Source organism: Stegostoma tigrinum, unplaced genomic scaffold (assembly GCF_030684315.1).
Source record: "Stegostoma tigrinum isolate sSteTig4 unplaced genomic scaffold, sSteTig4.hap1 scaffold_86, whole genome shotgun sequence".
In the NCBI taxonomy this organism is placed as follows: domain Eukaryota; kingdom Metazoa; phylum Chordata; class Chondrichthyes; order Orectolobiformes; family Stegostomatidae; genus Stegostoma; species Stegostoma tigrinum.
The window spans coordinates 1222387-1294475 of NW_026728811.1; the positions used below are offsets into that span (position 1 = coordinate 1222387).

Genomic DNA, 72089 nt, shown 5'->3' on the forward strand with positions numbered 1-72089 from the left:
ATTGCTCCTTACTCGGTTGGTGGGACGTGTATATTTTGGAATCTCCACACGAGTCGTCCTGGTTCTCTCTGGCTCATTCCAGGGCCCTCCCCATGCGGCGGGGGAAGGTGGGTGAGGGAACTGATGTGGGGAACACCACTGCCCTGCTTGGCCTTTTCTGTCCTATTCCAGGCTGTTCCTCCTGGAATGAGGGAAAGGGAGGGAGGGAATGAAGGTGAATGTGCATGGCCCTGCTGTTAGTGATGGTGTAGGTGAGGGGGAAGTGGTGAGGTGTCCGGATTGAATCAGTCGACAATGTTGGATCGATGCAGTGTTTTCAGTGTTGGGGAGTATGTCTACATGTCAGCATTCTAAAGTTGTGAACACATCCTTCCATGACACAGTCTCTCAATCTCCCCGTCTCTGTCTGTTTATCCAACCCATCCCATTTGTTCGTATTTAAAGTGATTCCCCACCATCTCTCTCTGGCAGTGATTTTCACACCCATGGCACCCCTTGTCATGGCACATTGGAGATATGGAGCTGTAAATGGATGGGAGCCCCACATCCTGTCACTTCCAGCATGGGCTGCAAGTTTCCCCAGGCTGGGAGGTGATTTAACACAGCGTTACCAGGGACTGCACTGGGGTGGTCTGTACAGATCTACACACTGGGAGGGTAACTGCTCCAGGTTTGCAGATCAGTTCAGTGGTGTTCACCTCACTGTCCCCCGTGCTGGACAGATACCTGGTCCGGATTTATATATTAATGCACTGGTGTGGTCTGCACAGCTCCCCGTGCTGGACTGATATCTATTTGACTGGTGAGGCCTGCACAGTGTCCCACTCTGGACAGATTGCCGGGTTGTATTGAGCAGGACACTAGCCTGGTCTGCACAGTGCTCCATGCTGAACAGATATTCCATCTGGGTTTGTGGTGTCTGGGCTGGTTCTGTGAGGTGGATTGAGAATGTGAGATAACTGACCACTTCAGCTGATCTGGCAATGCCTTTAATTTGTGTTTGCCAGTTGTGTTGAGTTTGGGGAGAGATTTCCACCGCGAGGGTGTGTGGGTCTCACCAAAACTGATGGACAGAAGGGCCTTTGTGATGTGGATCTTTTATGACTCCATCACATTCTGTATCCGACATTCCCTGGAACATTCTGTCACCGACATTCCCCGGAACATTTTGTATCCGACATTATTTGTGAACATTTGGATGCCAGTTAATTGAACAAAAGATAAGACCCCGAGGGAAAAGATCCCATTCCAGAGAGAAGGAGACACTGTTGCAAATTCCCCTCAGGTAGTTAATGGGGTGAATACATTTTCCCTGTGTTCATGTTTCTTCACAAACAAAAATTGACCACAATGTGGACGAAAAGACTGAAATTTCCATCCTCCGTTTGTCTGCAGGGAACTGGGAGAGAATCCTTCAGGACAGCAACGTCTTCACCCTCTATATCAGGAACTGTAAGGAAATGACCTGTGCCTGCTCTCGAGTGAATGAGTCAGTGGGAATGTTCTAGAAGCCGTCTGTCCTTATGGATGTGTGTTTGTGTATTTCAGGAGGGAGAGTTTCTTGTATTTTATGTTAGTTTTTTTTGTAAAATAAAACAAATTGAGACATCACTACGGGTTATTTCAGCTTCTTTTTTTTCAATAAATCAGCGATACATTTGAAAATGTCACTGGGTCCTCAATCAAACTGGTAACTGTGCCTCCAGACTGATGTGTAATTTATTTGTTTTCTTTCCTCACAGTTAACGTAGTGACGATCTACGTCCTGCTTTATAAAGATTGTGGATTGTCTCCATGTGTCAGACGTTACCTGGGGGCCATGGCAGTGGCGGATCTACTGGTCATTATCCTCGACCTGATATTGAGACACATTCCCATTGTTTATTACGAACAGTTTTATTTCCTGCAGTCCATCCCTGTGTGTAATATCCACGCCGTCCTGCTTTATGCAGCCACTGACTGTTCTGTCTGGTTCACCGTCACTTTCACCTTTGATCGATTTGTGGCCATTTGTTGCCAGAAGCTGAAAAGTAAATATTGCAGTGAGAAAACGGCGGCTGTGGTTCTGGGAACAGTGACTGTGCTGAGCTGTTTAAAGGACATTTTCTGGTATTTCATGCTCACAGCTCACTATTCGCTGGGGAACACCCCCTGGTTTTGTGATGTAATAGACGGTGTTTATGACTCTCGTGCCTGGGTCACAATCGAGTTCCTCCACCACATTCTAACCCCGACTCTCCCGTTTCTCCTGATTCTGCTGCTCAATGTTTTCACCGTCAGACACATTTTAGTGACCAGCAGAGCCCGCAGGAGACTCCGGGCTCACACCAATGGGGACGGTCAGTGTGACACAGAAATGCAAAATCGAAAAAAATCCATCATTTTACTGTTTGTGATCTCAGCCAATTTCATCCTGTTATGGTCAATGTTAATGGTGTATTCTATATGGGGCCGAATGTGGGAGTTTGGGTATCGGTCTGTGTACCTCGATGACTTTGTGCAGGAACTGGGCTTCATGCTGCAGCTCCTCAGTTGCTGCACAAACACCGCGATTTATGCCGTGACCCAGACTAAGTTCAGGCAGCAGCTGAAGAATGTGCTGAAATATCCCTTTACCCAAATTCATCAATCAATCAAATTCACTCATTAATCAATCCATCCAGGATTTTCTCATTTCAGTTCAATGTTTCAGCAATGAAGCAGCCTGTCGCTATGGTAACAGACTGAGGGTAGTGCTGGTTTATCCAACCTTATCCCACAGGGGGTTACAGGGAAACATGTCAATGTTTCTCTCAACTCACAGGCCAAAGAGAAAAGGCACCATCCCACTGACTGCATCCATAACTTCAATATGTAATTAACGTTCATTAAAAAGTGCCAAGCAGCTCAGCAAACTATATTGTTGTTTGTCTCTGTGTTGAAGAAGCTCACCTGGAGAGAGACAGACTCGGCCCCAAGGGAATGGGACAATTCTGGGACTGAGCTCAGGAGTTGGTATAAGTCACTCTGTCCTTGCGTTCACCTCTGGGATATCTCTGCCTCTTTCTCTCCAGTCCCTCCCCGCTCACTCCCTCTCCGGCCCACATTTCTCCCTACCCCCTTGTTCCCCATCCCTCTCTCCATTCCCCTCCTTCTCTTTTTCCACCTACCCTCCCCAAAACACCCTGTCTCCTTGAGTCCTGTCTCTCTCTCTCCCTCCTCTTCAAATGCCCACACCCCCTTCTCTCACCATCTGCAATGTGTAAGCCCCATCTCCCACTCAGTATTTTTCCCTCTGGCCCCACCTCTCCTCATCCCCGATCACACTCTTTCCCTCTCTCCGTCCCCATCCCCCTCTGTACCCTTTATCTGTCTCCTCCTCCCTCGCTCTCACCTCTCACTCTCTATCTTTAACCCACTTTCTCTCTCTCTCTGCCCCCTTCCTTGTCCTCCTCTTTCCCTTCAAGTCCCTCACTTATCTCTGTAACCCCCTGGCTCCACGCCCTGTATCTGGCTGTCTGGGCCCCGTCTCCCTGTACCCTAGCCCCTTCCCCTGTTGCTCTCTCCCTCCGTCCCTGTCACTCCCTCCCTTCTTGTCGCTCACTCCATCGTTCCCACCCCATTGCTCCTTCATCGTCCTTTGCTCCAACCCCGTCCCTTGCTCTCTCGCCATTCCTCACACCCTCGCTACCTCCCCATTGCTCCCTCGCCGTCCCTCACCCCCTCCCCGTCCCTCACTCCCACCATGTCCGTAGCTCCCTGTCCCTCCCAGTCCATATCCCTCGCTCCCTCATCCCTTTCACCATCCCTGTCCCACACGCTCTCTCCCAATCACATGCTCCCTCCTTATCCCTCACTCCGTCCACCTTTCCCTCACTCACTCGCCATCCTTCTGTCCCACCCCACTCCCCTCCCTCACTTCTTCACTCCGCGTCCCTTGTTCCCTCTCTCCCGGTCCCTCCCTCCCTGTCCTTCTCTCCTTTGCTCCTTCCTCGCCGGTCCCTCCCCATCCCTCACTCCCTCCCTGTCCCTCGCTACCTTGCTTCCTACACATCCCTGGCTGCCTCGTTCCCTCCCAGTTCCTCCCTGTCATTTGTTCCTTTCCTGTCCCCACCCATCTCGTTCCCTTGCTCCCTCCCTGTCCCTTGCTCCCTCCCTGTGCCGCCCTGTCCCTGTCCCTCACTTCCTCTCTGTGCCACCCTGTCCCTGTCCCTTGCTTCCTCCCTGTGCCACCCTGTCCCTCGCTCCCTCCCTGTGCCACCCTGTCCCTGTCCCTCGCTCCCTCCCTGTGCCACCCTGTCCCTCGCTCCCTCCCTGTACCACCCTGTCCCTGTCCCTCGCTCCCTCCCTGTGCCACCCTGTCCCTGTCCCTCGCTCCCTCCCTGTGCCACACTGTCCCTGTCCCTCGCTCCCTCCCTGTGCCCACCACCCTGTGCCTGTCCCTCGCTCCCTCCCTGTGCCACACTGTCCCTGTCCCTCGCTCCCTCCCTGTGCCACCCTGTCCCTGTGCTTTGCTCCCTCCCTGTGCCACCCTGTCCCTGTCCCTCGCTCCCTCCCTGTGCCACCCTGTCCCTGTGCTTTGCTCCCTCCCTGTGCCACCCTGTCCCTGTCCCTTGCTCCCTTCCTGTGCCACCCTGCCCCTGTGCTTTGCTCCCTCCCTGTGCCACCCTGTCCCTCGCTCCCTCCCTGTGCCCACCACCCTGTGCCTGTCCCTCGCTTCCTCCCTGTGCCACCATGTCCCTGTCCCTCGCTCCCTCCCTGTGCCACCCTGTCCCTGTGCTTTGCTCCCTCCCTGTGCCACCCTGTCCCTGTCCCTTGCTCCCTCCCTGTGCCACCCTGTCCCTGTGCTTTGCTCCCTCCCTGTGCCACCCTGTCCCTCGCTCCCTCCCTGTGCCACCCTGTCCCTGTCCCTCGCTCCCTCCCTGTGCCACCCTGTCCCTGTGCTTTGCTCCCTCCCTGCCGCTCGCTCCCTCTCTGTCTGTCCAACGTTGGCTACCTCCCTGTACCTCGCTCTCTCCCTGACTTTTCCGGTCCCCCTCCGTGTCACTCACTCCCTATCCCTCACACCCTCCCAGTCCATCCCTCCCTGTTCTTTGCTCCCTTCCTGTCCCACCCCTGCCTCGACCATCCCTGTCCCTGTCCTTCGCTCCCTCCCTGTATCCCTCCCTATCCCCGCTCAGCCTCTCTCCTTCCCTGTCCCCTTCCCCCTCCCTCGATGTCCCTCAATCCCTCCCTGTCCCTCACTCCCACCTCATTCATTGCTCCCTTCCCTAGATTCCTCTCCCATCCCTCCTCCTGCCCCTCTCTCCCTCCCTCCCTGCCCTTGCTATGGTCCTTCCCTCGCTCACCCCCCTCTCTCGCTCCCTCTATGTCCATCACTCCCTACCTCACTCATTCCCTGCACCTCATTCCCTCCCTCCCTCCCTGCCCCTTGCTCACTCCCCATCCCTTAGTCCCTCCCTCCCTGCCCCTTGCTCTCTCGGTCCATCCCTCACTCCCTCACTTCCTCCACCCTCCCCGTCCCTCGCTTCCTTGTTGCTTCCCCATCCCTCACTCCCTCCCTGCCACTCGATCCCTCTGTCTCTCTTTCTCTCTGTCTCGTTCCCTCCCTCCCTCCCTCTCCAACCCTCGTTCCACCCCCACCCACTAACCATCCCTCACTCCCTCCCTTCCTCATCATCCCTTGCTCCCTGGCTCTGTCCATCACTCAATCGCTCCCTCCCCATCTCTCATTCTGTCCCCATCCATCACTCCCTCACTGCTCCTTGCTCCATCCCTGTCCCTTGATCCTTCCCTCCCCATCCTTAACAGCCCCTTGCTCACTCGCTTCCTCCAAGTCCCTCACTCCCTTGCTCAATCAGTCCCTCACTCTCTCACCATCCCTTGTTCCCTCGCACCCCATCGCTTGCTCTCCCACTGCCTGTCCTTCAAACTCTCTCTCCCTCACCGTCCCTCGCTCCCTTACTCTGTCCCTGACTCCATCCCTCTCTCTGTCCCTCATTGCCTCTCTCAGTCTCTCGCTCACTCAATCCATCCTATGCTCACACACTCCCTCACTCCCTCCCCGTCCCTTCCTGTCGGAACCTCACTCACTCACTCCCTGTCCCTCGCTCCGACCCATTGCTCCCTCCCTTGTTCCCTGTCCCTCGCTCCCTCTCTGTCCCTCGCTCCCTTGCTGTCCCTAACTCCCTCACTCTCTCAACGTCCCTTGCTCCCCTCACAGTCCCTTGCTCCCTCCCTTGCTTGGTCTCTGTCCCGCATTCCCTTCCTCAGTCCCCGTCCCTCACTCCATTGCTCCCTCCCGGTCCTTCACTCCCCGCCCCTCGCTCCCTCCCTCCCATCCCTTGCTCCTTTGCCATCCCTCTTTCACTCACTCTCTCCATCCCTCCGTATCCCTCCCTCTTCTCCCTGTATCCCTCCCTATCCCTAGCTCCGTCCCTCTCCTTCCCTGTTCCCCTCCCTCTCCCTCTATGTCCCTCACTCCCTCCCCATCCCTTGCTCCCTTCCCTGGCTTCCTCCCTTGTCCCTCATTCCTGTCCCTCTCTCCCTTGCTCCCAACCCTCGCTATGGCCCTTCCCGCCCTCACTCACTCTCTCGCTCCCTCGACATCCATTGCTCCCTACCTCACTCCTTCCCTGTCCCTTGCTGCCTCCCTCCCCATCCCTTACTCCCTTGCTCCCTCCATCCATGTCCTTGCTCACTCCTCATCCCTCACTCTCTCCCTCTCTGTCCCTCGCTCTCTCACACCATCCATCCCTCACTCGCTCCCTCACTCCCTCCCTTTACCTCACTCCTTCACCGTCCCTCAGTCCCTCCCTCACGCTCTCTCTCTGTCCCTATCTCCCTCCCTTTCTGTCCCTTGCTCTCTCCCTTCCTGTCCGTCCCTCCCTCCCTCCTGCCCCATCCCTCACTCCCTCCTTGCTCCCTCCCTCCCTGTCTCCCTTGCTTTTGCTCCCTCTCTGTCCCTATCTCCCTCCCTCTCTCCATCTCTGTCCCTCGCTCCCTGCCTCCACTTTCCTCATTCCCTTCCTTGCTCCCTCCCCATCCCTCGCTCATTTTCTCCTCTGTCCCTCGCTTCCCATCCCCCACTCCCTGTCTCTCCCTCCCCATTCCTTGATCCCCTGAATCCATCCCTGCCTGGCCCACTCCCTGCCCTTGCTCATTCACTCCCTGTCTGTTCCTCCCCATCCCTCGCTCCCTCACTCTGTCCCTCACTCACTCACTCCCTCCCCATCCCTCACTCCGTTGCTGTCCCTCAATCCATCCCCACCAATTGCTCCCACCCTGTAGCTCAGTCCATCTCAATCCCTTGCTCCCATGCTCACTCCCTCCCCATCCCTTGCACCCCATCCCTCGCACCCCAATCCCTTGCCCCCTTGCTTCACGAAGAAGTAAAAAATAAACTTTTTTTGTAGTAAATGGTTGACATAAGTAAGATGCTGTTCTGTAATTTCGACTTCCTCAGAGCTTATCTGTGACACAGCACATGCTCTCAGCACATGCCTTTCCTTTTAGGAGTAACACTTATGTGACTATCTTAAATTATACAGATGATTTCTGAAGCCGAAGTGCCTGCTGACTGTTCCCTGTTATGGATATAATATAAAATACCTGAGCTACAATAGTAATGTCCTTATTATAGATATATTTCACTCAGCCCTACCCTGTGTGATTTGTCCATGTGTATTTACTCCTGTATGGTATATACTACAGTGTCTCTCTCCATTACACTTATATTCCCCTTTTACACACTGCTGACTCCTTACCCTTCATCACCCTGACTGCATAATGCAGAAGTGGGAATGCTGGCTGATGATTTCATATCCCATTGACTTTATTTTCATTTATCTTCACTGAATTTTCCACTCTAACATCCTGGGGACGAGTGTTGGAGAGAAACAGAACTGGACCTGCCATGTAAATTTTGTTGCTACAAGTGAATCGAAATTTTGTGATTAAATCAAATTTTGACTCCCGGAAGCCTGTGTATCGCCTGCAAGGCACAAGGCAGGAGTATAATGGGATACTGTCCATTTGCTTGGATGGGTGCAGCTCCAGCAACACTCAAGAAACTTGACACAGTGCAGGAAAGGCAGTCCCCTTAACTGGCACCGCATTCAGCACTTTCAATATCAACTCCCTTCAACACCGAGGCACAGTGGCAACGGAATGCACCATCTACAAGATGCACTAGAGTAAGTCACGCAGCCCATGGACTGTACCGCCTGAATGGGCAAGAGCAGACAGTGCATTAGAACAACTCCATCTGTAAGTTCCCCTGTGAGGAACATTCCACCCTGAGTTGGAGCAGTATAAGGGATGATCTCACTGAGTGGTGGAGTCGGCTTGATGGACCAAATGGCCTATTTCTGCCCTCCATCTTCTGCCTTATGACACTTTTTCCAGTTGTTTAGTGCAGTGACCAAACTTGTGTTCAGCCTCTAGATGGTCTCAAAAGAGCCAGTCCTCAAGCCCTCTCTCAAGCACCTGATCTTCCCATCCAACCACCTTCATGGATCTGTGAATGCCCACTCCAAGCTCTGTTCTTTACTTTAATCCACTCAGTGCCCTTACTGTTTTTGAGCACTCCCATAACTTACCCTTCCCAGTTTCATTACCAGCCACTTCCCTGGATTGAATTCCTTATTTTCTTCCTAATTATTTAATGTCCCCGTGCAGCCCACAGCTTGCTTCCTCATGGTTAACCATCTGACCAATTGTTGCATCATCTGCAAATATCGAAATCACAGCCACTACAGCTACATCTAAATCATTGATCTACACCAGAAACAACAGATAGAAGGCATGGATAGTAAGTTCACAAACGACACCAAAATTGGTGGCATAGTAGGCAGGAAAGAAGGTTCTCTATTTGTTCATTTCCAGCCCCGTTTCTGGTTCCACCTCCCCTGCTGCGCCACTGTTTTGGTCTGATTCTGGGCCTGGGAACTGGGATTATATGGCCATCTGCAGCAGTGGTCACTTCCTTGTGTGAGGGAACTGGTGAAGTATCCGATGTTAAACTACATTGTTACTGAAATTACATTTCAATAATATCGTCTCAGTTAATGGATTCTGGAGGCATCGAAGTTAAAGATTCAGCTCGCTCTGAGTTCTCACATGTTAGTCCACTGTTCGCCAAGTATTCCCGTTGTATTTATGGAGCTGTTCCTGACACATCCTCTGCCATTGTACTTGTCACACTTTTCCAGAGTGTCTCCCTGTGTGGCCCTGCTTGTACAGTGATGAGTACTCTGAGTGGTGGCCGGAGCAACCTCAGTTCTGATCTGAGCCGTAGCAATGGGTGTTCTTCCCATGTTGCTCCTTGTGAATCATCCTTCGATAAGGAATTAATTGATTCGCATGAAAATATTCTCCCAGTTGATGAACTTATTCCCTCAAACACCCGCTCTCTCCCATGTCTGTGTTTGATGTATCAGAATACAAACCCATCTCTTCCCGCAGATTTTTCTCCCTCCCACAATCACTAACTCTCCTTTACGTCCCTTCTCCCACTTCGCTGAGGCACTGCACAATCTATCACACACTGCCATATTCACACCATTTAGCCTCTGCTCTTGCGGTCATTGTTGCTGGGTGAGCGTGCCCCAGTCTCACCATGTGGACCTTCAAATCAGTCGATCCATTTAGTTGCCGCAGTTGGGAGTAGAATATCTTTTACAGACATGGACCAGTGATTGTTGGGACATCAGGTTCAGGAAAAAGACACAGGATACGTTTGAGCAAAAGAATCTTTATTGGAAAGGAACAGTTTCTGTAGCTGTTTGAATCATTTATTTCATTTGTTCATTCCTTTACAGCGACAGCATTGTGTGCAGTTCTGCAATTCTCCTCTTGGAGAGATGTGCTCCTATAGGGAACGGTACAAAAGGGGTTTACAAGGATATTGCCCGGGCTGAAGAGTTTCAGTTACGAAGAGAGATTGGACAGACTGGGGTTGTTTTCTTAGAGCAGGGGTGATTGCGAGGGAAGGTGATCGAGATATGCAAACTAATGAGGCATACGAACAGGGGAGACTGAAGGTGCTGTTTCTCTTTGATCGATCACCATGGAGCCGTAGATTTAAGGTAAGAGGCAGGCCGGTTTGAATAGATACTCAGAAAGACTTGTTTCAGCCAGCAGATGCTGAGCCAAGTGATGGTAAATAGGATTGGGATAGTTCAGTGCTTGTTTTGTCCAGTGCAGCCGCAATAGACTGAAGGGGCTTATGCTGTGTGGAAGACAGCAGTAGTGGACTGGTTCGTATCCCTGCGTCTCACGTGGGAGAGCAGCGTTAAACTCCCCACAGGAGACCATCCTCATATTCCAGGGTGGTTCAGCATTGCCTCGTGGTGGCGGGAACACAGTTTCGACTGTAGTTTTGTGAGACTCTCTGTATGGAGTTTGCGCATTCTCCCCAAAGTTGTGCCGTTTCGGTAAATTGTCCTGTCATGGTTCGTCGTAGTAAATGTGGGTTTGTGGGGTTAGGGTGGAGAAGTGGAAAGCTCGAGTGGTGTTAGGTGCAGAAGCAGTGGGCTGAAAGATCTCCATCTGCATTGTAGGGATTCTGTGATCTCTGACTCTGAGTTGTGTCTCTCTTAGGAATTTGAAATTGCCCGCTCCGTTTACAGGTGTGGGTTATTACTATCTGTCCTTCCATTCTCGATGGGACATGTCAGAGGAAGGACGGTGCTGTCTGACTCAGTGCTGGGCAGGACTACATCCGGGGGAGACAGAGTGTCAGTGAAAGTGCCAACACATGCCTTCTGCAAGCTGCGCCTTTTGTCTGCGTTGAAATCAAAATGATTTGATAGATTTGTTCCAGAGTGAAGTGTTTACTGGAAGCAGAAATCCGAGGGAGGCACTGGATAAACCGATCCCGATTTGAGTGCAGTAACAGCAAATACCTTTCCTGCAGCGCTAATGAGATTGTACAGCACAGAGGAGAGTTTTGCTGCACTGCATTTGGGTTCGTGGGTCCCGCGTGCTTTCACTAAACTGGGTTACCGGGAATAAAGATATCAGAAAGGGCACAGATGGTGCTTACTGGGGTTCACGGTTGTAAAGATATCAGATATGACACAGACAGGGTTTACTAGGATCGTACAGTGTCTCAGTGGTTACACTGCTGTTGGATGGGCAGGTTCGGTGTATTGGCCTTGCTAAATTGCTCTGTGCTGTCAGGGATGTGTAGGTTAAACCATAGTTAATGCAGAGATAGGGCGACCGCTAGGTCTGGGTGGGATGTTCTTTCAAGGGTCGGGGCAGACTCGATCGGCACTTTCCACACTCTAGTGATTCTATTATTTGAAAAGGAAGGGCATGATGGAGCTTACTTGGGTGTTAAAACATTCCAGAGAACACCAATGGGGTTTACCGCGACAGGATTTTATTCACGAGGGATGTTAGAAAAGTTGGAAATGCTCACACTAACGAAAGGAATACCTCATGGACATTTTGCAGATGATTTGAGTTGTGGAGAGAGGAAAAAGGGGGAAGTTCCCTCTTTCAAGTGAACCAATAACTGGAAGTCAGACATTCAAAACCATTGACGAAAAATAAAAGATAGGAGCTGAATTCCTGTCACACCGAAAAACCGTTTCCAAAATATTTTGAAAGACTCGTTTGCAGTCGCACAAGGAGTGCATTCTCAGGGAGAGAGAGAGTCTGTGGGTGGTTGAGGGATTAGGGGTAGGGTGTGGTCAGGGAAAACGTTGAGAAACAATCTCTGATTTGAAATGTAACGAAATTTCGTGAACGTGTGCCGCTGTATAAGATTGAGTAAAACAGAAGCTCATGGCTTTGGAAGATCTGGCATAAATTTCCATGTGATCAATTCTGACTGCAACTGACCAAACTTGAGTTAAAATTGTACAGGAAAGATATTCCCGAATGAACAGTTGCTCGGAGATCCATTTCCAGCTTTAATCAAGTGCCTTAAAAATGCAACAGTAATCACTACCAAGATGTAGAATCCATTTAGTACTCAGTAATCTCCACCCAAGAAACACAGGAACAAGGCACGTTGGTTTTGCAGTTTAACTCTCTTCTTATCAGCAGCGCTTTCTTTAAGCTGAAATAAATGCGGGACAATGTTAAAAATTAGATAACTCTAAATCATTTTCGACTATTGCAATGAACTGTATGTGTGGGTGCAAAGTATAATGAGCAAAACAGCTTTGCCCTGAATTTAACCACGTTCAGGGCCAGCCATACGAGAAAGGTCGTGGCGCTCAAACGCCATCTTCATTCTTACCTCCATAGATGCTTCTTCGCGAGTTGAATATTTGCAGGGTTTTCCTTGACCACTGGGACAGTTCCCCAGGACCAGACATTTCTCAAACCCAGAAACCAATCTTTATCAAAAGAGGCTATTATGCTGAAAAATGCTCTTTATCCTTGTCCTGCTGGTCCGTGTCACTAAAAGCTGGCCCGGGTGAGGTTGGAGCTCACAGCCTGGGCATTTCACGCGCCTCTGTACCGTCAGAGAAGGACCGCGCGCTCACCGATTGCATCACTGGAGGCACAGAGTAGCTCCGTGCCCTCATTCAGTGTTCCTTCATCACAGTTTACTGTTTGATGAGTATTCCTGTCGAGGGTCTGATGGTGCTCCTTACAAACCCTCTATCACTGTACTTATTACCTGCTCCCGCTCGTTTCATTATGTGGCGCTGTGACAGTGTCGTGACCCGTTCTTTGTGGTGTGGCAGCATGAGCTTCGGCTCGAGTCTGAGTCAAACCACTGACTGTTGTCCCCAATATTTCCTCTTAACATATCCTGAAGTGATACTGTAAGGGATCAGTTAATATTGCAATCAGACATGCAGAGACCGTGGTAGGAATTGCCGAGGTTGTGAGATGAAGTCTCATCCACACCATGTTTTGTTGACACAGATTATAAGTGTGAAGCTAGATGAACACAGCAGGCCAAGCAGCATCTCAGGAGCACAAAAGCTGACGTTTCGGGCCTAGACCCTTCATCAGAGAGGGGGATGGGTTGAGGGTTCTGGAATAAATAGGGAGAGAGGGGGAGGCGGACCGAAGCTGGAGAGAAAAGATAGGTGGAGAGGAGAGTACAGGTGGGGTGGTAGTGAGGGGACAGGTCAAGGAGGTGGGATGAGGTTAGTAGGTAGTAAATAGAGGTGTGGCTTGGGGTGGGAGGAAGGGATGGGTGAGAGGAAGAACAGGTTAGGGAGGCAGAGACAGGCTGGGCTGGTTTTGGGATGCAGAGGGTGGAGGGGAAGAGCTGGGCTGGTTGCATGGTGCAGTGGCGGGAGGGGTTGAACTGGGCTGGTTTTGGGATGCGGTGGGGGAAGGGGAGATTTTGAAACTGGTGATGTCCACATTGATACCATTGGGCTGCAGGGTTCCCAAGCGCAATATGAGTTGCTGTTCCTGCAACCTTCGTGTGGCATCATTGTGGCACTGCAGGAGGCCCATGATGGACATGTCATCTAAAGAATGGGAGGGGGAGTTGAAATGGTTCGCGACTGGGAGGTGCAGTTGTTTATTGCGAATCGAGCGGAGGTGTTCTGCAAAGTGGTCCTCAAGCCTCCGCTTGGTTTCCCCAATGTACGGGAAGCCACACCGGGTACAATGGATACAGTATACCACATTGGCAGATGTGCAGGTGAACATCTGCTTAATATGGAAAGTCATCTTGAGGCCTGGGATAGGGGTGAGGGAGGAGGTGTGGGGGCAAGTGTAGCATTTCCTGCAGTTGCAGGGGAAGGTGCCGGGTGTGGTGGGGTTGGAGGGCAGTGTGGAGCAAGCAAGGGAGTCACGGAGAGAGTGGTCTCTCCGGAAAGCAGACAAGGGTGGGGATGGAAAAATGTCTTGGGTGGTGGGGTCGGATTGTAGGTGGCAGACGTGTCGGAGGATGATGCGTTGTATCCAGACGTTGGTGGGGTGGTGTGTGAGAACGAGGGGGATCCTCTTGGGGCGGTTGTGGCGGGGGCGGGGTGTGAGGGATGTGTTGTGGGAAATGCGGGAGACGCGGTCAAGGGCGTTCTCGACCACTTTGGGGGGAAAGTTGCGGTCCTTGAAGAACTTGGACATCTGGGATGTGCGGGAGTGGAATGTCTTATCGTGGGAGCAGATGCGGCGGGGGCGGAGGAATTGGGAATAGGGGATGGAATTTTTGCAGGAAGGTGGGTGGGAGGAGGTGTATTCTAGGTAGCTGTGGGAGTCAGTAGGCTTGAAATGGACATCTGTTACTAGCTGGTTACCTGAGATGGAGACTGAGAGGTCCAGGAAGGTGAGGGATGTGATTGAGATGGCCCAGGTGAACTGAAGGTTGGGGTGGAAGGTGTTGGTGAAGTGGATGAACTGTTCGAACTCCTCTGGGGAGCAAGAGGCGGCGCCGATACAGTCATCAATGTACCAGATGAAGAGATGAGGTTTGGGGCCTGTGTAGGTTCGGAAGAGGGACTGTTCCACGTAACCTACAAAGAAGCAGGCATAGCTGGGGCCCATGCGGGTGCCCATGGCCACCCACTTTGTCTGTAGGAAGTGGGAGGAATCGAAAGAGAAGTTGTTGAGGTTGAGGGCGAGTTTGGCTAGGCTGATGAAGGTGTCAGTCGAGGAGGACTGGTTGGGCCTGTGGGGCAGAAGAAGCGGAGGGCCTTGAGGCCATCTGCATGCGGAATACAGGTGTATAGGGACTGGACGGCCATGCTGAAAATGAGGTGTTGGGGGCCAGGGAATTGGAAGTTCTGGAGGAGGTGGAGGGCGTGGGTGGTGTCACAGATGTAGGTAGGGAGTTCCTCGACCAAAGGGGAAAAAATGGAGTCCAGATAGGTGGAGATGAGTTCGGTGGGGCAGGAACACGTTGAGTCAATGGGTCGACCACGGCATACAACGCATCATCCTCCGACACGTCCGCCATCTGCAATCCAACCCCACCACCCAAGACATTTTTCCATCCCCACCCTTGTCTGCATTCTGGAGAGACCACTCTCTCCGTGACTCCCTTGTCCGCTCCACACGCCCCTCCAACCCCACCACACCCGGCACCTTCCGCTGCAACCACAGGAAATGCTACACTTGCCCCCACACCTCCTCCCTCACCCCTATCCCAGGCCCCAAGTTGACTTTCCATATTAAGCAGAGGTTCACCTGCACATCTGCCAATGTGGTATACTGCATCCACTGTACCCGGTGTGGCTTCCTCTACATTGGGGAAACCAAGTGGAGGCTTGGAGACCGCTTTGCAGATCACCTCTGCTCAGTTCGCAACAAACTACTGCACCTCCCAGTCGCAAACCATTTCCACTCCCCCTCCCATTCTTTAGATGACATGTCCATCATCGGCCTCCTGCAGTGCCACAATGATGCCACCCGAAGGTTGCAGGAACAGCAACTCATATTCTGCCTGGGAACCCTGCAGCCTAATGGTTTCAATGTGGACTTCACCAGTTTCAAAATCTCCCCTTCCCCAACTGCATCCCCAAACCAGCCCAGTTCGTCCCCTCCCCCCACTGCACCACACAACCAGCCCAGCTCTTTCCCTCCACCCACTGCATCCCAAAACCAGTTCAGCCTGTCTCTGCCTCCCTAACCTGTTCTTCCTCTCACCCATCCCTTCCTCCCACCCCAAGCCGCACCCCCATCTACCTACTAACCTCATCCCACCTCCATGACTGTCCGTCTTCCCTGGACTGACTTATCCCCTCCCTACCTCCCCACCTATACTCTCTCCACCTATCTTCTTTTCTCTCCATCTTCGGCCCGCCTCCCCCTCTCTCCCTATTTATTCCAGAACCCTCTCCCCATCCCCCTCTCTGATGAAGGGTCTAGGCCCGAAACGTCAGCTTTTGTGCTCCTGAGATGCTGCTTGGCCTGCTGTGTTCATCCAGCCTCACATTTTATTATCTTGGATTCTCCATCACCTGCAGTTCCCATTATCTCCGGGTCAAAGGCCTGTAGATTCATTTTTAGTTTTCATTGCCTTCCAGAGGTGTTTAGAAACCCCTCTCAGGCCACAGTGGTGTCCATCGCTCCCTTCGCACTTTCAATCTTTACTGACTGCGAATGTGACAAACGAGCAGAGCATCTTCCCCCGTCGCCGTCACTCTCAGCGCATACATTCCAAAGAACTCAACGGCACGACGCCTGCGCAGTGCTCGCCTATAATGTTAATCAGGGACCTTTACCAGCGCGGGGACTGCTGGGTAACGGCCGTGACATTGAAAACCCTCAATCAATACAAATTTTACTGTGATGCGGCAGTTGGAGAAGGGTGCAGTACAAAACAACAATACAGCACAGACGCAGGCACTTCAGCCCTCCAAGCTTGCGCTGACAGATTTTGCCCTTCCATATTAAAACTGTCTTCTCTACAAGATCTACATCCCTCTATTCCCTTCCTATTCATAGACAATGTATATATATTTACTTTTTCCATCTTTCAAGTCTGAATCTATAAATAAGACAATTTTGTTAACTTATTTTAAATAAGTCTCGAGCGGTACCCATCTAAAATTAAAATTGTAACTACATGGCAATGGGTAAATGGAAAGGAGGTGATGGGATAGTGCTAATGTGTAAGTGGTCAGTACTCCAGAACCCTCTCTCTGACACTTTCAGGCTGTGACTTACAGATAGTCACTCACCTCCTTTTGGAAGAATTTGTTTTCCCTCAAATCCACTTAAAACCTCCAACTACTTATTTTAAAAGTGTTTCCCCCGCCCCGGTTATTGATTTCTGTACTAGGGGGAGATGATTATCCCTATCTAAGCAATCTATGCCCTCCAGAGCTTTGTTCACTTCAATCAGGTCCCCATCCAGCCTCCTCTTCCACCAGGAAAACAACACAGCCTCTCTACTTTTTCTTCATAACCCCATCACTCCAGCCCAAGCAACATCCTGCTGGATCTCTGCACTTGTGCAGTCACATCATCCTTTGATGTCATTTATGTAAATGATTTGGATGTGAACATAGGAGGCATGGTTATTAAGTTTGTGGATGACACCAAAATTTCTGGTGCAGTGCGCAGTGAGAATGTTATCTCAGAGTACAGCAGGGCCTTTATCAGATTGGCCAACAGGCTGAGGAGTAACAGGTGGAGTTAAGTTTGGATAAATGTGAGGTGTTGCATTTTGGGAAGGCACACCAGGACAGGAGTCATGCACTTAATGGTAAGGTCCTGGAAAACATTGCTGAACAAAGACTTTGGGGTGCAGGTTCAAGAGTTCCTTTAAGGTGGAACCAGAGTTAGATAGGACAGTGAAGGAAGACTTTGGTATTCTTGCATTTGTTGGTCAATGCATTATAGGTGTTGAAGTGTCATATTGTGACTATACAGGATATTGGTTAGGCCAATTTTGGAATGTTGCTGTCAGTAAAGACACTTGAAGTGGTTCAGAAAAGATTTAAAAGGATTTCACTGGAGTTGGAGGGTTTGGGCTACAGGGAGAGGCTGAATAAGCTGGGGCTATTTTCCCTGAAATATTGGAGGCTGAGGGGTGGCCTTGTAAATGTTTATAAAATCGTGAGAGACGTGGCAAAGGTGAGTAGTCAACGTCATTTTCCCAGGCTAGAAGTCCAAAACTGGAGCACATAGCTTTAAGTTGATAGCAGAAAGATGTAAAAGGAACCTAAGGGGCATTTTCTTTTCATGTCGAGGGTGGTACATGTATGGAATGAGCTACCACAGGAAGTGGTAGAGGCTGGTACAATTACAACATTTAAAAGGTATCTAGATGGGTGCGTGAACAGGAAGAGTTTGCAGGGGTATGGGCCAAATGGTATTAAATGGGACCACATTAATTAGGATACCTGGTTAGCTTGGACGCATTGGACCAAAGATTCTGTTTCCATGCTGTACAACTCTGTGGCTCTAAGTTGGAGAGTGGCAGAGTTGCTTCTGAGACTAAGATCCTGAATTTAAAAAGAGGAAGCCGTGAATGGCATGGCACACAAGCTGGCCATAATAAATTGGGGAGCATAACTTAAGGGGATAGAATTGGATAGGCAAGTGAAAACACTTAAAGAAAATATTGGAGAACTGCAACAGTTGTTCATTCCTATCTGGCACAAAAATAAAATGAGAAATGGGGCCTATCCATGACTAGGAGGGAAATTAAGAATAGTGATCTAGAGTCTTAGAAAATAAGAACATGACGTGCTGGTGTTGGGCTAGGGTGGACAAGGTCAGAAATCACACAACACCAGCTTATTAGTCCAACAGGTTTATTTGAAAACACAAGCTTTCGGAGCCTCAGACCTTCTTCATGAACAGATTGCTCTTTCGCCCTTGAGACTGTTCTGCCATTCATGCTGATATTGCTGATCACCAACTCAGTACTTTCTCACTTTCAACACCCTTTGATCCCTTTATCCCTCTGAACAATAATCTAAACCTTCTTCACAACGTTCAATATTTTGCTAAACCACTTTCTTTGGTAGTTGAAGTCCACAGATTTACTCCTCTCTGAATGAAGAAACCCCCTTCCCGGAATCAGTCTGGTATATCTCCATAGCACTGTGACTACAAAGACAGACTATCATTCCTTAGATAAGGAGAACAATACTGAACGGAATACTCCGGGTGCAGTTGCCCTGGTGTCATGCAGTGTTGTTCAGTTCACTGGGTGTATGATATGTCGTGTCCGCCCCGGAACTATGACGCTTGGTATGAGTTTCAGCCAATGAGCGAGAGCTACATATATTCTTGCCCGTCATTCACTCCGATTGGTTAGACAATCGCCCGTGTTTTGTTGGTCACTCATATCTGCACCCCCCCCCCCCCCCCGCCCCCCACCTTCACATTGACGGCAGCTCCAGGCCAATCACACAGGCCCAGTGCGCAGTGCGGGCATTGCAGCAGGCTGCAGGTGGTGCCAAGTTGGAGGAGGGGACTCAATTTGAGAAGCTCTCCAGGCTCAAGCAACAAAATCCCTGTCCTGCTCTCGAGGCAGGAGTTTGTGAGACGGGGTAGGAATGGAAACCGTGGGAGGTGATGGCCTGGGCAGTTTATACTCTCGTAGGGGAGGCCTGGGGCCCCCATGTATCAGGCCAAGGATTACTAACCGCCACCTTGGTTAGGTCGGGGACGGGAATTCTCCCCAGATACTTGGCCGCCATTTTCGGAAAGGGAAGCCGTGTCTCACTTGGGCAGAAATCGATGAGGCTGAAACTAAGAAGGAAATCCTAGAGGTGTATGGGGAGGATTCACCAAACAGCCACTGGAGACTCAAACCCCGAATCAGACTCACTGATTTGATTTTCAGTCAGCCGACTGGAGTTGGGAACTTGATCCAGAGAGAAGAGGACGGAGAAAGGGAGAAAACTGGAAGAGGAGGACAGAGATAGGGGGATAGTTCTGGATTTCAGTCGAAAGAGGAAGGAGGGTAGAGCCAGGAGTTTACAGAATTGAGAAATAAGAGAGAAGAATAATGTTCCTTAGGATCTGGACATGTCTGTTCTGAATTTTTTCCTGCAATGACAGTAAATGACTTTTGTAAACTCCTTTTGCAGGATATTAGAAGAGAAGTATTTGCAGATATTAAACACAAATCAAATTTCCTGCTGTGAATGGTTGACTCATGCAATTTATGAGGAGCTGAGTCCCTTCAGCCTCTGAATGTGGAAGGAGAAATGTTTGACCTGTATGTAGGTGATACACACAATATTCAGCTGACAATATTGCAGTGAGGAGACTGCATAAAAGATTTACCCTGTTACACATCCAATGTGGGAGCATTCCAGCATATTTCTTGTGGAGAGAAATTGAACCAATCAATCAAGAAGGTTGGGAAAACATTTACACCATTCACAGTGGGGAGATACTCTGCTCGAGCAATGTGCTGTCAAGGCTTCAGTTGATCAACCATTCTGAAGTGATACAAAGGTGACAGTACTGTGCAGAAACCATGGAAATGTGAGAACTATAGTAAAAAGATTCAATTACCCATCCCAGCTGGAAATCCATCAATGAATTCACATCAGGAAGAAGCCACTTACCTGTTCTGTGTGTGGGAAGGAATTTAATCAAACAACCAAACTCATGTCACATCAGAGAATTCACACTGGGGAGAGACCGTTCACCTGTTCAGAGCGCGGGAAGAGATTTACAGACATCCTGGCTCATGTGACATCAGTGGATTTGCACCGAGGAGGGGAGAAGCCATTCAATTGTTCGGTGCATGGGAAGAGATTCCCTCATTCATCCAGCCTTCAATCACACCAGCAAATTCATACTGAGCAGAAACTATTTGGCTGCACCTCCTATGGAATGAAGTTCAGACACGCATCTGCCCTCATTGGACACCAGCGAGTTCACGCCAAGGGGGGCGGGGGAGAAAACCATTCGCCTGCTCTGTATGTGGGAAGGGCTGCAGTCAATCATCCAGTTTGCTGAGACACCAGCGAGTTTATCCCAGAGAAAAGCTGTTCAGCTGCACTTCCTGTGGGAGTAGTTTCAGGTGTTCATCTTCGCTCTGCTCATCAGCAAGTTCACACGAGAGAAGGCCATTCATCTGCTCCATTTGTGGGAAGCGATTCACTCAGTCCTTCAACTAGAGATAAATAAGTGAACCTGAATACGTTTATACTGCAGTAGTTCAAGGAGGAAACTCACCAGCATCTTCTCCAGGGTGACTAATGATGGCCCAGCAAGAGATTTCCGTATTTTAAGAAAGAATTGAATTCTGCTACCAAAATTAAGTCTGACAATATTAGATCTGTTTCAACTGATGTAAACACAACTATAATTGGCTGCAGTTTGGTAATCTGGATATATTGCTGATGGTTTGGACAAGTGTCCCTTTTTAAAAGCACCAACGGTCATTCTGAATTCAAGATTTGTGTTTGGAGAAAGAAGCAGATGCCTTGTGAAAGGGAAAACATAAAAATCAATTTATAGAAAGAAAGCTGACAAAGGAGATGACCAAACAAGTTTTGTTCATCAATGCTTGCAGGGCCAACTGCTCCTTTCACTGCCCTGTATTGTACAGATTAACAGCATCACATCTGATAGGGCCAGGGTAAAGAAAGAAGTGAAACTGGGCTATTGTCATAACCTTAACTTTGTTTCACATTTTCTTCTTCTTTCTCTTGGCCTTGACATTCCCCTCTGAAATGAAGAGGTTTACCTGTATACCTGGTCAGGCAGCAAGCCTGACTCTCAATCCAGACCGAAAACAAAGACAAAAATAAAGCTTGTCTTTTAGCCTCTACCCTACACTGATGACAGTGCACTGGTGCACTCAACTTTCTTCTTTACCACCTTATCCAACTGTGTTCAGGGAGCTATATGGAATTAGGCCCCAAGATCCCCCTTTATACCAATGATCCTAATGGCCCTGCCATTTACTGTATACTTTCCTCTTGCATTTAGCCTCCCAAACTGCATTACCTCAATTTTCTCTGAATTAAAGTCCGTCTGCCATTTCTCCATCCAACTTTCCGATTGATCTACATCCTGCTGTGTCCTTAGACACCCTAACTCACTATCCTCAGCTGCACCAATTTTCACAGCATTAGCAAACCAACTTAGATTTTCATCCAAATCTTTTATAAAAATAACAAACCTTGTGGAACACCCCTGGTTACAGATCTCCAGTCAAAAAACACCATCGCCACCCACCCTCTGTCCTCTAACCCAATCCAATTTACCAACGCACCATGGATCAATCTCATGTGACTTAATCTACTGGAACCACCTACAATGAGGTAGCTTGTCAAATATTTCCGTAGAGTACATGCAGACAACATCCACTGCGCTGCCTTCAATCAGCTTCGTGACTTCAAAAAAAAACACAAGCCAGTTTGTGAGACATGACCTCTTCTGCAGGAAGCCACGTTGCATGTTATCCACATGAACTTTAGCAAGGCCTTTGACAAGGTTCCTCGTGGCAGGCTGATACAGAAGTCTAAGTGACCTTGGTTACACCATGAGTTGGGTACAGAACTGGCTTTGTCATAGAAGATGAAGAGTAGCTATAGATCTGAAACCAGTGCTTTTCTGTAGGAATCAGACCGCTGTCGTTAACATATTTATTATAAAAAATATTTGGAGGAGAACATAGGTGATCAAATTAGTAAATATGTGAATAACAGATCTGTGGAGCTGTGAGTAGTGAGGAGGAATGCTAGATGATACAGCAGGATATAGATTGACTGGAGACTTGTATGGAAAAATGGCAGGTGGCATTTAATCCAGACAAATGTGACGTGATACATTTTGGAAGGTCTAATGAAGGAGGGAAGTGCACAGTAAATGGTAGAATTCTGAGAAGCACAATCATAGAGCAGTATCTAGGTCTACAGGTTCACAGTTCCCTGAAAATGACAAGTCTAGTGGAGAAGATGGTCAGGGCAAAGTGTATAAAAACTGGTCATGTTGCAGCTCGCTAGAACTTCAGTGAGGCTACATCTGCAATGTTGTGTACAATTCTGCTCACCAAACCACCACAAGGATGATCAGCTTTGCAAAGGGTACAGAAACAGGTTACCAGGATGTCACCTTGTTTGGAGGATATTAGTTATGAGGAGATGTTGGATAAAATTGGTTTATTTTCTTTTGAACATCAGAGGCTGAGGGGCAACCCGGTAGAAATTTACAAAACTGGGAGAGACATGGATAGTTGGAGTCTAGAGTAGAAATGACAGTTTGTGTAGGGGACATAAGTTTAAAGTAATAGGGAAAAATGTAAAGGAAGTGTGAAAAGTAAGTTTTTACACACAGGACAGTATGTGCCTAGAATGCATTGCCAGAGGAAGTGGGATAAGCAGGTACAATCACAATGCTTAAAAGACATCTTGATGGATTTGTGAATTGGCAGGGAATAGAGAGATACAAACTGTGCAGGGGAAAGAAAGAGATTTCATGATTAGAAAATCATGCGTTAATGGAGGCTTGTGGGCTAAAGGGACTATTCCTGTTCTGTAGTGTTATTTGAGACCTCAGTTTTTCAAATACAGACTGGAATATTGGTAGAGTAAGAGGCAGCAAGGGTAAGTTTTCCTGGATTGTATGCACGATAAATTTCCGAAAACAGTGCATTCAGTTCAAAAAGAAAGAGCGCTCGTTTGGTCCTACTTCTTGGGAATGATGGGAGCCAAGTAGATCAAGTGTCAGTGTCAGACCATTCAGGAGACCATGATCACGTGTAGGAAGGTACAGAATAATGTCAGATAATAACCAGCATTAATTCAGAATGAGAAAACTCAATTGATGGAAAGTTGTCTTCAAGGGCAAGGTCAAAGCTGGACAGCAATGACTGGAGTGACAGGTTGATGGGACAAAGTATAAATAATAATAAGGGCTACTTTCAAAGAGAAGATGGCTCAAGTACACTCAAAAAGGAAAGGAAGGGCAAACATTCAGGGCTGCTTGTATGACAATTAGAATTTAAGATAAGATTTAAAAAAAACACTTATGATAGGTGTCAAGGAGAAAAGTCCAAATTGACAGTCACAAGGAATACAGAAGGTCCAGAAGTTGGGGCAAGCAGATGAAAAAGCACACAAGGAAGGGAGACAGTTAGGAGAAAAGGTTGGCAGCCAGTTGAGAGGGGCTGGTAACACACTGGCTATAACAATGTAGGAGAGAAACATGCAGATTCTGGGCTCAGACACAGGGCAAAATTTAGGAGCCCTTTGGCCTTATCGGAAGCAGCAGAGGCAGTGGATCGATTGCCACCATGAGTGAGACAATGAAGCTCTTTGAGCTCCTCAGTTGTTGTTGTAGGTGAGGATGGAGGATACATGGGGGAGGGGGAAGAAATGTTCAATGAGAACAAACTTGTATTAGAGATATCATTAAAAAATAAACATACTGCAGGTCACACAGAAAGCTGATTTGGCTCTTATGCTAAATATAAAGACTGAGAACTGGAGTTATAAACCAGTGGAAACAGATTCCATTGAAATGGTTCAGTACTGACTGTGATTGAAAGCAAAATCCAAACATCCAATAGCTACCTACAAACTCACTTCTGTGTCAGCAAATGAGATAAATGAGTGAATCCCTTCCCACCCTCAGAGCAGACGAATGGCCTCTCTCCAGCGTGAACTCGCTGGCGTATATTGAGGCTAGTTGATCACCTGAACACATGTCTGCAAAAAACACACAAATAGTCTCTCAGCAGTGTGAACATATTGATGATTCATCAGTTGCCCAGAACATTTAAAGCACTTCCCACAGTTTGGACATTTAAAAGGTCTCTCGTCAGTGTGAGCAGCTTGTATGCCAGGACTGTGGTTCACCAAGTGAATCCCTCCCCACAATCAAGGCTTGCATTGTGCCAGTCCTGGTAATTAACTAAAACCGTGTCCACACACACAATACGTGTATGCTTTCTCCTTACATGTTCAAAATCTGATAATGTTCTGTTTACAATAAACTGAGGTGTCCATAAGACCCTGGGATTATGCCTGGTGTCAGTTTCCCTTTGAGTACACTGTGAAATCAATTTAAAACAGAACAATGCAATGAAGAGAGAGTCCACACAAACACCAGGCTGCCTATGCAATCAGCTTGTAATGAATCTGGTAGTTTGATTAGATTAGACTCCCTACAGTGTGGAAACAGGCCCTTTGGCCCAACAAGTCCACACTGCCCCTTGAAGCATCGGACCCAGACCCATCCCCCTATCACCCACACACCCCTGAACACTCCGGGCAAATTAGCATGGCTAATCCACCAATCCACCTAGCCTGCACATCTTTGGACTGTGGGAGGAAACCGGAACACCTGGAGTAAACCCACACAGCCATGGGGAGAATGTGCAAACTCCGCTCAGACAGTTGCCCGAAGCTGGAATCGAACCCGGGTCCCTGGCGCTGTGAGGCTGCAGTGCTAACTACTGAGCCACCGTGCCACCCCGTAGGATTAATGACACACTATTTTAAAAAAAGTGACCACAAAAGCCAGTGATTCACTAATGTCGATCAGGGAACAGAAGCTGCCACCTGGTCTGGACTTATACAAGACTCTGGCGTCTTTGTGAGTGGACAGACAAAGAATGTTGAGAAAGAGGTGAAATACAGGTATTGACTAAATCCACATCTCAATCAGGACTTTGACATCATGTCACAAACCCTTAATCTTCACTGTTGTGAATGTCCAGTGTGGAAGATCTATGGAACACCATCACGGTGAGGACCCCCTCCAAGTCACACATCATCCTGACTTGTTTGAATCCAGTGCAGGATGAACAGCAATTTCCTCCAATTAAACACTGAGACAGCTTCTACACTGACTGCAACCTTCTGTCTAGTAACTGTGTGAAGCTGAACCAGACTGTTCACAACTCTGATGAAATACTTCACACTAAGATGAGCTTTCTCCTGCATCATCACCAAACTAACTGTTTCTATCTCAGTAACATCACCTGACTCCATCCACATCTCAGCTCATCTGCTGCTGAAACCCTATCCATTCTTTGTTACTTCTAGATTTAACTACTCTAACACAGACCGGTCCCCCACATTCAACCTTCCTGTAATGTTGGAGTGATTCAAATCTCTGCTGTCTCATTTCGAGTGTTATTGGCCCAAAGTGCATCACAGGTGCTAAAAAGATACATCAACAGATCTGTTAAAAGACTATCCAATTTAGCATCGTGATAGTACCATACAGCATGATAAGTTTTTCTCAAAGTTAGAATGGGACCTACTTTCCACAGGACTATGCAGTGGTTACTCTCACGGATTGCTGTTCTGGATGAATGCTGAGGATGAGACAACATAGGTTTTCCCCTCCCTCTCTCGCACTGTTCTTCCTCATCCCTGTTGTACCATTTTGTTTCTATGTCTCCTGTACACTCAAACATGTCTGTGTAGCTCCTTGAAAAGATAACTTTAATAAAACTTCAAATATATTCTTTTTTGCTTCATGCAGCAAGTCATATGTGTATTGTCTCCTCTTTTCTTGCACTCGCAAAATCCTGCTGAGAAGAAAATGCCAGTTGCTGAAGGAACATTCGCAACAGTGGGATTCAAACCCACATCAATGAAAAGACTGGAGTCTTAATTCAGCACCTTAGACTGTTCAGCCACAGTAACTGACAAGTCGTGGTCATCCTTATTGTCTTCAATGATGATGTCGCTGCACCAAATTTTAGTCATGGAGCAGGAGAGGCCTCGAGACTGCATTACCATTTCTTAAATCTCTAACAACCTCAACCTCAACACCATTTTTGCCTCAAATCCCTGCAGAGTCTCCAATTTCTCTCAGGTTACCTCTCAAGCTTTTCTCTTCTCAAGAAAAGAACTTCTTGCTGTTTAACAGAAAGTGTGAAAGAAACATAGGAGGTCTGGCAATGAGACAAGTGAAATCATGTTAGTTTCAAGATATTTGCACTATTTCTTTCTCTCCGCAGGAATGGCTTCACTAACATCCTACATAATTGTTAAAAATTGTAACAACTATGTAGCAATTAAAGCTAAAATTCGATCTTCTCTCTTAATCATTTGCAGCACCCACAGAGGACTTTAGACCCATTTCTGTCCTTTTCCATACCCATCCTGAATCGAAAAGAGCGAAAATAACAGACCTGCTGAATTTATCCAGCACATTTTCTGGACATTTTGGGTTTCTAAATTAATTCCCTCAATGTGTCAAATGTCTTAAATGCTTGCTCACAAGGTCTTGGTATCTGCTATTTAAATAGTGCACTGTGAACACTTCAATCATCCATTTTATATGAAACAAGCACACAGTAACTGAACCGTCTTCACGCAAAAATACAAAAATGTATTTCCTTTCTCATCTTTTAAGCCCGTTTGGTTTTTTGTACCATTTAATATGAAGTCTTACAACTGCACCAGAAACCTCTGGTTAAAAAGATTCTGAAAATGTAGTCCGTAACATGAGAATTGGCAAAAGTTGTTGACACACAGAAGAAAGAAAATGTTGTGTGAGATTCAGCAAATAAAGGAACATTTCTTAGACTGTAGCTGAAAAAAATTGGTTTATTGAAACAGACTTTTTCACCATTCGACCGAGTGACTGGAGTTATACAGGGCACTTAAAGATGAGGGCAACAACATCACAAAATTAATTTTGAATGTTAAATCCTGGAGCAAGTACTGAAAATGGATTGCAATGTGAATGAGAAGAATACATTGGAACCTTGGGATTTTCTAAAGCAGTTACCTTTTACTTCCTTGGACTGCAGCGGCGTCAGTGAAAAACCCATTTGTCACCTTATAAAGCAGGATTTGAACATTGACTGTGGAAGGCCAAGTTAACTCAGTTGTTGGAACATACGCTGTTTAAGTGCAGAGTTGTGAGTACGAGCCCAACACTGGGCACCACCTGTTTATTTAGTATTTTCCCTTTGCAAATTCCCTTCCTCCAGCTATTCTTGATGACCCTTACATCCCATGAATCAGCTTAGCGAATCTCTTTTGCACCGCATTCAACGCCAGCATATCCTTTCTTAAATACGAGTAGCTAAACCAATATGGCTTCACCAACATCCAATACAGTTGTTACAAGATGTCCCGATCCTCAAAACACTAACACCTCGCAGTTAAGGCCAAAATTCCATTTACTTTCTTCATAACTTCAGCATCAGTTTAGGACTTTAGACCCATCCTTGCCCTTTTCCACACAAATCCTGAATCGAATAGTTATAATAACTGCCTGCAAAATGCTATCCCACTGAAACTTCAACCACTTGCTCAACTTTGTAACCTAAAGTCAAGTCCAGGACCTTCCCCTTCCTTGTTGGGACTTCTACTTAATGGCTGAAAAAATGCTCTCCTGGATGTATTTTAAAAATTCTGATAAATCCTTCACATTATGACGACTCCATTAATGTTGAGGAAGTTGAAAGTCTCTGCTACCATAATCCTGCTACTTCTACACTTTCTCAAAATCTGTCTCCTTATTTATTTAAAGGGGTTTTCAAAAATGTCACCTGTCCTTATTGCTGTATAGATTCCCGAAGCAAAATAACAATATCTCCTCCTCCTTTAACACCTCCACTGCCTTGCATGAAGGCCCTGTATCCTGGAATACTGAGCTGCTAACCATGTCCAAGTGACAGCAATGGCTTTATGACCCCACTAATTTGTATCCTCAAATCATCTGCCTTATTCATCTGACTCCAAGCATTAAATACCATTCACCCTTGGCAAACTCGCTTATATCTTAATTGCCCAATGACAATGCCTTCCAGACTCTCTTGTTTCTTCTCTTTTTGGCCATTATTATTTTGAACATTCTCTGGATTTCAGCCCACTGCTAAACTTTTTACATGACCCCCAACAGTACTGGAAACCCACCCCCACCCCCCACAAGGATGCAGTTCCCATTCCAGTTTAGGTGTAACCACTGTGTGTAATTCTACTCTTCCTGCTGAAGGACGGATGTTGTAAAACTGCAAAAGGTTCAGAAAAGAATTGTAATGGTTATTATTGTAATAGTGTACCATTAATACACTAAGTTGCAAGCATTTTGGGATGACTCGGTTCCCAGTTGCTCATATGAAATGTACTGACTGTCATTGAGTGAAAAATAAAAACCACAGGTTCCTCGCACTTGTTGGAGGTGAGGATAGAGGAGATAGGCTCTCCATCTCCCCTTTCAAAATAAATTAGTCTGCTTTTGAAATAAAGATCGAATGCACAGTAGTTTTAATAAAATTTATATCATTTTTTCTCCCAACTAGGTAACCAGACATGTGGTGTTTTCAAACATCATGAGAAACAAGCCCAGATAACATGACTTGGATACAGATAATACGAGCAACAAAAATTCCTACAGATTCTTGGGAACTCATTGGTGGTTAACCACAGTGGCTCAGCGGTTAGCACTGCTGCCTCACAGTGCCAGAGACCTGGATTTGATTCCACCCTTGGGCAACCGAGCATGTGGTTGTTGGCATATTCTCCCTGTGGCTGCGTGGGTTTCCTCTCGGTGCTCTGGTTTCCTCCCATGTGCTGGTTAGTGGATTCGCCAAGCTAAATTGCCCAGAGTGTTCAGTGATGCATACATTTGGTGGGCTACGGGGAGATGTGTCTGGGTGGGATGCTCTGAGGTTTTGTGTGGAATTCTTGGGCCGAAGGGCCTGTTTCCATACTGTAGGAATACTCCGAATTCTATGAAAACCCGTCCTAATGAACTAGGGAATCCCTTTTCACACACTGTGTGGGTGGATTGTCTTTACCCAGTGTGAATGTGTTGATATACAGCAATAAAACGTTATCATTTTCAAAACCTACTCTACAGTTACGTATTTGTTATTGAGATTAATGCGAAAGGATTAATAAATTAAACGCCATTTATTTCAATGCCAGAGGCCTAACAGCTAAGGCAGAGGAACTCAGGGCAAGATTGGAAACATGAAACTGGGTTATCATTGCAATTACAGAGGCAAGGCTCAAAGATGGACAGGGCTGCCAGCTTAATGTTCTAAGATATAGTTCCTATAGAAAGGATAGAAAGTCGAAGGGGGAGGGGGAAGCAAAGCAAGAGAGGAGGGAAAAGTGGCATTTTTGAGCAAGGATAACATTATGGCGTTACTTAGGCAGGATATATCTGAGAATACATCCAGGGAAGTTATTTGGGTGAAACTGAGAAATAAGAAAGGGATGATCACCTTATTGGGATTATACTATAGCCACCCCCAATAGTCAGCAGGAATCTGACAAATAATTTTGAAAGAAGTTATCTGTAAGAATAACAGGGTGGTGATGGAAGGGATTTTAACTTTCCAAACAGACTGGGAATTCCATGGTCTAAAAGGCTTGGATGGAGCGGAGTTTGCTGAGAGTGTACAGGAAAATGTTCTGATTCAGTATGTGATGTACCGACTACAGAAGGTGCAAAACTTGACCTGCTCTTGGCAAATAAAGCAGGACAGGTGACTAGGGTATCAGCAGGGGAGGACTTTGGGGCCAGTGACCATAATTCTATTAGTTTTAAAATAGTGATGGAAAAGAGTAGACCGGATCTGAAAGTTAAAGCTCTATATTGGGGGAAGGCCAATTTTAATGGTATTACACAAGAGCTTTCAAAAGTTGATTGGGGCAGATGTTTGCAGGTAAAAAAGAAAGGTTAGAAAGTGGGAAGCCTTCAAAAAAAAGAGATAACGAGAGTTCAGGGACAGTATACTCCTGTTCGGGTGAAGGACAATGCTGGTAGGTATAGGGAATTCTGGATGACTAGAGAAATCAAGGTTTTGGTCAAGAAAAAGGAGGAAGGACAAGTCAGGTATAGACAGCAGAGATTGAGTGAATGCTTACAAGAGTATAATGACAATAGTATACTTAAGAGGGAAATTAGTAGGGCAAAAAGGGAACATGAGGTAACTTAGGCAAATAGTATTAAGGAAAATCCAGTGGGATTCTACAAATAGATTAAGAACAAAAAGGATAACTATGGGGAGATAGGGCCCCTTAAAAAGCAGCAATGCCTCCTATGTGTGGAATTGCAAGAAATGGGGAATATAATAAAACAAGTATTATGCATCAGTATTTACTACAGAAAAGGATATGGAAGATATAGACTGTGGGGAAATAAATAGCAACATCGTGAAAATTATCCATATTACAGAGGTAGTGATGCTTTAAACGCATAAAAGCGGATAAATTCCTGGGACCTGATCAGGCGTATCCGAGAACTCGGAGGGAAGCTAGGCAAGTGATTGCTGGGCCCCTTGCTGAGATATTTGTGTCATCGATATCCACAGGTGAGGGACCAGAAGTTGGCTAATGTGGTGCCACTATTTAAGAAAGGTGGTAAGGAAAAGCCAGGGAACTATAGGCCAGTGAGCCTGATATTAGTGGTGGGAAAGTCGTTCTAGGAATCCTGAGGGATAGTACTTGAAATATTTGGAAAGGGAGGGACTGATTAGGGATAATCAACATGGCTGTGTGTGTAGGAAATCATGTCTCACTGACTTGATTTTTTTTTGATGGAGGAACAAAGAGGATTGAATAGCGCAAAGAGGTGGATGTATTCTATATGGATGTCACTAAGGCGTTTGACAAGGTTCCTCATGGTAGACTGATGAGCAAGGTCAGATCACATGGAATACAGAGAGAACCAGTCATTTGGAAACAGATCTGACTTGAAGGTAGAAGACGGAGTGCTGGTGGAGGGTTGCTTTGTAGACTGGAGGCCTGTGACCAGTGGTGTGCTGCAAGGATCAGAGCTGGGTCCACTCCATTTTGTCATTTATAAAGATGATTTGGATGTGAATGTACGAGTTATAGCTACTAAGTACCAATCCTTGCAGCATACTGCAGGTCAAACGCCTTTCCAAATGGCCAGCTCTCCCTGGATTCCATGTGATCTAACCTTGTTAATCAGTCGACCATGCGGAATATCGAAAACATCCACCGCTCTGCCATCAATCTTGTTTCTAACTTCTTCAAAAAAACTCAATCAAGTTAGTAAGACATAATTTCCTATGGACAAAGCCATGTCGACTATTCCCCATTCAGTCCACGCTTTCCAAATATATGTAAATCCTATCCCTCAGAATTCCCTCCAACAACTTACCCACAGCTGACGTCAGGCTCACCAAAAGTTTATTGTTCCCTGGTTTTCTGTTACCACCTTTCTTAAACAATGGCACCAGATTAGCCAACCTCCAGTGTAACAGCTCACCTATGACTGTCAATGGTGCAAATATCTGAGCAAGGGGCCCAATTGCAAGCCTAGCTTCCCGCAAAGTTCGAGAATACACCTGAAGAGGTCCTGGGGATTTATCCACCTTTATGGTCTGTAAGGCATCCAGCACCACCTCCTCCACAACATGGAACTTTTCAAGATACACATTCATTTCTCTAAGTTCTTTAGCTTTTGTATCCTTGATCACAGTAAATACTGATGTAAAATACTTTTTTGTATCTCACCCAACTCGTGCATTCCCACACATAGGCGGTCTTACTGTGCTTTTAAGGAGCATAGTAGTGTCAAAATTGGCCTTAGTCTCATTTAAAACTTTGACTCTTAGACCAAAGTCTATCCTTTTCCATAATTATTTTAAAACTAATAGAGATACAATCATAGGCCCCAAAATATTCTCGCCCCTGCTGACCCCTCAGTCACCTGCCCTACCTTATTTCCCAAGAGAAGATCAAGTTTTGAGCAGGGACTAATGACACCAGTACAAACAGCCCAAAGATCAAAGTTCATTCCTTGATTTAAGGGCAAAATCCTTCAAATGTGGTTGTGGTGAACTTGCTGGTGTGTTAACAGTTGGGATGATTGAGTGAATCCCTTTCCACACATAGAACAAGTGAATGGTCTGTCCCCAGAGTGAACTCGCTGGTGTCTCAGCAGGTTGGTTGAGTGAGCGAGCAAATCCCTTCCCATACTCGGAACATGTGAACAGTCTCTCCCCACTGTGAACTCGGTGTTTCAGCAGGTTGCTTGACTGAGTGAATCCCAGCCCACAATCAGAGCAAATGAACGGTTTCTCCCCAGTGTGACTGCGTTGGTGCATTTCCAGCTGGGATGGGTAAATAAATCCCTTCCCACAATCCCCACATTTCCACAGTCTCTCCCAAGTGTGACTGCGCTGGTGTTTGGGCATTTCAGATGAATCTTCAAAGACTCTTCGACACACAGACAATACGCATTTCTCCCTGGTGTGAACAGTGCTTCTTCCTTTAATGTTCAAAATCCTGAGATAATTAGGTTATGACAAACAGATTGAGTGTCAGATCTGGATGTGGTTTTGTTTGATTTCTCTGAATGCAATCAAAATTTCAAACTGAAGAAAAAAAAGAAACGTAGAGAGAGAGAGAGAGAGAGAGAGAGAAACCAGAAGAACACACACAAAGATTGTGAAACTCAGAAATTAATCTGGTCAATTGTGGATGCAACACTGAGGGGCACTGCTGGATTATCAGTAAAACTGAACTGGTTCATTTAATGTCCTTCAGGGAAAGGAAACAGTCAGCGTTTGCCCAAAACTACAAAAAGAGATAGAGTTTGGACAGACATGAAGGGCAGGCATTTTATACATCTGAAAATGAATCCAATTCCTGTTTTCTCCCCATACCCTCTGATGCTTCTGAAGGACTAAGAATACACAGCAAAATACCCGAAATCTGGAATAAAAACAGAAAAAGATGGAGATACACAGTAGATCTGGCAGCATCTGAAATGTTAATAGATGCAGGAACCATTGCAATCTTGAAGAAGTGTTGAGATGATCATCCACTGCACCATAATATAGGTTACACACCGAGTGCCAGAAAACGGGCCTAGCTTAAATAGGTGCTTGATGGCCAGCACCGATACAATGGGGACAGTGTGTTCAACAATTGTACCCGACTGTCTGACCCCATTTAGTTCCGTGTTTCTCTCCTATTCTCTTTTAGGAAACAGGCAGCAGCAAGTAGTGAAGAATGCAAATGATATTTCGGCCTTCATTGTGACAGGATTCGAGTACAGGAGGAGGGATGTCTTTCTATAAGGGCCTTGGTGAGACCACACCTGCAGTAGTGTGCACCTTTGTTCTCCTTTCCAAAGGAAGGATGGTCTGGCTACTGAATGATCGCAAAGAAGGTTCACCAGACCAATTCCTGGGATCACAGGACTGATGTATGAAAAGAGATTTGATCTTGATTAATCCTTCTTTCTTTTAATCTTTCAGCCACCGACAACATCATGAACTAATTTCACGTCCCATTTGCTGATTTGAGTCTTTTACTGCTAAAGGTATACTTTGGTTCCCATTCCCCTGTCATACGAGTTTAAATCCTCACCAGTGGAACTAGCAAAAGCATCAACAAGAATATCTGTCCCAGCTCTGCCCAGGACAATTGTTCAAGCTTGTGCATGTCCCACCTTCCCCAGAAACAAACAAACAGTCTCAATGCCTCAGGAATCCAAATCTTTTTAAGTTATAGCTCCAGCCATGCACTCATCTCATCTGTCCTCTTATGCTTTTACTAGCATGTGCATTGTAGCAGCTCACACTGTTACGGGATTAGATCACGAAAGGTCCTGTGGGGATATAAAAGAGTCCTGTTGAGAAGGAACATTAGGGAATTTACTTGGGTTTCTGTTAACAGGCAGTTCAAAACACATAAGCATTTTAACAAGAGGCAGTGTTTAAAGGCCCGGTTCAGCCACAATCACAAGTTTGTTACTTAATGAAAAGTAGAAGCAAAAGTCTGATCCTACAGCATTCTGAACTGTTTAGGTAATTGTAACCAGAAATGCAAACAACCAATTAACGTGAAACGGTTAGCTAAATTCCTTGAGCAAATGTTTGTCAGCAATAAAAGCAGCTCACTGCATCATTATGGAAGGCAAAGCAATAAACGGTGTAAACACAACCTCTAAAAGACCAACAACATAGGAAGGGGCAAAGGAAGATTATAAAGAGAGAAGTCAGGGCTGCAGAGAGATAAAACAATTGAAATGTAGATACGGATAATTTGAACAAATTCTTACATCCAAAGATCAACGGAAGAGTGACAAAGATAGATTACAAAATCCAAAGTGAAGATATGGTTAGTGCCTTAGTTATTTGTGAAATCTAAACAAGTTCTGTTTAACAGCTTGGTAAAGTTCTAAAGTGACTGAATTTCACCCTCGGTGGAGTTTGAATAGATGCTCTTTATTAAAACAAGAAAGTAATAATGGAAAGCGCTTAGAGTAGAAAATGAAACTTCACTTTAAAAATCATTTGCAGCATACAAATTGTTGGGGTTGTAAACTGCAGCAGCAAGTCAGAAACACTGTTTGATCTTTTAAGCTGAAGTGACAGAGGGATTTTTCCACAATTTGTCAACTGTATTACAAAATTGTAGTAACTTTATATCAGAGTTGAGTTTAAAAGACTTTATCACAATTCCTAACAATCCACACTACAGTTAGTAGAGAATTTGGAAAAGTTCTTAGTGATAAGCTACTATTTTGGTTTTTGGCAAAAAAATGTGGTGCAGCTGGCAAATGTCTGAGGAGGAATATAACTGCCAAAGCATTGTCAGGTCCCAAAGACAGACGAAGTAGTTTTCGAGCTAACCTCAGGAGATTATAGAAGGGTTTAGGACTGAACATAGTGTTGTCCACGATTGTTTGAACATAGGACATAGAACATTACAGCACAGTACAGGCCCTTCGGCCCTTGATGTTTTGCCGACCTGTCATACCGATCTCAAGCCCGTCTAACCTACACTATTCCATGTACGTCCATATGCTTATCCAATGACACCCTAAATGTACCTAAAGTTGGCAAATCTACTAGCGTTGCAGGCAAAGCGTTCCATTCCCTTACTACTCTCTGAGTAAAGAAACTACCTCTGGCATCTGTCCTATATCTTTCACCCCTCAATTTAAAGCTATGCCCCCTCGTACTCGCCGTCACCATCCTAGGAAAGTGGTTTGCTTACTGGATTGGGTATATTGATTTGGGGTGTGTGGCTAACAATGACAACAATATTGCATGTAAATAACATCTAGCGAATGGAATAAAAATATCACAATCAGCCAGGGAAAGTCTGAATGTCATTGTCCACTCTTCCAATCTGAGCTGTATTTAAGAGGGGAATTAGGCCTCATGTGAAAGCCAGGTTTGGAGTGGACTCTGGCCTCTCCCACACATGTGGTAACAGAGCTCTGAATAAAGGTCACTCGTACAACTGAACACAACACAAACTTCTCCCGACAACAATGTGGCACTGGGTGTAAGCTTGACAATACTATATTTGAGATCTCGTATTTTAGTGTATCTCTTAACTTCCTATCTTCAGCTTTCAGGTCCTCCTCCCTTGGTTTTCCTATGTCACTGGTACAATCGGATGTTCATCCTCCCACTCCAGAATGTCCTGAAGCTGCTCCATGTCATTGCTAATCCTGGCACCAGGGAGGCAACATACCATCCTGGATTCATGTCTCTCTCTATCCCTTACTATTGAATCCCCTGTCTCTACAGTCATATTTATCGTTTCCCTCCCCTTCTATGCAGCGGAGTTACTCCGAGTGCCATGAACCTGACTGATGCTGCTTCCCGAGTGGCCACCCCAACATCCCCCACCTCTCTCCCCCACCCCCAACCCCCCAACCGAACAGTACCCAAAACAGTATATCTATTTGAGGGAGATGACTCGAGCACTTCCTTTCTGAGCCTTTTACTTGTCTGATAGTCACCCATTCTCTTGCTGTCTGTGTAATCTTCACCTGCTGCGTGACCAGTCTGTTGAGAATGCGACCACAACCTTCTCAGTTACCATGGATGCTCCATACTGACTGCACCCACAGCTCAAGCTCTGAAAAGCAGTTAACCAGTAGCTGCAGATGGACACACTTCCTGCACAAATAGCCAATAGGGACACTGGTAATGTCCCAGAGTTTAATGCGGAAAACTGTGAGGTGATTCACATTGGAAGGAGTAACAGGAATACAGAGTACTGGGCTAATGGTAAGATTCTTGATAGTGTGGATGAGCAAAGAGATCTCGGTGTCCATGTACATAGATCCCTGAAAGTGTCCACAAGTTGATAGGGTTGTTAAGAAGGTGTACAATGTGTTCGTTTTTATTGATAGAGGGATTGCGTTTCAGAACCATGAGGTCATATTGCAGCGGTACGAAACTCTGGTGCGGCCGCACTCGGAGTTCTGGTCACCGCATTGCACGAAGGATGTGCAAGCATTGGAAAGGGTGCACAGGAGATTTACCAGAATGTTGCCTGGTATCGAGGGAAGGTCTTATGAGGAAAGGTTGAGGGACTTTAGGCTGTTTTCGTCAGAGAGAAGAAGGTTCAGAGGTGACCTAATAGAGACATACAAGATGATATGAGGATTAGATAGGGTGGGCACTGAGATCCTTTTTCCTCAGATGGAGCTGGCTAGCACGAGGGGATATAGCTTTAGATTGACGGGTCATAGATATCGGACAGATGTCAGAGGTAGGTTCTTTACTCAGGGTAATAAGGGCGTGCAATGCCCTGCCTGCAACAGTAGTAGACTCGCCAAGTTTAAGGGCATTTAAGTGGTCTTTGGATAAACATATGGATGATAATGGAATAGTGTGGGTTAAATGGGCTTCAGTGTGGTTTCACAGGTCGACACAACATCAAGAGCCTATGTTCTATTGTGCAAGAGGAGCACACCACAGATGTGATGTCTTCTGTTATGACTTCTCTCCAGATTAAGCCAGTTTCTGCCTTAAAAAGAATTTAATTAAGCTAGGTCCTCCCCCTTCATTTCAAACATTACTATTATAAACCTAAAGCCCCTAACTTTATTTAAGCTAATATATACTTTAAAAACTGTAAGAAAATTCTTTACGATATCAAATATCAATTGGCTGTTTCCATTAGGACTGAGAGACTTTCTGAACTGCCCAAACTGAGACTGAGCATCACACTCAATCTTTCAGTTTCACTTTCTGTTTCACCCAACTCCAAAGCACTCTCATTTAGCCAAGCAGCACTCACAGTGCAGCCTTTTCATTTTCATTGTCTGCTCACACCCACTCTGATCTCAGCCTCCCATACTGTTTCAATGCAGCTCAATGGAAGCTCAGGGAACAGCATCTTCACGTTAAATGCAATAATTTATAAACCTCAGGAATCAACACAGACTTCAGCAGTTTCAGGATCAATGGAGTTGTCAGGAAATGGAAGATTCCACCTGGAGGGGTGCTGGAATTTGTGCCCATCAGGAATTTTAAAAGGAAGTTTGCAGGTATTCAAGAATGAAAAATGTATAGACTAAAATCATGAAGTGGGCGAATGGGACTAAATATGACAGTTCTTTCAAAGAGACGAGGTGTTGTTTGGACAAATCTACCCCTCTCAGGCCAATATCTCCTTTCTCAGCTGCAGGGTATAGAACTGAACACTTATCCCAGAGGTGATCAAACCAAAAATTTGAATATCCTGCTTTCAAGTTACAAACTTACCAGGAGTATTCTCCCACGCATAGAATGGTTAAACCTCTTTCCTTTCACTGTTAAGTGTCAATGATACTCAGATCCTGATCACTCCGCTTAATGGAGAACTTGCATTGGGATCCTGGTCTGCAAATTATTCTCAATAAATATCCTGTAAAGCAAATCCACAAGAGACAAATAACGGTCAGGCCTGGACAGAAATCCAGAAAACACAAGATTGTCTGGAAAAGGCAAACATTTCTCTTGGTTTCTGTTAGTTATGTATAAATCCTCCTCTTAAAAGCACCCTGCTCCCCCACACAGAAAGATGCAGAGGTAAAATACACCCATTATTAGAGACTGAGGAAGTCAGACATTAATAAATTTGACCAGGGAGCACAAGGGGACTCAGAGCACTTTCAGTGATTTGATCCCAATCATATGAATACTGGGCAAACGGATATGCTTTAATAGATCATAATATTTAAAGCAGGACTTCCTACAGTGAGAGTGCAACAGGTAACATGAAGTTCTAAGCAAGGATTAGCGGATCCGAAACGTTATTTTTTTTCCTTTCACAGATGCTACCAAACCTACTGAGCTTTTCCAGCAACTTTGTTTTTGAACATGCAGTTCTGAACACGTTTTCGACATTTCTCCTCCATTAAATATCTAACGTATAACTTGCAGCAATTTATACTGCCTGAAGCCAGTACTCCGCCAGCGTCAAAGGTCCTTCCCAGGAAATACACGCCGTGTCTCAGTCTGGGAAAGAAGTCCAGAAAAACAAAAACAAAAACAAAAACAAACATTTCTCTTGTCCTAATCTCCCCTCCCAAGCAAGAAAGGCTGCGCTTGCGTTCCACTACAGGTTGCCACCTATAAATATGGCGATCCGGCATGAGTCCCGAAGATCACTGCCCCTAATAAAGATGGTGGCAATTACCTCTGCCTATCGCAGCCTCAGGTCCGTAGCAGTTTTTCCGTTTGCTGCAAAACACGGGACCGGCATGTTAAAATTTGTTTTCTGACATGCATCAACGGCTAATAAAGCCTCTCAGTCAATACCGAAAGTATTTCCCTCCCGTTTTTTTGCAGCTTTCCTTTTTATCCCGTGTACTGTACCTTCGGCAAGCAGCTAACCCTCATTCGCAGAGATATTGCGCCCGCGGACAGAGGCGATCACATGATTTTCACACAGACAAACATCTCACTCGCTCTGATTGGCTGGAGGGTAGGCCGCTTCCATTGGCCCCGCCCCGTGCTCCGATTGAACCAAAGCTGACATCGCTCACAGGGAGATAGCAATAACTGCAGGTGTTGGAGTCACAGATGACACAGTGTGGAGCTGGAGGAACACAGCGAGCCAGGCACCATCAGAGGAGCAGGAAAGTTGATGGTTCAGGACCCTTCTTCAGAAATGGGGGAGGGGACGGGAACTGAAACATAAACAGAGTGGGGGCTGGGGAAGGTAGGTGGGAAGGTGATAGGTGAGTGCAGGTAGTCAGTGGTGAAGATTTTTCCTGCTGTTCATTACCTCTGTGAGTGATGGTGAGGGTTCATCCCGAGATGGGGAAAAAAAGGGCCATTCCTGATTCTCCTAATGTACGGCAAAACAGCTTGTATTTTATGGAAACTTTTACTCTGTCATTTTCCTCGATGTTTTGGCTGTTTCAGAGACTTGGATAGAGCAGGGTCAGGAATGGATGTTGCAAGTTCCAGGGTTTAGATCTTTCATTAAGGTCAGGGAAGATGGTAAAAGAGGGTGAGGTGTGGCTTTGTTAGCCAAGGACAGTACAACGGTGGCTGAAAGAACTTTTGATGAGGTGGTATGGGCTGAGAGCAGAAACAGGAGAGGAGAGGTCGCACTGCTGGGAGTTTTTTATAGGCCCCTGCAAAGTTCCAGGGATGTGGAAGAGTGGATTGGCAAAATGATTCTGGGCAGGAGTGAAAAGAACAGGGTGGTCATTATGGCAGCTATTAACTTCCCTAACATTGAATGGAAATGCTATAACTCTAGTATGTCGGATGCATCAGTTTTTGTCCAATGTGTGCAGGAGGGTTTCCTGACTCGGTATGTCGAAGGGCCGACGAGAGGGGAGGCCACACTGGATCTGGTACTTGGTAATGAACCAGGCCAGGTGTTTGATTTAGTGGTAGGTGAGCACTTTGGACAGAGTGACCATAATTTGGTTATGTTTACTGTAGCAATGGAAAGGGTTAGGAATATGCCACAGGGCAAGAGTTATAGATGGGGGAAGGGCAATTATAATGTGATTAGGCAAGACTTAGGAGGCATAGAATGGGTTAGCAAAATGCAAGGGATGGGGACAATCGAAATGTGGAGCTGGTTTATGGAACAGATATTGCTGTCCTTAATAAGTATGTCCCTGTCAGGCAGGGAGGGAGCGATAAGGGAACTGTGGTTTACAAAAGAAATTGTATCTCTTGTTAAGCAGAAGAGGGAGGCATATGTGACGATGAGACAAGATGATTCAGATGAGGCGATGGAGAGTTACAGATGAGCTAGTAAGGATTTAAAGAGAGAGTTAAGAAGAGCAAGGAAGGGACATGAGCAGACATTGGCAGGTAGAATAAAGGAGAACCCTAAAGCGTTCTATAGGTATGTGAAGAATAAGACGATGTCTCGGGTAGGAATAGGGCCAGTCAAAGACAGAAGTGGGAAGTTGTGTGTGGACCCTGTGGAGATTGGAGAGGTGCTAAATGCTTATTTCTCATCTGTTTTCACTGAGGAACAGGAGAATATTGTAGAGGAGGTGACTGAGTTACGGGCTACTAGAATTGAAAGGATTAAGGTTAGTAAGGAGGAGGTGTGATCAATTCTAGAAGGTGTGAAGTTCGTAAATCCCCTGGGCCAGATGGGATTTTTCCGAGGATTGTCTGGGAAGCCAGATAGCAGGTGGCAGAGTCTTTGGCCTTGATCTTTGAGTCCTCATTATCTACAGGTTCAGTACCAGAGGTCTGGAGGATTGCAAATGTTGTGCCCTTGTTCAAGAAGGGCAGTGGGGCTGACCCAGGTAATTATAGACGTGTGAGCCTTACATCTGTTGTAGGAAACATTTTGGGAAGGATTATAAGAGATAGGATTTATTATCATCTAGCAAGCAACAATTTGATTGGAGATAGTCAGCATGGATTCGTCAAGGGCAGGTTGTGACTCCCAAAACTCATTGAGTTTTTTGAGAAGGTGACCAAGCATGTGGCTGAGGGAAGGGCAGTTGACGTGGTGTACATGGACTTCAGTAAAGCCTTTGATAAGGTTCCACATGGTAGGCTATTGAAGAGAATACAGAGACACGGGATTGAGGGAGAATTAGCAGTTTGGATTAGAAACTGGCGTTCCGTAAGAAGGCAACGAGTGGTGGTTGATGGAAAATATTCAGCCTGGAGTCCAGTTACTAGTGGTGTGCCTCAAGGATTTGTTTTGGGACCACTGCTGTTTGTCATTTTTATAGATGACTTGGACGCAGGCATAGGTGGATGGGTTAGTAAATTTGCAGATGACACTAAAGTCAGTGGAGTGGTGGACAGTGTGGAAGAATGTTGCAGGTTGCAGGGAGACTTGGATAAACTGCAGAATTGGGCTGGAAGGTGGCAAATGGAGTTTAATATGGATTAAATGTGAGGTGATTCACTTTGGCAAGAATAATAGGAAGGCAGAATACCGGGTCAATGGAAAGATTCTTGGTAGTGTGGCTGTGCAGAAGGATCTTGGTGCCCATGTACTAAGATCCCTGAAAGTTGCCACCCAGGTTGATAGTGCTGTTAAGAAGGCTTACGGTGTGTTAGGTTTTATTGGTAGAGGGACTGAGTTCCGGAGCCATGATGTCATGCTGCAACTGTAGAAAATGCTAGTGTGGCCTCGTTTTGAATATTGCGTGCAATTCTGGTCGCCCCATTACAGGAAGAATGTGGAAGCATTGGAAAAGGTGCAGAGGAGATTTACCAGGATGTTGCCTGGTCTGGAGCGTAGGCCCTATGAAGAAAGGCTGAGGGACTTGGGTCTGTTCTCTCATTGGAGAGAAGGAGGCTAAGAGGGGATTTAATAGAGACATACAAGATGTTCAGAGGATTAAATAGGGTGGACAGTGAGAGCCTTTTTCCAAGGATGATGACTTCAGCTTGTACAAGGGGACATAGCTACAAATTGAGGGGTGTTAGATTTAAGACAGATGTCAGAGGCACTTCTTTACTCAGAGAGTGGTAAGGGCATGGAACACCCTGCCTGCCAGTGTAGTTAACTCAGCCACATTAGGGACATTCAAACAGTCCTTGGATAAGCATATGGATAATGATGGGGTAGTATAGGGCAAGGGGCTTAGATTAGTTCACAAGTCGGCGCAACATCGAGGGCCGAAAGGTCTGTTCTGTGCTGCATTGTTCTACGTTCTATGTTCGAGGTGCTTCACAGATGAGCAAAACATCGATTAAAGATATCAATTTTACGATGTATCATAAAGAATAAGAGAGAGGTTCAGGGAGGAAATTCCATAGTTTGGGTTGTCAGCAGCTCTAACCCTGGAGTGTTGTAAGTGGGGTGGGTCAGAAAAATATCTGGAAAGGGGAATTGCAGGAGTGCAAAAAACACATATGGCCTTCATGACGGCAAAGGTTTCAGAGACTGTCATTAGAGAGTACGGATGTCGCATGGAGCTTAAGGCATTACTCTGCACTCAATCCATTACAAGTCATGACCACAAAGGTACAGAAGATTTCTGATGCCTTAATCAGGCTGATCAATATTTGTATCGATGGGCTTGCAAAATGTCAGTAATCGCCTCTACCTCAGAGTCATGGTATTGTTGGGATGCTGCTACAGAAGAGGAGACAGGGAGCAAGGAATGTCACATAAAACGCTCTCCTCTTCTCACTATTTTCACTGCAAAACCAAGGGAGCACCTAACATACCACCTCTATCTCCCATCACAACACTTTGCCCCACAATAACTCTGTCTGCCCCTGCACAAGGAGAAGTGGGATTCTTTTCCAGGACCATGTGGTGCCCTGAAACTCTGAGTGAAGACCAAAAGCATCTGAGCGATGAGAGCAAAGATTTGAGAAGACTGTCTGCACCTTTGCTGAAACTTACAGGAGCACCAGGTCAAAGCAATAGGCAGCATGTGGAGTACAAACTGGAATTGAGTAAGTGTGCGTCCGTACAAATTTGGACAGGCCGGGGGTTTGGGACACTTGACAAAATTTTCAGTTTCCTTTTTGAATAGTCACCTGAAATGCCTTTTTAGAACCACTTCTAACCCTTATCCATGCTCTGATCTGGAGGGCCAGGTCACTCTTGCACTGGTTTCATCCTGCAATTTTATGAAGTCAGCAACAAGATGAGTTTCAACACTGACTTTGAAGATTATTAAAAGCTAACATCGATTGCCATTAGAATGTTTTGATTTTGATTTATGTTGTCTCGTGTACCGAAGTACAGTGAAGTGTTTTTGAGAGCGGTGCAGGCAGATCATAGCAAACAATGATTTACAGATCAAAGTGTGCAGAGACAGAGCAAGGCATGCAAGGTTATGCCTGCATAGGAGGTGTGCAAAGCAAGATCAACACTATTTGGAGTTACAGAGTCCATTCATCAGTCGAATAATGGCAGAGAAGAAGCTGTTCTTGAACCCCTTGATGGGTGTGTTCAATCTTCTGCCGAATGGAAGAAGTTGGATGAGAGCATTACCGAGATGGGACGGGTCATTGATGATGTTGGCAGCCTTTCTGCGGCAAAGAGAAGTGTAAATGAAGTCCATGGATAGGAGGCTGTTGCCGTTGTGGCCTCCTCTACATTGGGGAAACCAAGCGGAGGCTTAGGGACTGTTTTGCAGAACACTTACGCTTGGTTCGCACTTTACAACTGCACCTTCCAGTTGCAAACCATTTTAACTCCCCCTCCCATTCCTCAGACGACATGTCCATCCTGGGCCTCCCGCAGTGCCACAACGATGCCACCCGAAGGTTGCAGGAACAGCAACTCATATTCCGCTTGGGAACCCTGCAGCCCAAAACGTATCAATGTGGACTTCACCAGCTTCAAAATCTCCCCACCCTCCACTGCATCCCAAAACCAGCCCAGCTCGTCCCTGCCTCCCTAACCTGTCCTTCCTCCCACCTATCCCCTCCTCCCACCTCAAGCCCCACCCCCATCTCCTCCATACTAACCTCATCCTGCCCCCTTGCCCTGTCCATCCTCCCTGGACTGACTTATCTCCTCCCTATCTCCCCACCTATACTCACCTTTACAGGCTCCATCCCCACCTCTTTGACCTGTCTCCTCTCCACCTATCATCTCCTCTATCCATCTTCAATCCGCCTCCCCCTCTCTCCCTATTTATTTCAGAACGCCCTTTCCCTCCCCCATTTCTGAAGAAGGGTCTAGACCCGAAATGTCAGCTTTCCTGCTCGTATGATGCTGCTTGGCCTGCTGTGTTCATCCAGCTCTACACCTTGTATTCTCTGGATAAGAGTTTGGCTTCTGTGATGATTCGTGCTGTGCACACAACTTTCTGCAGTTTCTTATGGCCTTGGGCTGAGCAGTCGTTGCACCAGGCCATTATGCACCCAGATAGGATGCTTTCTATGGTGCATCTGCAAAGGTTGGTGAGGTCTTCATGGACATGCAGTACAGTAGATAAACAAAACATAAAAAGTAAAAGTTCAAAAAGATGCCAAGTTAGACATGCTGAGACTTTGTCAGATTTGAAACTGTTTTGTGTAGGTAACAGTTAAAGAAAGCTCTTGCAGTTCTTTTGTCAGTGAGTACAGAAGTGCTGGTGAAATAAAGGATTATAGATGTAGCAGCCCTGAGTTAAGAGGAAAACAGCACAGGCATAAATATGCAGAAGATCACGAGGTTGACTAAGGTCAGTGTTGCTTATATGAACTGTGACTGGGCACAGTGGGGAGTTAATCAGATAAGAACAAGGATAAAATAGATCTGTGTCTGTGCAGTGGAGACCAACCAGAGTCAGAAAATGAAGGCCCAAGACAGACACTTTGAAGATCAAGGCTGCAAAAACTATCAGAAGTCCTTTTAACACTGTTGTTTAGCCACTGACAGGAACAGTACAACTGTTTGAGTGTAAGTTGTTGTCTGCATTTATCACTGCAGTTTGCCTGACAGCAGATCACCTTCTACTGACTCTATCTCAATAAAGTTGATTGTTGCTTCACAGCCCAGCTCTGCTGCCAAGTCTGCTCCTGCCTGAAAAGTGTAATCACAAAAGAAGATAATGCTTATTGCCAGTCCAGGCAGGCTGTGATTGTGGATGAGTGGGGAGGATGTTCGACAGAATGGGAAATGTTCATTCTGAAGAGATTGACCTGAAACAGTGACCATTAGTCTACTACTTTGCTGCTATGCCATTTCCCATTTTAATATGCCAATTCAAACTGTGCTGGTTTTGCTGAGTGTTCAGATCACAAGACCATAATGCATCCGAACAGAATTGTGCCATTCTGTCATGACTGAATGGTGTGCAGTTCTGGTCTCACTGCTATAGGAAGGATGTAGTGAAAGGGCTGAGGATTGACAAGGATGTTGCCAGAGTTGGAGGGTTAGTGACTCGCTTGTCAAATTGACTTTATTTCTGTGTATTACAATTGTTGTTCTGCTCCAGTTCTTATTTTAATCAGATGTTGATAATAATGCCCAGACATACAAGGCAGAAAATGATCTATCTCCATCAGCAGGGTATCAACCCCCTAATATTTTGAATAATTTTTTTTATCTCATCTGCTGTCTGGTTGCATATCTCTTTCTGTTTTCTTTTTGTTTTCTTTTTCGCCACTTTGTCACTTTACAGCCTGGAGGAACATTGAAATCTATAACTAAACTGACCACATGATATCTGTTCTCCTTCTGTCTTCCACCTTCCACGCACCTTCCTTCCATTGATAATAAAATGTGAGGCTGGATGAACACAGCAGGCCAAGCAGCATCTCAGGAGCACAAAAGCTGATGTTTCGGGCCTAGACCCTTCATCAGAGAGGGGGATGGGGTGAGGGTTCTGGAATAAATAGGGAGAGAGGGGGAGGCGGACCAAAGATGGAAAGAAAAGAAGATAGGTGGAGAGGAGAGTATAGGTGGGGAGGTGGGGAGGGGATAGGTCAGTCCAGGGAAGACGGACAGGTCAAGGAGGTGGGATGAGGTTAGTAGGTAGAAAGGGGTGCGGCTTGGGGTGGGAGGAAGGGATGGGTGAGAGGAAGAACAGGTTAGGGAGGCAGAGACAGGTTGGACTGGTTTTGGGATGCAGTGGGTGGAGGGGAAGAGCTGGGCTGGTTGTGTGGTGCAGTGGGGGGAGGGGACGAACTGGGCTGGTTTAGGGATGCGGTGGGGGAAGGGGAGATTTTGAAACTGGTGAAGTCCACATTGATACCATTAGGGTTCCCAGGCGGAATATGAGTTGCTGTTCCTGCAATCTTCAGGTGGCATCATTGTGGCACTGCAGGAGGCCCATGATGGACATGTCATCTAAAGAATGGGAGGGGGAGTGGAAATGGTTTGCGACTGGGAGGTGCAGTTGTTTGTTGCGAACTGAGCGGAGGTATTCTGCAAAGCGGTCCCCAAGCCTCCGCTTGGTTTCCCCAATGTAGAGGTAGCCACACCGGGTACAGTGGATGCAGTATACCACATTGGCAGATGTACAGTGGATGCAGTCCTTCCATTGATGTTTTGTGAGGATTTCATCAGTGCCAGCAGCCGTGATCGAATCGGAGGAACAGGTTACATTGCAATTACATTTAAATCCTCCCCCAACTGAAAAATCCCTCGAAAATTGAACACAATTTCAAGGAAGCTATAAAACACATATGGAGCAATGAATTGAATTGTTAATAATGTTTAATCCGTGTGATAGGATTATAGAACGAAAAAACACTGCTGATGGTTCGAAGCTGAAAGACTAACAGTGAAATGCAAGAGACACTCAGCAAGGCGGGACACAGTCTGACACACACACTACAAGATAACCAGGGGAATGGGGAGGGAATTTGTTGGTTATCCCGGGATACAGGGTCAACAGCGAAAAGTGGGAGACACTGGATTGGGAATCGCGGGATAAAGACACGTAACTGGGTCAGAGAATGGGGACAGCACAGCGAGGCTCCCTGTGGTACTCGCCTTGGACCGCCCCGCTTTTGGGCAGGTCTGAGTTCAGTTTCCGGAAACTGCAAATTCTGTGAAGTGGGCGGGACTAAATTTGTGATTGACAGGTAGGGGGTGTTTTTCAGTCCAGAAACAGCCTCTGCTCCGCCTTTTCTTGGTGAATGTTTCCCTGCAGTCGAGTTGGTGAGTGTTTAGAACTCTGTCGGTTTCCCGGTAATGTAGGTGAACTGTAGCTCACTGTGTGTTAGATCATATCGCCAACGCTCTCTCATCCCCTTTCTCCCAATCCCCAGTTACACGCTGCTGGCTCAGTGAGTTCTGGCGGATGCGGGGCTGTGGTCAATCTCGGCGCTGGTTTCGGTTCACAGAAGACGGTTTAGTTTTTCAGGTAATGACAGATCATTCTGCCCAGCAGGACAGATTCTAATGTTGTCAGCAGGGACCATACAGCCCTCACAGACTGGGGTTAGTTTCTTTCCAGCAGAACAGACCGAGGAAGGGTCATCGGACCCGAAACGCTATCTCTTCTTCCCAGATGCTGCCAGACCTGCTGAACTTTTCCAGCAACTTCCGTTTTGTTGTCGACTAAGTGGGGGACATGACTGACATGTATAAATTTATGAGGGAAATAGAGAAAACAAGAACAAATCTTTCTGCTTAGTGGTGGAATCAGTATCGGGCGACATGGATTGATGGTAAGCGGCGGGAAGTTTTGATGAGTTGAGCGGATTTTTTTCACTCAGATAATGGGGGGAAACTGAAACTCACTGCCTGGCAGCCTAGTCGAGCTACAAATGTTCATAACACTTCCGGAACTATTGAGATGTATAAAATAAACACGGAAAGAACTGGGATGCTGTAAATCAGAAACAAAAAAGAAATTGTTGACAACATTCTGCAGATCTGGCAGCATCTTGGAGAGAAATCAGAGCTCAAGTTTCGGATCGAGTTTTTGAAGCCAGGATGTAGAACCCCCCAATGAGGAAAGAGGGGACCTAACGTCAGACAACCAACGCGGACAAGTGCTTGAAGTATTAGCGGGGAGAATTTTGCAGGCAGTTATCAGAACTCTTTTGAAAAGATTTGGGATTGTTATGGAAAAGGACAAGGATGGACCTGTAATCAAAGTTCTAACTTGGTTGATTTTAATAAGATATGATTTGGCCATAGTGCACAGGAAGCAGATACTTTCAGGTACATGTGCAAGAGGGAACATAAATGGAGAGATAAGGAGAGCGCTAAGGGAAATATGAATTGATACTGCCAAGTGAAATGAAGCAAAATGCTCTGTTGATTTACAGGTAGACATATGGTTAAAGGATAAGGGGGAATGTGTAAGGCCCATTAAGGACCACAGAGGTATCTGTGCGTAGAACTAGAGAGTGTTGGCCTGGGTCGAAATGAATACTTTGTGTCAGTGCTCACTAGTGAAATAGATGAATCAGGGAGAAGGTTTGTGATAGAATGTAAAGAAACTATCACAGAGAGAGAAAGGAAGTACTAAGTAGTCTGGAAGGTTTAAATGCAGATCAGTATCCAAGGTCAAGTGAAATGTCTCCTGTGATGTTAGGATGAAATAGCAGGGTGCTTGCAAGGTTCTTAATTCCCCACTAACCACAAAGGGACCCTTCTGAAGGGCCACCGGACTCAAAACGTTAACTCTGTTTTCTCCTTCGCGGTTGCTGCCAGAAGTGCTGAGCTTTTCCAGCAACTTTGTTTTTGTTCCCAATACTTTTATTTAATCTCTTTGACATCAGCAAGACTTTTGGGAGACTGAAAGCAAAGCTAAGTGCGCATAGAATCCATTGAAATTTGGCAAATTGGATCCACAATTGGCTGAGGTTCAGGAAGCAGAGAGGTGGGTTTTGTTTTGTTTCTAACCGCAAATCTGTGCACATTGGTGTGGCAGAGTGGCCAATGTTGGGCCCTTATTTTTGTTTTAGGTAAATGCCTTAGATTTGAATGTATGAAGGTTGATCAGTTAGTTCAGATGATGCAAAAGTAATAGATGGTAAATAATGAGATGGATAGCCTTAGTTTACAGACCGGCTGATCAGTGGTAAATGGAATTTGATCTAGATTAGTGAATAGCAATACATGGACGAGTTATCCAGTCCTTGAATTCATTTGTTAATCAAACAGTTTGTGATGAGTTGACTAGCCAGGGGAGGAAGGCTATTTCCTTTTCCCATCAACATACACCATGACATAGTCCTGGATTGTAAATGGGGATTTTGGCTGTAAGACAATTTTGCTACATGTTGCTCACTCCATAGTCAGACCTCAAATGAGAGTCTCTAATGTATGGTGCTGCAAATTGTGAGGAACGAAAATCACATTTTGGCTTTTATTGCTAATCAATTTGCTGTCCCCTAAATCTTGATCATCTCTAACAGAAATCATGCAAACATGAACATGAGGAAAGAGGCCACCATTTTAGCAGGAAAACAAATGTGTAAAGCTAAGAGAGCAAATGATGACAGTAAATTTAAGAGACGTACCAGAACCAACATTTGCAGAGTAGGCACCCTCCCTGGATTCAATCCCTCTCCCTTCCTTTGCTGCAAGTGAACAGTTTCCCGACCCTACCACCCAGAAAGACTAAAGAAATGGAAAGGGAGGAGACATTGCTTTGCTCCCAGATGTTGCACAGAGGAGGAGGTTTCACTGGAAAGACAACATCTGCATTGTGAGCCCAGGACTGAAGCAGCCAATAGGAATTGCTGTGCTCCGTGGTGATGCCTCAGGTTTCAGGCACGTGGACACGGGAGCGCCGCCCCCACCTATTGTTCCCCTCCTGCTGCCAGGGTTGCCGGGGCAACCAGCGGGCGGCTCGAATCAGAGCGAGAAGCTGCTCGGGATCTGCCCCTCCCCCTCCCTCCGGCGGCAATTGCTGAATCAGAAGGTGACCATGATCAGCCTCTGACTGTTCTGTCTGTTTATGGTTTGCCTGTTCTGTCTGTGGGGAAAGGTATGGACCATGTGGAAACAAAAAGGAAAGACCATGGAGGAATTTGAAAGTAAGGATGGGTCTGAACAGCGGGCCTTAGATTGTTTGTTATGAAATGTTTGTTGGTGAGATGTGGCCAGTGCTGCCTGGAGCAGCATTTATTGCCCATCTCAGGTGCTGTGGAGAAAGAGCTGCCATGGGCCATGTCTATAATCTTTGACTGCCTATTATGCTGGGGACCAGGCAAGTCAGCGTTTCGACTGGACCTGAAGCCTGTCAATTTCGGATGGGTAAATCATGTTAGACAAATCTACAAAAGTTTTTTTTTGAAAATGTAACTGATAGAACCCGGTGGATGGGGTCATTTGGATTTTCTCAAAGCTGCTGATCAAGTTCCGCTTAAGAGGTTAGTGTGCAAAATCAAAGTTCATAAGATTGTTGGGAATTTACTGGTGTAGATTGTGAATTGGTTGGCAGACAGGAAACAGTAGAAATAAATGATCTTTTTTCAGTGTCTAAGGCTTTGACAATTGGGACGCCACAAAGACCCTTGGACCTCATGTGTTCAAAGTGTACATCAATGATTTGTATGTGCGAATCCAATGTACTATTTCTAGGTTTGTTGACACAAAAGAAGAGGGATTGTGAGTGAACGGGACATAAAGAGACTTCAGAGTAATTTAGATGATTTGAGTGAGTAGCAAATGCATAGCAGATGCAGCATCAGTGTGAAGTTATCCACTTTGGTACCAAATTCAGAATGGCAGAGTATAATTCAAGTGGTGGTCGATTTGGAAATGTTCATGTACAAAGGGACCTGGGTGTGCTTGTACACCAGTCATTCAATACAAGCTTGTAGGTGCAGCAAGCAGTTAGGAAGGCAAATGGAACTTTCTCCTTCATTTCAAAAAGGTTTGAGTATGGCAGCAAGGTGCTCTTACAGCAGCTGTGTTGGGTTTTGTGAGGCCGCATTGAAATCTATGAGCAAGTTTGGTCTCCAAAACAAAGAAACATTATTCTTGCTGCAGGCAAACAGCAATTTCTTGTGTTGCTGAGTGAGGGACAAAAGTTATCACTGACCATGAATCAAGAAGAAGCTCCAGTTGTTGTCTTGGTTTCAAGTCAGATTTGGAGATGATGTCACTTGTTGACAACACTTTAAAGCATTTCCCAAAGCGGGAAGTGGGTGATGTTCCCTCACTTTTGCTTCATTTCCCTCTTGCAAAACAAGACAGAGTCTGAGGCACTGTTTGGTTTAGGCATACCCACTGCAGGGCCCTGCTCCCCACACCACCACCTCCCCCTGCTACACACACTAAGAAAGGAATGATGTGGATAAAGTAATCCAAAAGGTGTGGTGGGAAATACAAGACAAAATAGAGAGAGGTAGTGTTAGAGGAGCTGGAATCATTGAAAGTGGATGAGTCACCAGGCCCAGATAGATAGTTCCCTGGCGTGTTGAAGGAAATAGCAGATGTTGTGAGGATTAATTTTCAATCTTCACTTGACTCAGGTGAGGTGCCAAGGGGCTGGAGGAATGCAAATGTGCTGTTGTTGTTTAAAACAAGTACAAAGGAAATGCCATACAACTATAGGCCAGTCAATCTTACTTTGGTGGTGGGCAAACTGTAAGAATCAATCCTGAGAGATCAGAGAAAATGTCAATTAGAAATGCATGAACTTGTCCAGGATAGTCAGCATTGCTTTGATGAGGGAAGGTCATACTTAAGCAATTTGACTGAATTCTTTGAGAAATTGGTAAGGAGTCTCAGTGTGGGTAGTGAAGTGGATATTGTTTTCATAGATTTTGTTAGGATATTTGACAAAATCCCACACGGCAAACTGGTCAAAAGTAAAAACCCATGGATAACAGGGTAATGTGTTGAATTAGATCCTCTGTTTACAGTGCTCTGACATATTTCCAGTCGCAAGTTCCAGCAGGAGACTGTAATATAGGAAGCAGTGAAATTGTTTCAGAGCTGAGCATTATGGACTATTCAGCAAATTTTGAGCTGGTACTGCTGTGTTCTGTTATCTGTGAGAGATTGCATGGTCCAGGGCTGATGTGACTCCTTTAATCTGGCTCTGAATTCATGTTCACCATTGCTGTATTTCATCTCTACCCTCCTAGATCTTCTCTCTGCGATTGTATAACTTCTGTCCCTGCATTTTAGCTCTGTTTTGTGTTTTACTGTTACATCTGCTAATTGTGCCTAAATTAGACTTCCACCACTGCCTATCCCCTGACCGTGTGCTTTTGCTTTCCCAACTTGATATTCTCACAGAATTGTTAACAGTCAGAAATTGTTTTTAGTGCTCTGCTATCAACTTCTACTCTGCAAATTACAAGATTCATCCAGTTCACATTTTATAACCTACCATTTTGATTTTTTGGTTTCTGTCTCACTCTCCTTGTTTCGTCCAAATCAGCTGAACACGGTTTTCAGAAGAGGAGATTTTGCAGTTAACAAACTGAAACCAACCGTCACTCAGGATCTGAGAGAGTTACCAAACGTATCACAACCTGAATACAACAGAATATTGGACATGGAAGGAGAAAGCACTGTTCCCAGTGGGGAGAAACTGGTTCTGTTTTTGGGTAAGGCTTCAATCAATCAGCTGGCTTATCAGAATGTAAACACACTCATAATGATTAGAAGCCATGGAGATGAGGGGATTGTGGTAAAGACTTCTTTCATCCATCAATACTGAAAAATCATCAGTGTAGTTACACCAGGAAGAGGCCATTCACCTGTTCTGAGTGTGGAGAGAGACTCACTCAAATCATCCACCCTGCTGACACACCAGAGTGTGGCAAGAGGCTGTTCACCCCCACAGAGTGTGGAAAGAGATTTATCAATTCTTCAAACCTGGTGACACACCGGCAAGTTCACACTGATGAGTGACCTTTTAAATGCCCAGTCTGCAGGAAGTGCTATGAAAGGTCTGGGGAACTAATGCTCCATCAATGTGCTCACACTGAAAGAGACTGTTTGGGTGTTCTGACTGTGGGACAGCATTTCAGTGATCATCTCGGCTCACTGTATACCATTATGTTCACATTAGGGAGAAGCCCTTTACCTGCTCTGACCGTGGGAGGGAAGTCAGTCAGTCACCCCATCTGCTGAGGCACCAGCACATTCACACTGTGCAGTGACCATTCACCTGCCCCAGCTGTGGGAAGGGAATCACACAGGTGTCATATCTGCTGAGTGACCAGAGAGTTCACAAGAAACTGCAGTGATTGGGCTTTACTATTAACCGCGTTCAGGAATTAACCAGGTTCATTGTGATCTGTTTCTGCTGATATTAGTAACCACCTGTTCAGGTATATGTTAATGTAGATACGTATCAAATAAACCAGTTTTGTGTAAAACACAGTGTTTCATCTTCTTATTGTCTCTAACACAGGGGATTCCCTTTCAATTGCTGTCCCACTCCCCTCCATCCTCACCTTTAACAAGAAGTATGAAAGCTCCATTGTCACTGAGATGAAGACCATCTGATCAGTTGCCTCTGCCCAGACTGGGAAAATTGCTCTGGAAAATGGGTCTGATTTTCGGCCAATGTATTTACTCACAGAGGAAAGACCATTCAGGTGCTCTTATTGCAGGACTGGCCTCAGGCAATCGTCTGTCTCACTGTGCATCAGTGTGTTCACAGAATAGGGAAGCTGTTCACTTGGTCTGAGCATGAGAAGATTCACTCAGACCTTCCACCTTCTGAGGCGCCAGTGAGTTCATTAGTGATTACAGGAGTTGGATTTCCTGTTAATCAGATGCTAGACACGTTCATTTTCTCATTTTGTCTTTTTTCTACTGGTGTTAATAAATTCCAGAAGTTTTAAATGCAAATATTCAGAATAAAAACACACATGAATTAGCTTAGTGTTAAACCCAGTGTGTTGAGTCTTTTTCGTAGCTCAAACACAAGTGAGTCCCTTTTGAAGGCTCTCCCTCTTTCTCCTCATGACGCGGGTGAGATGTTCAAGGAGCTGAGACCCCAGTACATTTGAGACAATCTGATTGCCTGCCTCTGCTGCTCCCCTCCCTTCCACGAGCTCATTGGATCAAACTGCTTGTCGAGTGCTTCTAGCTTGACCCTGGATTCCCAGCTTTCTCCAGTTTCTCTCCTGTCAGAGCTTGTCTTGCCCACGAGGCCCATGTTTGTTCCACTGACCTATTCTCACTAAATATATTTGCTAATAATGTTAAAGTTCACTGTCCCTTAAAATTTCATCTTCCCAATTTTTTTATTGAAAAGCCTGGATTTCATGGTATTTGCAAAGACTTGAACTTGGTGTTCACCAAAGAGCTGTTCTTGGTCCCTCCTATTTCTCACCTACACGCTGCTACTTTTTAACATCATCCAGAAGCATTTTGTTAGTTTTCACATGGTCACTGACAACTACCCGTTCTAACTCATCACCAGCCCTGCCCATTCCTCTATTGTTATTCAATGATCCCATACCTGATACTGGAAAAGCTGAAATGTCCTCCAGGGAAACATTTGGAAGAACAATCCATTGTCTTCAGTGACTGCTACACATTCCATTCTCAAACTCTGAACCTGTAACTCTTTCCTGAGAGTAAGGCTGAATTACACTGCTCATAGTCTCAGTCACAGATTTGACCTGAAGGTGAATTTTCAATCACAAAACCATCCTTTCACTCACACCAGATCTTCTAATTTCCATAAAGTCAGCCATCTCCACCTCAGCCCAGCTCATCTGATCCTGAAATCCTTGTCTGTGCCCATGTTAAACTTGATAATTGCAATGCATTCCTGATCACCTTCTCACGTTCACCCCAGACCCGTGTGGAAATGTGAGGTCTCCCAAAATCTGTGTTCTGCCATTCCTGTTGACATTCCCACTAAACTGTGTGAGTGCAGTCACTCCAAGCTTAAGTGGTCTGACTGAGGCATTGACTTCCAGTTTTGGAAGTCATGAGCGTGCACCATCCCTGGAGGCCTGCACAACCGGAATGAAAATGAGCGGGAATTCTGGTCCTGTTCACCCAACACCCTCTTTGTTCCCTGAGAGTGTTGCTGCTCATTTCCCTTGCTGTGTTGAACTCTGAGGTGTGCATGCAGCAGCAGCAGCGCTTGCTCTTGGGACCTTGGTGCTCCGCTGGATCTTTTTTAAACCTGTCCTTGTAGTGAATCTGTTAATCTTGGCCCTCGTTGGCTGAAATCCAAATATTAGAGCATTTATACAATTTCATTTCTCCACTCCAGTCTCTTGCTTTCATCTTCCTTGTCTGCTTTGAATTCTCCACACATTGTGTGCAGGAACAGACTGAAATCAATGAGATGTTTTTAGTGGGGCCATGAGAACCATGAAGAATGTAGAAGAATTAACTGAATTACTGTTCATTTTCAACCCATTTAAAATAACCTTTCTTCAGTTTAAATGTGTTGAATATGGAAGGAACGCTTTAAAGTTTCAAAATTTGTACATGTGAAGGAAGAAAAATTGAATTAGTGGTTTTACACTCTTGAAATGTCAGAACTGTCTGTCTCCTTGTTTGTTTGTGGTGCTGTGTGACCAAGTTAATCCCATTCTATAATTATTTGGTGGATTTCCTCCCCAGGCTTAATTACACCCATAATAAATAAGAAGAACATAAGTAGATGCAGTAAATTTTACTTATTTTAAATAAAATAATTAGTTTTTAAAGCCCAATCAGGTGGTAGGGAAGGTGATGTGTTGTGACCTCAGGATGTGGGAACTCCTGGAGACTGGTGTGATCCCAGACTGATATATCTTCAATAAGTGTCTGCGGCTAGAGGAACCTCAGCCCATAATCAGTGAATTAGATGTTATTATACAAACGCTTAAAAATATCAGGGAGAAAGTTACCTGGACAGTTTGTTCCAGGTGATAGCCACAGCTCATACGTATTCTCTTCTTATTTGGTCCTTGGTTCGGAGCATGAAAATGTGACTCCACGTAAGGCAGGTTTGGGGATTTTCTTACATTTCTAAGAACAGCATTTGAAATCTAAATACAGGTAAGTGTGACACTATTGAGAAACTGGGTTTGACTGTAGCAGTATAGTGACAGACCTTCAAGAAGACATTCACCAACTCTTAGCAACAATGTATCCCAGTCAGAAAGTGACTAAATAATGAAGTTAAGAATACTTCCAAATTTAAAGAAACACTGCACACATTTACGAAAGTCAGTGGTAGATCAGAAGATTGTACAAATTTGCGTGAACAAAGAATGATTCTAAAGAACAGGAAAAAAATAGAGTGTCATTAAACTAGGGAGGGTTCAGAAGAGATTTACCAGGATGTTGCTAGCATGGAATGTGAGTTACAAAGGAAGACTGGATAGGCCGGGACTGCTTTCTCTGGTGCATTGGAGGTTGAGGGGTGACCTTATTGGGTTTATAAAATCAGGATTAATGGTAGGTGCCATTTTCCAAGGATGGGGGTTTCAAGACAAGAGGGTGTATTTTTAAGGTGAGTGGAGACAAATTAAAAAAAAACACGTTTTCTAATGTAGAGAATGATCTTCCTGAGGAAGTAGTGGATGTCAGCACAGTTACACTGTTTAAAAGACACTTAGAAATGTATTTCCACAGGATGAGGGTGTCGCTGACTCGGCAGCATTTATTGTCCATCCCTAAACAGTTCAGAGTCAACCACATTGCTGTGGGTTTGGAGTCATATGTAGGCCAGACCAGGAAGGATGGCAATTTCCTTCCTAAAAGGACAGTAGTGAACCAGATGGGTATTCCTGACAGTTGGCTATGGATTCACTGTCATCATTCGCTTCTTGATTCCAGATATTTATTGAATTCACATTCCACCATGGGCCACAGTGGGATTCAAACCCAGGCCCCAGAACATTCTCTGGGTCACTGGGTTAACAGTCCAGCGATAATACCACGAGGCCATCACCTCCCCATTTGGGGGGGAGTGCACTGACTCTCAATCCCCAGGACTCCCTGGATCACCACAGTCTAATCAGATCACACAATGTGCCTGATTTTGCTGTCTGTTGAATCAAATTAACAGAAAATACTACCAAGTTCTGTCCTTAACAAGCTCTCCTGTATATTACAAATCCGAGAACAGAGTTAGTTCTCATATCAGTTTTCTCACTATGCTCTAGCGAAGATGAGATTTGAATTCCTGATATGCAGAAACAAGAATCCTTTCAATGTCTCAGATGAGTAAACATCATCAAGAATGCCAGAGTCAATGTCCCAGCAGTCTCAGAGAAAGGGAAGGTGAAATCATCCCATAAGCTGCTCATGTGCAACTTTCAATTCCCAACACCCAACTTCAGGACTCTGATGTTCTCAGTGGCATTTCCTGATGGGAAAGCTGCAAACTGCACTCAAGGCAGGTAGGTGTTGAACCTACAAACCTAAGATCTGCAGTCAGGTGTGTTACTCATTACACTATTGACCTGCTAGTGTTCACATGCTGCAGAGTTGTGGTGTTAACAGGGACATCACCATCACTGCTGCACTTCAGTGGCCCCCACTTTGAGATTAGGTGAATTTCACTGGCAAAAAAGAAACACATTTGTTCTCAGGTAGTTGCTTCAGTATGCCCTTCTATCTGTGCTGGAACTTTCTGTTATTTTACTCACCGTCAGCCACTCCAGTGAAATGTATTTTCAGGCTTTGAGTCATGGTTTGTTCAATTAGATTATGGATGATCTGGTAATTCTCAACACCGTTGTCCTGACTTTCCCCGCTAGAGTCCCTTACTGATTAGAAATCTGACTTAATGTGCCAGTCTCGAGAGCTGTCTGCAGTCAAGAATTCCACAGATTCATAACTCTCAGAGAGAAGAAATACCTCCTCAGCTCTGTCTGAAATGTGTGAACCTAGTTCTGAAATTCTATTTTCTGTTCTATGATTGTCCCAGAAGGGGAAACAACTTTGACCAGAATCTGTCAAGCTCCTAAGAATCTTGTGTGTTTCAAGAAGGAGCAGGGCTTACATAGTCCTGTGGCCAGTATTTAGGAGCAGCTACATACTCAGGTGCGGACAAATATGTGATTTGTTCCCGGCCCAGCGTGTTGATTTCATCTCTGATGTAAAACCTGCAGTGATTCAGATAGAGTTACACTGTTTATGCTGTTGTCACTGTGAGGAATTCCTGGGCATTTATCAGTTTGTACAAGTACAACAAATCCCTGAATGAGGTTTAACCTTGGAAATTGCTGTGAGAGCACCAAATCCTAACCACTACACCACCAGGGAACATCACATTAATTAGCCACGGGGAATGGAATTAGGGCTGTGAAAGAAATAAAGAAAAGATGTGGCTAGAGCAGGTATGCAGCTGACAAAGAAACAAATTGAAACAAAGAAAGAGGACAGAATAGGGGGCAGCATTCACACACTAATTGTTAGTCTCGATGGTGAATCCAGAAAACTGTAAAGTGGTGAATTGAAAGGTGTGCTGCCTTCTTGGAGCTGACATTTAGCGTCATTGGGAGAGTGCATTGAGCTGATGACAGAAATACCAGCGTGACAGCAATATGAAGAATTAAAACGTAGAATTTGCTCCAACAGGTTTTGGATAATGAGGACCAATTATACATTTTAAAACTGCAGTGTTAGATTTTTGTAAAAAGCTTGGAGCAATTTGGAATAAGGATCAGGATGAACACAGCAGGCCAAACAGCATCTCAGGAGCACAAGAGCTGACGTTTCGAGCCTAGACCCTTCGTCAGAGAAGGGTCTGATGAAGGGTCTAGGCCCGAAATGTCAGCTCTTATGCTCCTGAGATGCTGTTTGGCCTGCTGCGTTCATCCAGCTTCACACTTTGCTATCTTGGATTCTCCAGCATCTGCACTTCCCATTATCTCTGGAATAACGATCAGCCCTGTTTGCATTGAATGGTGGAGGGGTCGAAAGGGATTAAATTCAATCTTTTTGCTGATGGAGATTCCAGTGCAAGAAAAGTTTAGGTTAGAGTAATAACTAGAAAGCTTGTCTTGGAGATTTTTGTATATTTGTCTATGAATATTTCAATAAAACTGCATTTGATAGCCTGGCCACTGCTTGAGGCATTGGGACTAATAGGGGAAATAAGCAGATGTCTTCAGATACCAGTAAGATGGCTTGGGTAATGAATTTTAATAGAACTTGATGAAGAGCAGGTATGTGTTGTCGCAGTTATACAGGCATTGGTGACACTACACCTAGAATATTGAGTGCAGTTTTGGTCTCCTTTTCTTAAGAAGCGTTCTCTTGCTCTCAATGGAGTGCAATGAAGGTTTACCAGGCCAACTGACATATGAGGCGATATTGACTAGGTTAGGATTGTTTTCGCTGAAGCTCAGATGAATGAGGGGCAATTTCATGCAGACATATAAATTTCTAACAGGACTGGACAGGATAATTGCAGGGAGGGTGTTCCTGATGGTAGGTGTGTTCAATCAGGGGCCACAGTCTGAGGATTCTCCTATGTCTTATGGTCTTATGACGTTAGATGCCTTCAAGGCAGAGATCAACAAATTATTGATTTCACAAGGAGTCAAGGACTGTGGGGAGAGTACAGGGAAGTGGAGTTGAAATGCCCATCAGCCATGATTTAAATGGCGGAGTGGACATGATGGGCCGAATGGCCTTACTTCTACTCCTATGTCTTATGGTCTTATGGATTCGGGGTAGACGGAGATGGGGAGACATTTCTTCACCCAAAAAGTCGTGAGCCTGCGGAATTCGTTGCCACTTGAAGTAGTTGATGCTAAAACATTGAACATATTCAAGAGGCAGCTAGATATAGCACTTGGCGTAAATGGCATGAAAGATTATGGGGAGAAAGCAGGATTAGGCTATTGATTGGAATGATCAGCCATGCTTGTGATGAATGGCGGGGCAAGCTCAAAGGGCTGAATGCCATCCTCATGCTCCTATCTTCTATGTTTCTATCTTCTGAATAGTTACAATTTATTTTGACTGAAGTAAGGTAATAAAATTAATTATGCGCCAAACATTTAATTGAAGATGACATCCTGTAATTAATCAAATGTGTTAGTTAGTCTCCAATTTGAAATAGATGATTCAACAATGACGCTTGCAAATTTGGCCTACAACAGTGAAAGACATGATGCATTTCCAAGTCAGAATGGTGTGTGGCTTGGAGGGGAAATTGTAGACACCGTTATTTCCTAACTATCTGGTGCCCTTGACTTTCTGGGTGATCAAATTATGGTTTTGGAATGTGCTGACTCAGCACCCTTGGTCAGTTGCTTTGCTGCATTAAGTTGATGGTGTTGTACGGCTGGTCCTGGGTACCAGGTGACAAAGTCCTTACTGCCAACCTGCAAACATACATACTAGGAAAAGTAGGCCATTCAGCCCCTTGAGCCTGCTCTGCCATTCAATAAGATCGTGTCTGTTCCTCTATTCTCCAAATAACCTTTGATTCCATTCACAAAAATCTCTGATCCCTACAGTTGACAATTCTAAGGTGACCTCAGATTACTTCTGCTTCACAGCGATGACTGTGATCAACATGGGATGATCAATGACATGGCTAAAGTTGTTTGTGGCCAGGAATTGAATCACACATTGTTGATCGCTGCATGGGTTTCACATGCAGGACACATGATTACAGATTTCTTTCACCCAGTCTCTGAGTGTCTGATTAGTGTAGTTTGACCCCAGAAGGCTCTCACATTACTCACTGAGCCTGTGTCCTCAGACACGAACAACCAGTTACTCTGCCCACTCCAAGTTTGGTAGAAACTGTTTCCTCAATTGCAGTTTGAGTCATATCTCAGCCCTTTAATCAAGATGATTCCCCCAAACCTTCATTCCTTTTTGTTCCTTGTGATACTGTCGACCCTATCAGTTCTGAGCTTCCACACATTCTCACCCAGTTCATTCTGTATGCTCCATATTGAAGTGGTGAACAGTTCTCTAAGTGATTCAGCAATGTGCCAGGAGGTGATGGGAGGCTCGTGCATTTCCAATGTCAACCTCAGAAGAAGGAAGATGCAGGAAATCACTGCTCATGGAGCATGAATCCTGAGATGTTGGGGAACACTGCCGAGATGGAGGATGCAGAAGCAGGCGAGGATGACTAATTACCTGGTCAGACTTTTATGCTGGAAATCATCAGCACCAAGTTTCTCACTGTCACACGGGAGAATATCAAATTGCAAATAAATCAGGTGGGAATAGATAATAATGAGGTGTAAGTGCATGCAAACAGGAGTCTCACTACTTACCACCAAGCTCTTTGTCTCTGCTAAAATCTTGAGTGGAAAATTTGACTTTTCAGTCTTTGACATTGAGAATTTCATTTTTGAAGTCGCACCATATTTTCCCAACAGCTTTACAAAATGTTTGCTGAGGGACACATATGAGGTCTTGACGCTGAAAGTGACGGAAAGATTGGGTTTTGTTTTTAAGTGATCACAGGACCTTTGCTGGATACCAAGATGAAGGGAGACACTCCCTTGTCCACAGGAGTAACCGAAGTTTGGGGACAGAAAGAATCCAGAGTTTGAAAAGAGAAGAGGCCTAAACATGCAGCAGTCATCAACAGGACATCATTTATTCTCACCGTATCTTCCAGAAATTGAGGATACACTGTTTCAAATTACGTTCATACATTTTGATTCAATAGAGTACGTACGTTCCAGTCCAGATTTGGGATTAACAACATCAGCATAAATAAAACACAACTCAGCATGAACTCTGTTGAAATTAACAGCAGCAACAACACAATCCATCCCCTAAAGTCGCTTTTGAACTCACTGATACGTCTGTAAGTGACATGACTGAGTGAGTTGCTTCCCACTCATGAAGCAAATGAACACCCTCTTCCCCGATGTGTCTTCACTGGTGTCTCAGCAGTGTCCTCTGCTTTTACATTCAGAGTATATTCAGAACATTCAAAATGGCTGTTATCCATGTGAACAGGCTGATAGGAATTTAGGTCAGATTGGCAAGTGAATGCTTTCCTACACAGGGAGCACGGAAGCGGCCTCTCCCCAGTCTGAATCTAATGATATTTAATGAGGATCCTTGAGTGTCTAAATGACCTCCAGCAGTGAGAGCACAAAGCTGTTTCTTGGTGTGAAAAAGCTGGTGTTTGACCCAGTTTATCTTTTAAAGCTCTTCTCACAATCAGAGCAGTTAAACAGCCTCTCATCAATGTGAGACCTAAACCCCATCTCTTCTTCCACAACATTGATGACTGTATCAGCACTGCCTTGTGCTCCCACGAGGAGCTCAAACAGTTCATCCACTTCACCAGCACCTTACACCCCAAACTTAAGCTCATCTGGACCATCTCTGACACCTCTCTCTCCTTCCTGGGCCTCTCTGTTTTCATCTCTGGCAACCACCTGGAAACCGATTTCCATTTCAAGCCCACTGACTCCCACAGCTACCTAGAATATACCTCCTCCCACCCACCTTCCTACAAAAGCACCATCCCTAATTCCCAATTCCTTCGGCTCCTACGCTTCTGCTCCCAGGATGAGGCATTCCACTCCCGTACATCTCAGATGTCCTTGTTTTTCAAGGACCTCAACTTCCCCCCTTCAGTGGTGGAGAATGCCCTCGACCGTGTCTCCCTCATTTCCCGCAACTCATCCCTCACATCCCCTCCCGGCAATAACAATCAAAACAGAATCCCCCTCGTCCTCATGTACCACCCCACCAACCTCCAATCCAACGCATCATCCTCTGACACTTCCGCCATCAGCAATCTGACCCCACCACTGAAGACATATAATCCCTCCTTACCCTTATCTGCTTTCCAGAGGCACCGCTCTCTCCGGGACTGCCCTGTCCACTCCACACTCCCCCCAGCCCCGCCACACCCAGAACTTTTCCCTGCAACAGCAGGAAGTGCTACCCCTATCCTTACACTTCCCCCATCACCTCCATCCCAGGCCCAAAGAAGACTTTCCACCTCAATCAGATGTTCACCTGCACATCTGCCAATGTGGTATACTGGATCCGCTGTTCCCGTTGTGGCCTCCTCTACATTGGGGAAACCAAGCGGAGGCTTGGGGACTGCTTTGCAGAACACCTATGCTCGGTTCACACTAAACAACTGCACCTCCCAGTCGCGAACCATTTCAACTCCCCCTCCCATTCCTCAGATGATATGTCCATCCTGGGCCTCCTGCAGTGCCAGAACGATGCCACCCGAAGGTTGCAGGAACAGCACTTCATATTCCGCTTGGGAACCCAGCAACCCAATGGTATTAATGTGGATTTCACAAGCTTCAAAACCTCCCTTCCCCCTACTGCATCCCAAAACCAGCCCAGCTCTCTAACCTGTCCTTCCTCCCACCTATCCCCTCCTCCCACCTCACGACGCACCTCCATCTCCTACCTACTAACCTCATCCTGCCCCCTTGACCTGTCCGTCCTCCCCAGACTGACCTATCTCCTCCCTACCTCCCCACCTACATTCACCGCTACTGTCTCCATCCCGGCCTCTTTAACTATTTATTTCGGATCCCCCTTCCCCTCCCCCATTTCTGAAGAAGGGTCTAGATCCGAAATGTCAGCTTTCCTGCTCCTCTGATGCTGCTTGGCCTGCTGTGTTCATCCAGCTCTTTGCCTTGTTATCTCTCATCAATGTGAACCAGCTAGTGCCCCAACAGCTGGGACAGAGAATTAATCCCTTTCCCACTCACAGAGCAGGTTAATGGCTTCTCCCCAGTGTGACACCTTTGATGGGAATGTAACGTTGAATGTAATGTAAATCCCTTCCCAAACATGGGGCAGCGGAACAGCTTCTCCCTGGTGTGACTGAATGAGTGAATCTCCAATTGAGATGGGTAATTGAGTCCCTTCCCACATTTCCCACAATTCCACTGTTTCTCCATGGTGACCGTGTCCTTGTCTTTCTCCACGTTGAGCAATCAATTTAAACCTTGTCTACACACAGAACACATCTGAGTTCACTGACTGGAGCACTGTCATTCGGGAACTGAGACTGGATAAAGCTCTTTTCATCATCAGTTTACTGTCTCCCATTCATGTTGCATCTGTCCCAGTGCTTTCCCAGTTATTTCGTTTTCCACATTCCACAGATGATACACAGGTCCTGATAAATTGAGAAATCCTGTCAGATTTTGAAGTGATGATTGGCTTGATTTGCCATTTAGAAATTTTCCCCAAAAAGTCTCCTTCAGAAAGAAAAGCCTTCCTGCAGCCAGCACAAACTCCTGTTACACCCCTTCCTGACCAATAAATGTTACACACGGTTATTGAAAATGAAAATTAACATTTTTGAACCCTTCCTGTATACTCACTGTTGGTGAAGTATAATGTCTAACCCAGGCCCTTCTCTCACGTCACCCTGGTGCATACTGTGTGGTTACAGCAGAGGCAGAGACAGGCTGCTCATAAACCTGCTCCCCTTGCTCATGTCCTTTTGATCTCTATGTTATACATTTACCAAATATTGTTTTACCTTTAACAGTGTAGCAGAAACACAAACCTGCAGATTCACTTCCAGTCAGGAACAGGTCATTGATTTACGCTAATCTCTAATTTGAAGCACATTTCCAGCATTCACCGTTGTACTTCCCCTGACTCTAAACCCAGTTGGAATGAAATTCTGTTCCGTGTCTGGGAGCTGTGAGCCATGGAAGACAGTAGCTGGGACACATTTCTTACACACAGCAAGATTAACCCATACCGTGGCTTGGCTGTCAGTGAAGAGAGACGTGAAAGAGTAAAGTGCCATCTGACCCCCTCAGTGAGACCCTGAAGGATGTGTCCCGGCTGAAGCTCTGTTGCTGCCATTCGAATGCCCCCACTCGGCATTCTGCCCCCACCACCACCCCCCATCCCCACCCCCACAACCCTGAGATTGTCCTTTCTGAGCTCCAGGTGCTGTTCAACCCTCAGGACAAATACAACAAGGTACAGTGATGTATTTGAAGCAAAGCTGATTTATTTTACATTTCCCTAGAATGTTAAATTTTAGCCCAATTTGAGAGGTTATAAACATCGTCAGAAACAAACTCCAAATTTCAAAACGAAAGCATCAGAAAATTCCAGCGCAGACCAAGACCATTTTTAAAAATTTATTTGTGAGATGTGGGTATTGCTGACTGGCCAGTATTATTTGGCCCATCATGTTTGTGTTGGTTGAGACTGAAACACACAGGTTTGCAGCTTTCTGGATTCACCATTGAGAAGAGCAATTTCAGGCTGTGAACTCTGCCCCTATTTGTTTGCATTTCTTGTTTCAATTTGTTTCTGTGTCTTCGACACACCCGGCTCCAGGCACATCTTTTGTGGTTTTTTCTAGCCCTAACTCCATTCTTTGTGGCCATGAAAAACTAATAACATTTCTGCAATTTAATCTCTCCTGTCTTCCCCCGTGACAGACAGCCTTTTTGCCCCTCTCTCACCCCCACCTTGCTCAACACTTTTTACATTTCTACGTCCCAGCCCTCTGTGACCTCACTGTGCCCTCGGATCAGTGGCGCGAGTTTTGAATTCTCTTCCTCCAGAGAAAATCTGAAATCTTTGTGGCAGCAGCTTTCCCTAGATTTTATTTTTAAAACAAAAACAGTGAAATTGTTTCAACATTGAGTTTTTTTATCCTTCATTCACAAATTTGCGACATTATAGGTAAGCTGTGATCCTTTCAGAGTCCAAAAATGTGCAGGTTAGGTGGACTAGCCACGCTAGATTGTCCCCTAGTGTGCGGGTTCGGTGGTTGGGTTAACCCTGGTAAATGCTGAGTTATGGGAGTACAGGGTCAGTGCAGTGATGGGCCGAATGACCTTCTTCTGCACTGTAGGGATGTGATTCTAACCAGTTGTGATCATGGTCATGTTTTCCCCATGACAGCTCACACATCACCAGGTTCATTCAGCTCAGGCTGTCATGCTGCCTTCTTGTTTTTGTGGGTTTGTACTCAGACCTTTTATGGTTTACACAGTCTATTTGAGGATAAGAGTGAATTTGTAACTAGAGATTTCCCAACCAAAATCACTTGCAGATGAGGAAATATTTCTGCTGCTGGCATCACTCACAAGGATCGGGAAAATAAAGGTCATTCACAAATCTTACACAACGCAGGTTGTAATTACCAGGCCAGACTGAATAGCATAAAAATCTTTTCTAAAGAAAAGAGGAGGCCAAGAGTTAACCTGATACAAATTGGCAGCTTTGTCCCTGTGAAATGAAGTCATTGGATCTGAAACAAAAAATGGGAATCAGTTCTGAGGAAGAGCAACACGACCTGAAACTCTAAACATTAATTAATGTGCTGAAATATCCCTTTACCCAAATTCATCAATCAATCAAATTCATTCATTAATCAACTCATCCAGGATTTTCCCATTTCAGCAAATTACGGAAATGTGAACCTTAGGTCAGTAGTTGGGAAATTATTGGAGAAGATTCTTTGGGACAAAATTTACTTATTTTTGGAAAACATGTTCCGTGATTGTTGGACTAAAAAAGAGCAAAATGTGAACAGTTTTTGATATCACTTATGAATTACTTGACATTCACGTTACATATGTATAGAGTTAAAAAGTGTAATGTAATTATTTCAGTGAAATTAATGTGATCGTACAGTGAAAAAAATCATTAGAGTCTAACTACAATTAATGAGCTGAATAATATGTGATTATTTGTACCAGTTTTTGCATTGATAATTCAATCTTATTTGATACCTTTAATATTTTATGCTATTAAGTGTAACTCAACAACAAAGTAATGAAATGATGTCAGAAAAAGAGCTGTAGTTTCAGCTTTATGGACCTAAGGGATACTTGTACACAGAGCTGGATGATTGCACTGGAAACTGTTAAAATACATAATGTCTGTGTGGACATGAAAAATAATTTTCTTTGCAAGGTGTTCCTCACTCAGAATAATTAGAAATTTATAGTGATTATGAATCTACCATTTAAAAGATAGTTACTGTGATTGACCAAAAAAAATTATATTTTACTTAGAAAATTAGACTAAGCAATATACAGGTTGTAAATGTGTTTATTCAACAGAATATCTAGATTGTCCCAGGAACTAATTATACATACACAACTCATAATAGCTTGAAAAATACATAGAAACAGTGATTATTGAATTGAGAAAGACATGATAGTTGTATCGGGCAGTTCAAATGTCTAACTACATTGGCAACATGTTTATGGTGTTCAAACAGGCAGCATATTTGTCAAAGCAGCAGATTTTCATTTTGGGATGTGCGTCTCATTAACTAGAATCTGTTCTGTTCTCAGCGTAAGAAGCTGTTATTATTGTGTGCGATGGACTGTCACTAACAGTGTAATTTATCCGATCAGCTTTCCTTTGTCTGTAAATCAGGCGGCCAGTAAACTATACACCTGCTTTTCATAGTTGAAGGACAAAATCATGTCTGAGCGAGTAAGTCACAGATCACAAAGTTATTTCACTGAGAAAAATTTCGAGCATATCATCATCAGCATTTTCTGGTAAGATTTTCTGAACAGTTCTGATCTCTCGCTGTAAAACTGATGATATCTATGTTGCTTGTCAGTGAGGATTCAGCTCCTTTGTTCTGAGCTGTTTTTATACAGGTGGTTGTTTCATTAGGTATCTGCCAAGTTTACATTCTCCTTTGACTGTAATTCTGTGAGATTACCGATTCACACAATATTTTAATCTTAAGAAAGTAACGTTCAGTCACTGAATATTAAATAATTTTTGACTCTAACTGAGCAATGGACTTCTTTTCAGCTAATTATTCAATTTTCATTTTATGGCTGTATTAAATGTTGCAGAAACAAACTCTGGGCAGTGTTTCCATTCACTTGTGTTGGATTCACTAACCGCTACGTGGTCAGTCAGTTTCTGGCTGATGGATCAGTTTCTTTGCCCTATTGGATGATGGCCATTTGCTCAGTTTTCACTGGCTCGCCTTGGCCTCAGTCCATCAGCTGCTGAAACCCTCCACCTCGCATTTGTTCCCTTTCACCATGACAATTCCAAAACAGTCCAAGTTTGTCTTCCACATTCTCCCTTAATATACTCATGATCATCACAGATTCTACTGTCTATGTCCTTACAGGTCCTCTAAAATATCCACCACAATTTCACCGTGATCTTCATTATGTTCAATCTAAACATTCTTACAAAGTTTGGTTCGCTGCTTTCAGATCTAACCATGACCTCGCCCTATCTTATTTCTACAGTTTCACCCCTTCTCACAGTATCTGCACTTATCCAATTCTGGCTGCTGGAGAATTCCTGATATTATTTTCCGCACTCACTATTGGTGCATTTACCCTCAGCTGGCTTGGGTCTAAGCTGGGAAATTCTCTTCATCTGGTCTGTTGGACCTCTTTCCATCTTTTAGGCTCCTGGAAAACCTGCCTATTTGGTCAAGACTTTGGCTTCCATCATTTTAAATCTCCCTTTCCAGATCACAGTCCTGTGACCATGTGTAGACCATTCAGCCCTTCGAACCTGTTCCATCATTCAATACATTGATGACTGATCTGTTTGTGTTTGAAATACCATATTTACTTCAACGCAAATGAACGCTGACACTTCTGCCAAAGAACAATCTATTAACCCATGTGTTAAAAATATTCAATGACCCCACCTTCTGAGGTAGAGAGTTTCAAAATAGCACGGTCCTCTGAGAGGAAACAAACTTCCTCATCTCTGTCCTGAAAGGGTGAACCCAATTTTAAAACAGTGCCCTCTCGTTGAGGAATGACCCACCAGAGGAAACCCCTTTTCCACATCTACCTTGTCAGGACACCCCTCATTCTTCCAAACTCCAGTGAAAATAAAGCCAGCCTGTCCAACCAATCTGCATTTATTTATATCACGCCAAGTGTGAATGATGTTGAAGTGTTTTGTTGTCAGTTTTGCAGTGAAAATGTTGATTCACAATTCAATATGAGCCAGTTCTACCTGTTACCCACACTAGCTTAGCTGTCTGACTAGATTGTATTTGTTTTTGAGTTATCTTGTCAGGAAGGTCATGTATTAAAGTGACAAGGAGTGGGTGCTTATGTGACATTTTCTGCTTGATATAACATTTTAAATATAAGACTATAGCTTCTGTATTTGAGACTGTCATGTTGCTGTGTTCAACAGACTGTGTCTAATAGGATTGTGCTCCCTAGAACACAGATTTCCTTTGTCTACAAATTACACATGAAGTGACTTGAACACCTGGAAAAGTGATATGTTCCTTGCAATGTGATTTCCATGAATGCACTTTGTGGAACCTCCCAAAGCCAGAGGAACACAAGTGTGTGCAGATTTGTTTTCCTCACTGAAGGAAGCACACATTGGCATTCCTCCTCAGGGACTGAATCACTGACTATATTCCAGAAAATGAGTAGCAACGTTTGCAATATGAAGGGGATCGAAAAGATGTCGCAGAAACTGGATGGGTGGAGAAGTCAGCTAGAATGATACTAAAATAGAAACATCTACTGTGGATCCTCGAAATTAAAAAAAAAGACAGGGAGGGACCTAGCAAATCTGACAGCATCTGTGGAGAGAGAAACAGTAAGTTTTTTGTGTCTGATGTGACTCTCATTTCAAACAAACAGCATTATTAAACTGCTAATCAGGCTCCAGATGCTGAATGGTGTAATTCTGCCACTATCATGAAGGTTTATGTTGGAGAAGCAATCTCCCCATTTGTTGATTGTGGCACTGAAGTTGTGCCCTTGAAACAGAAAAGGCACTTTCTGTGTCTTGTTGATTCTGGGTAGAAATTAATGCCCATTGTGCATCACGGAGGCTGGAGAGAGTTCTGATACTTGAGAATATTCAATTCAAGATGCTATCTTTGGAAAACAAGAATGTTTTCACCAAGGTAGGGAATCACTGATCCTCACTGTCCATGGTGCAGAATGAGCCTAGAGATTTGTTTTTGTAACTAATACAGTCAGCTGTGGTATACTGTAGTGCTCTCAGTCCTGCCTTTCCTCACAACCCAGCTTCATGTTTCAGCCAGAGGATCGCAATGTAGAAATATTTCCTGCAGATGGGACAATCTAGGACAGATCCACATCCACATTTTCCCATAGGATGTGTTCCTGACTCGTGATGGAAATTAATGTAATATTTAGTTAGACTGAATTGCTGCAACAAGTAGAACTGCCAGAGATCTAGATTGTTGAAAGTGTTGCAAAGTTGGATAGAGTACTATTGGCCTGGAAAGCAGGATGTTAGAATTTTGTTTGTAAAATTTTGATGTTTGTTAAATGAGAAGGAGGAAAGAAGTGAGTGGTCCCTTTAAAAGATGATGTGTTTTTTTTCGGCTTGGAGATTTAAAGAAATAGTTCCGTGACCAGCTTGCTGGTTAGTAGGTTCAAAGAGCACTTGAATTTTAACATTTGTATCAAAAGGCTGCATAGTTAGCAGGCCAATCCGCAGTTTCATTTTGTTCTCAAGGCAACAGTTTTGATTTTAGCCAATTAATTTAAACCAGGGACTTAAATACCAAAACAAAAACAATTAAATTTAAATCTAATCATTTGACAAAATGGGATCAATTCTATTGTAAGAAATTGATATGTCACTAAGGGTGTAAAAGATGAGGGAAGTCAGGACAGCAAACTGCCACCTGTTCGAGTTAACGACAATCATCTCTAAAGAAAGATTCATTGGCTCTCACAGATTTCGAAAAGCCGTGGAGTAAGGGCCATCGAAAGCAAAGGTACCTACAGCACAACTAGTTAATGTTGCTGACACAAGAATTCCACAGAGAAGGCATTCCTGACAGAAGAATTCAGCGGAGAAGATACAGGACATTCCAGAAGATGTGACCTGCTGTAATTTTGAGAGACTAAGTTCTTTTTTTTATTTTGCTTTATATAAGTGGGACTTGAATTTATAATGACAGCATACTATTAGAATCTTATTTTATTCAGGAATAGTTAACAGTTAGAGGGGAAATGTTCAGTTTGTTGCTGGCTTACCTAGTTTGATCTCTGTTAGAATTATATAAATATATTGTTACTTGTTGATTACAGAGTGCATATAAGGGGTATATTTTGTTTGATCACTCCTTATTAACAGGTTAGGGTGAGAGGCAAGTTACACCACTTTTCACACTTCTTTTACCAGATTATAGGGTGAGGTGTGCTTCTCTTGGATGTTTCAGATTTAGTTATTGGGGGTGAGGCTGGTTCAATTTCACCTGCAAGAGGCACAACATCCTGATGGTGAGCAAGATGGGTTGCTCATTCCCTGGCACTGTGTCCCATCCAAGAACTCTCTCCTGAATCATACTGTGGCCTCTCCTAAACCAGATGGACAGCAGTGCGTCAACAAAGCAGACCACCATCACCTTCTTGATGGCAGGCAATGAAGGGGAATGACTACTGGCCCATTTATTGAGCCTCAGATTCCATGGAGCAACTTCAGACCCATTCTGTGGTTCTTTCCCTCACTGTCTCTTTGGCTGTATCTTCGAGGCTCCCTTTGTTCCTGTGTGTTTGTGTGTCTGTCCCTCTTCTCGTCCCCAGTATTCCACCAGGTCCTTCATGGGATCTGATTGGCCATCAGTCAGTGAGTGACCCCTTTGTCATCTGTAAGGTAGAGCTCACTTACAGTATTGTGAGGGTGGCACTTGCTGGATTGGGAGCCAGTGACAGTGTCGGAATGGGAATATCATTCGGAGTCACTGTGCTCTGGGTCTGGGAGTAAAGACTCAAGATGGGGACATTCCAGGCATGGACTCCTCTTGTCCCTTCATGGATAGTGGGTGCTGTTTGGGAAGAACATTTTGGAAGGAGATGCTGAATAGAAGGGCGGCACAATGGCTCAGTGGATAGCACTGCTGCCTCACAGTGCCAGGGACCTGGGTTTGATTCCAACCTTGGGCAACTGTCTGTGTGGAGTTGGCATGTTCTCCCTGTGGCTGCATGGGTTTCCTCCGGGTGCTCCAGTTTCCTCCCACATGCTGGCGAGGTTGATTGGCCAAGCTGAGTTGCCCATAGTGCTCAGGGATGTGTAGATTGAGTGGGTTGCAGGGAGATGTGTCTGGGTGAGGTGCTCTGAGGGTCAGAGTGGAGTTCTTGGGCCGAAGGGCCTGTTTCCATACTGTAAGAATATCTGAATTCTATGAAAACAGTGCTGAGTGATCTCTGATGGGAATATTGGAAATAATGCACAGCTCGGTCCCTCTGAACAGATGGTGGAGGGGTGGGGTTATAAAGGTGTTACACACAGTGTTAGTCTTATTCTCCATTTCTCCCCGTCTAAGGCTGTCATTGTCTTCATCCT

General features: G+C 45.1%; 1 long non-coding RNA gene across 2 annotated transcripts; it reads right to left on the reverse strand.

The window, feature by feature from the left end:
• Positions 1-26883: 26883 nt before the first annotated feature.
• On the reverse strand, positions 26884-38988 carry LOC132209329 (uncharacterized). Of its 2 annotated transcripts, XR_009445436.1 has the most exons (4): positions 38909-38988; positions 38730-38773; positions 37814-37955; positions 26884-33906 (listed from the first exon to the last, which is right to left on the reverse strand). It is a non-coding gene; the product is annotated as an uncharacterized LOC132209329 (long non-coding RNA). The 2 variants fall into 2 exon arrangements; XR_009445435.1 differs by having other exon boundaries at positions 38730-38957.
• Positions 38989-72089: the final 33101 nt, after the last annotated feature.